The 72,089-nt window shown below is 35.9% G+C and overlaps 2 protein-coding genes across 3 annotated transcripts; one reads left to right on the forward strand and one right to left on the reverse strand.

Annotated features, from left to right (window-relative positions):
* The first annotated feature begins 23,244 nt into the window (after positions 1-23,244).
* On the forward strand, positions 23,245-25,932 carry LOC131618842 (protein indeterminate-domain 12). Its single transcript, XM_058890004.1, has 3 exons — positions 23,245-23,580; positions 23,702-24,101; positions 25,066-25,932. Exons 1-3 carry the CDS (start codon positions 23,463-23,465, stop codon positions 25,754-25,756), a joined length of 1,209 nt encoding a protein of 402 aa, XP_058745987.1. The 5' UTR covers positions 23,245-23,462; the 3' UTR covers positions 25,757-25,932.
* Positions 25,933-40,469: 14,537 nt separating this feature from the next.
* On the reverse strand, positions 40,470-50,169 carry LOC131644437 (lysine-specific demethylase JMJ31). 2 transcript variants are annotated; one of them, XM_058914936.1, is made up of 14 exons: positions 49,884-50,167; positions 49,626-49,787; positions 49,126-49,299; positions 48,750-48,818; positions 48,520-48,646; positions 48,083-48,155; positions 47,770-47,886; positions 46,187-46,306; positions 46,040-46,058; positions 45,594-45,669; positions 45,152-45,468; positions 44,379-44,494; positions 44,199-44,292; positions 40,470-40,853 (listed from the first exon to the last, which is right to left on the reverse strand). In XM_058914936.1, the coding sequence occupies exons 1-14, from the start codon at positions 49,971-49,973 to the stop codon at positions 40,785-40,787; spliced, it is 1,623 nt and encodes a 540-aa protein (XP_058770919.1). In that variant the 5' UTR covers positions 49,974-50,167; the 3' UTR covers positions 40,470-40,784. The 2 variants fall into 2 exon arrangements, 1 of the variants encoding a protein (XP_058770919.1); XR_009296457.1 differs by lacking the exon at positions 40,470-40,853 and having other exon boundaries at positions 45,091-45,468; positions 49,884-50,169.
* Positions 50,170-72,089: the final 21,920 nt, after the last annotated feature.

Genomic DNA, 72,089 nt, shown 5'->3' on the forward strand with positions numbered 1-72,089 from the left:
GTTGATGTCCACAGCAGATTCACATAGAACTTCCAGTTCTTTCGTGGGTATTAAGCATGTTTTCAATGGAGCATACTCATATTTGCGTAGAAGGATCTGTGTAGAAGTGAGCCTTTCTTTTGAGTTCGATGAACAAGAAGATGAGTTCATGATGATTATGCTTTGAGATCAAATCAAAAACTAGGGTTAAAAAAAATGCAACGAAGGGGATGCACAAGAGAGAGAGAAAGAGAGAAAAAGAAGGAATGAAGATGAAGCGGGTTATTTAAATGATTTGAAAATAAAGAAATCATTATGCATTTAATGAGAAATGACATTAGGAGAGAGAACATGGTAAATGAAATGATTTAACACAGTTACCTAGGTCGGCGTCTTTTCAACAGCACGCTTTGTACTAACCGTACAGACACGTGTTCACCATCAGATAATAGATGACAGCTGTAAAATTTTCAATAGACTTTACGCCTTTTGATTCTGATCACTGCTTCTGATTGTCATTCTTAAGAAATGATCTGGTTCGGATAGGATCATCTTTCTTCCCAAGAATCACATCTTCTGAATGAGCTGAGGCAAGTCTAGGTGATCTTCTGATAGTTGGTTCTTCAGAAATCCTAAGATTCTCTAAAGATGCAGCAACTTGAGCTTCTGATCCATTACTTCTGAGACTGCCATCTTCTGCAGCTTTGCTTCTTGGTTCTACTGCTTCTGATATATCAATATCAAAATCTGCAAAATTCTCAAACTGCTTTGGTTTTTCAAGACCAAGCTTATCATCAAACCTGATATTGATTGATTCTTCTACAATCAATGTTTCAGTATTGTATACTCTGTAGCCTTTAGAGCGTTCAGAATATCCAAGAAGGAAACATTTTTGTGCTTTGGAATCAAACTTACCAAGATGATCTTTAGTATTCAGAATAAAACATACACATCCAAAAGGATGGAAATATGAAATGTTGGGCTTTCTGTTCTTCCACAATTCATAAGGAGTCTTATTTAGAATAGGTCTGATAGAGATTCTATTCTGAATATAGCATGCAGTGTTAATTGCTTCTGCCCAGAAATGCTTAGCCATATTGGTTTCATTGATCATGGTTCTGGCCATTTCTTGTAGAGTCCTATTCTTTCGCTCTACAACTCCATTTTGCTGTGGAGTTCTAGGACAAGAGAAATCATGGGCAATACCATTTTCTTTGAAGAACTCCTCAAAGAATTTGTTCTCAAATTCACCACCATGATCACTTCTGACCTTTATGATCTTGCACTCCTTCTCAGATTGGATCTGAGTGCAGAATTCAAAGAGCACTGAATGAGACTCATCCTTGTGTTTCAAGAACTTTACCTAAGTCCAGCGGCTATAATCATCAACGATGACTAATCCATATTTCTTCCCTCTGACAGATGCTGTTTTGACTGGGCCAAACAGATCAATGTGTAAGAGTTCTAACGGCCTTGAGGTAGAAACAACATTCTTAGACTTGAATGCAGGTTTGGAGAACTTGCCCTTCTGACATGCTTCACAAAGAGCATCTGATTTATATTTCAGATTTGGGAGTCCTCTGACCAGATTTAGTTTGTTAATTTGAGAAATCTTTCTCAAACTAGCATGTCCTAATCTTCTGTGCCAGACCCATTGCTCCTTAGAAACAGACATAAGACAAGTCACCTTCTGCTTCTTAAGATCAGAAAGATCAATCTTATAAATGTTGTTCTTCCTCTTGCCTGTAAATAGGATTGAGCCATCCTTCTGACTTACAGCCTTGCAAGACTTTTGATTGAAGATTATATCATAACCATTGTCACTTAATTGACTTATGGACAATAAGTTATGCGTTAATCCTTTTACAAGAAGTACATTAGTTATGGAAGGAGAGTTACCAAGACTTATGGTTCCAGAGCCAATGACTTTGCCCTTCTGATCTCCTCCAAACTTGACTTCTCCACCTGGTTTAAGCACCAGGTCTTGGAATGTAGACCTTCTTCCCGTCATGTGTCGCGAGCACCCAGAGTCCAGGTACCATGACATTTTGCTTTCTGTCCTCTTTGCCGCCAAGGATATCTGCAACAGAAATTATCTTCTCCTTAGGTACCCACAATTTCTTGGGTCCTTTTTTGTTAGTTCTCCTCAAGTTCTGATTGAACTTGGGTTTAGCAAAATATTTAACAGGAGGAACAATATGATACTTCTTATTCTTAGTTCCATGATATTTCTTAGGTTGTGTCACATGCTTCTTGGTGTGTGTTATGTGAAAACTTTGTGCATGTGATGTGTGCTTAATATCATGGGAGTGGCCAAATTTAAATTGGTTATACAGAGGCTTGTATGATATTATCATATCATCCACAGATTCAAGCTTGTATGGGATTTCACCCTCATAACCAATGCCAACTCTCTTGTTCCCAGACACAACATATATCATAGAAGCTAGCTGACTTCTGCCAATACTTCTAGATAAGAACTTCCTGAAACTTAAATCATATTCTTTCAGAATATGATTCAGACTGGGAGTGGATTTTTCTGAATCAGAAGGAGATCCAACATTATTGGATAATTTTAAAACTTTTTCTTTTAATTCAGAATTTTCCAACTCAAGCTTCTTAGTTTCAAATTCAAATTGCTTTTTCAGCCTTTTGTATTTGATACTAAGATGAGCTTTTAATTCAAGAAGCTCTGTTAGACTGGAAACTAACTCTTCTCTAGATAGTTCAGAAAATACCTCTTCAGAATCTGATTCTGATGTAGATTCTGATCCATCATCTTCTGTCGCCATCAGCGCAAAGTTTGCCTGCTCTCCTTCAGAGTCTGATCCTGATTCTGATTCAGAATCATCCCATGTTGCCATAAGACCTTTCTTCTTATGAAACTTCTTCTTGGGATTCTCCTTCTGAAGTTTTGGACACTCATTCTTGTAATGTCCAGGCTCATTGCACTCATAGCAGACAGCCTTCTTCTTGTCAGATCTTCTGTCACCAGAAGATTCTCCTCGTTCAAATTTCTTTGAACTTCTGAAGCCTCTGAACTTCGTTTGCTTGCTCTTCCAGAGTTGGTTTACCCTTCTGGAGATCATGGACAGTTCATCTTCTTCTTCAGATTCTGATTCTTCAGGATCTTCTTCTCTAGCCTGAAAAGCGTTAGTGCATTTTTTAACATTAGATTTTAAAGCAATAGACTTACCTTTCTTCTGAGGTTCATTAGCGTCAAGTTCAATCTCATGACTCCTCAGGGCACTGATCAGCTCTTCCAAAGAAACTTCATTCAGATTCTTCGCAATCTTGAATGCAGTCACCATTGGGCCCCATCTTCTGGGCAAACTTTTGATGATCTTCTTTACATGATCAGCCTTGGTGTAGCCTTTGTCGAGAACTCTCAATCCAGCAGTCAGAGTTTGAAATCTTGAAAACATCTTTTCAATGTCTTCATCATCCTCCATCTTGAAGGCTTCATACTTCTGGATTAGTGCAAGAGCTTTGGTCTCCTTGACTTGAGCATTTCCTTCATGAGTCATCTTCAAGGACTCATATATGTCATGGGCCGTTTCCCTTTTAGATATCTTCTCATACTCAGCATGAGAGATAGCATTCAGCAAAACAGTCCTGTATTTGTGATGATTCTTGAAATCTTTCTTTTGATCATCATTCATTTCGCTTCTCGTGAGCCTTACACCAGTAGCTTTAACAGGATGTTTGTAACCATCCAACAGAAGATCCCATAGATCAGCATCCAGACCAAGAAAGTAACTTTCCAGTTTATCTTTCCAATATTCAAAGTTTTCACCATCGAATATTGGTGGTCTAGTATAACCATTGTTACCATTGTATTGCTCAGCAGAGCCAGATGTAGATGCAGTTGGATTTGATTGAGATTCACCAGCCATCTTTTACTGAAGCGTTTTTCGCTTCCTGAATATTTTCTAAACACGGTTAAGTGCTTGCACCTTAGAACCGGCGCTCTGATGCCAATTGAAGGATAGAAAAACACTTAGAAAGGGGGGGTTTGAATAAGTGTAGTCTTAAAAACTTGAACGATAAAAACAATATGCACAGTTATTTTTATCCTGGTTCGTTGTTAACTAAACTACTCCAGTCCACCCCCACGGAGTGATTTACCTCACTTGAGGATTTAATCCACTAATCGCAACAGATTACAATGGTTTTCCACTAAGTCCGCGACTAAGTCTTCTAGAGTATCCTGATCACAACCCGATCACTCCAGGAACAAATGCTTAGACACAAGCTAAGACTTTCTTAGAGTATCCTGACCACCACGTGATCACTCTAATTACAACTGCTTAGACACAAGCTAAGACTTCCTAGAGTATCCTGATCAACACTTGATCACTCTAGTTACTTACAAATTAATGTAATCAATTCTAAGAGTATTACAAATGCTTCTGAAAAGCTATAATCACAACAGTGATATTTCTCTTAACGTTTAAGCTTAATCTCACTAATATATTACAACAGCAATGTAGTGAGCTTTGATGAAGATGAAGTTTCTGAGCTTTGAATTTGAACAGCGTTTCAGCAAGTCTTTCAGAATAATTTCGTTCAGAATTGTTTCAGAGTTGTTAACCTTGATTCTCATCAGAACTTCATATTTATAGGCGTTTGAGAAGATGACCGTTGGGCGCATTTAATGCTTTGCGTGTTCCGTACAGCATTGCATTTAATGTTTCACGCTTTTGTCAACTACCTCGAGCCTTGTTCACGCTGTGTCTACTGACGTTGCCTTTAATAGCTTTCAACGTTCCTTTTGTCAGTCAGCGTAGCCTGCCACCTGTACTTTCTTCTGATCTGACGTTTGAGAATATAATATTTGAATATCATCAGAGTCAAACAGCTTGGTGCCTAGCATCTTCTTGTCTTCTGACCTTGAAGTGCTTCTGAGCGTGATACCATGAGAACTTCAGTGCTTCTGCTTCTGATCTCAAGTTCTTCTGATGCTTTCATAGACCCATGTTCTGATTCTGCCTTGACCATCTTCTGATGTCTTGCCAGACCATGTTCTGATGTTGCATGCTAAACCTTCTGAGACAAAGCTTTTGAGAGCTGATTTGTGCATACTCTTTATATATTTCCTGAAATGGAAATTGCAATGTATTAGAGTACCACATTATCTCACACAAAATTCATATCCTTGTTATCATCAAAACTAAGAATATTAATCAGAACAAATCTTGTTCTAACAAGAAATATGTTAAAAGGATAAAAAATCACACGTTTAAGTTATGGGTTGGGTATTTTTGAGTCCCAACACCATCAACATCATTTTTTGGTAGATTGAGGCTTAGAAACAACATTGGAGCTTGCATATGGATGATCCGGAGTGGATTGCTCATCAATCGGTGTTGACAAACCGGGAGATTTATGGTTCATTTCTCTTCTTTTTTGTGTATTCTTCATTTGTTGGGTTTGTATGTATATTTACTTTGAACTCATGTATATTTGTCACTCATGGCGTTATATAAAATCTGCTTTACAAATTTGTATAGGTGATTGTCTTAGATTTTTGCTCTATGCTCGGGGTTTGGGTTGTTATAGACATATATTGCTCGAATTCTTATCTAGGATGATCATCTGTTAGTTTATGGATTTTAGAGATAGATTTAGAGCTAACAATCTTAATGGGTGTCGAAACTTAATGCTTCTGTGTTGGTTGTGTCGGTTGAGAGATCATCGATACGATTGATATGGATGTCTGTTGTGTTGTTGAGGTTGGCTGAGATATCGTCGTCGAGATGATATAGTATTCCTCTCTACTTTGGGTTAGAAATGACTTAGGGTTTGAGCGACACTAGATGATACTGACGAGTATTGTAGGTTGAGTATAACTGGTCGATAAGTTTAACTTTGTGAGATGTATATCATATGCATGCTTGATAAGTTTCTTCTCTCTAGAGAATGAATTCTTTCCTGTTCATATTTACTTCCATTTTTATGTTTTGATCATTCAAATCCAAACTCATAACTTTGGAAACTGTTGAATGACAGTTCAATGCACTAGTCCCTGTGGAGACGATAATTTCCCAGATAAATATTTCCAAAACTTTTGTTGTCTTCCGCTTTACCGCTTCAACACCCCTCTATGATCATGAGCAAGAGTTATCTTGCAACCTCGACTTCAACCACTTGAGGTTACTACTTGTTCGTATTGCACTCTCTTGCAAAATGACCAAACTTTTGACATACAAAGCACTGCATCTTGCTCTTGTCAATCCTTCTCCTTTCACCTCTAAAGTTTCATTGGCCATCATTTTTGTTGCAACTGCTCTCACTCTTATGACAAGCCGAATTCTTGGAATTTGAAGATTATCTTCCACCAAAATTCAAAAAATTCCTTTTACTATTCATGTGTTATTTTCCTTTCATCTTCTTGTTTTTCTCATTGAAACGAGCTTGAAAAGTGATCTTCGCCTTTGCCTTATCATTAATTTCTCTCCTTCATCCTTTGCTCGTGATCCTTAAAAGAGCTTCGTAGCTCCTATTTGCTCAACGTCGCTAGATTCTTTAACTATGATATCTAATCTTGCTGCCAAAAAACGCAAGATTTTTCGTGACAACATATTGCTCCGTGATCGTTTCTTCACATGCTTTTACTTAGTTTATCAACCGAGTAATCCTCGTCGTGAAATTATTGATTGTCTCCTTTTCCTCCATTTGAATCAACTCAACTTGACCTTTGTGAGTTTGTAACCTCACAACCTTCGCCTTGCCAGCCCCTACATATGCCTTCTCCAAGATTTCCTACGTTTGCTTCGATGATTCACAATAACCAACTTTCCCAAAATTATTTGTATCAACGCGTTGATTGATTAAAAACAACGCCTTGAAATCTTTCTTCTTCTTTTCCTTATGTGTAGCTCGATGTGCATCTGTTGCACCTTCGACAAGATGACTCACACAGTTCTTTATCACTTCAAGAACATCTTGGTAGCCAAATAACGGTTTTATTTGCTTGCACCATTTATCGTAATTCTTCGCATCAAGGATGGATAGGTTTGTAGAGATTCTTTCGTTGGAGACAAAATTCATGTTGCACACTAGATGTTTTGTGGATCGAACTTGACTCTTGATGCCAAATGTTAGAACTTGAAATCACAAGATTGGTAAAAATGGAGTAATTGAATGTGGAGAGTGAGAGAGAGAGAATTAGAGAGAGTAAAATAGAGAGTGAGAAATATCATTTGTTTTAACCATCGATTATGATATCCCTTGGGTATTTATGAAAAGGTTACAATAGCTTAAGATACAAGTAATAAAGCCAAAATTGAAATTAATTGTTTGTAACTGATTAAGCAAAACCTGTAATCAATTACAACTGTTTTAACAATTAAAAAACAAACAGTGGTAACCAGTTACTACAAATGTGTAACCGATTACACCATCGAAAAAATCACTTATTTTTAACTTTATTGACTTTTCTACATAGCAGTAACCGAAATCACTTATTTTTAACTTTATTGACTTTTCTACATAGCAGTAACCGAAATCACTTATTTTTAACTTTATTGACTTTTCTACATAGCAGTAACCGGTTACAGCCCCGCAGTAACCAATTACAACACTTGAATTACTCTTTTTCAGTTAACATTACATCAGGTGCATTAGGTGCATTAGGTGGTGAGTGTATTTCAGAAGAGTGGTGCTATTTAGTTCGAATTAATTTTAAAAAGAAAATCTAAGAATGCACTCGTATCACTATTTTAGAGGTGAATTTCAAATTAATTTCTTTTTAATAGAGAACATGGAGTTGTGGTAATAATGAATGGTTGAGATTTAGATTTTTTCTTTACCCACCTCCCTATGGGGGTCACCCCCAGCGAAAATCCCATTTTACCCCTGCTTCGGAAATGCATTTCCGAAATTTTTTTTTTCTAAATTTTTTCAGACTTCGGAAGTGCATTTCCGAAAAACAAAAAAAAAATCTAAAAATTCCAAAAATTAATTTTAGGATATGAATTAATTTATATATTATAAATTTGATATAATTTATGAGTAATAAATAATAATAATTATATATTTTGATATAATTTATTAGTTATGAATAATAATTATTATATATTTCTATTCTGATTCATATTTTAAAATTTAAAATAATTTTAATTAAAAAAATTAAAATAATTTCACTTACAAAATGAGTTATAATTTTTTATTTATATATTTATATATTTATAATAATCATTATGTATTTACAAAAAAAATTTAAAAAATGAGTGTTTTAATTTATATATTTATATAATAATTATAATAATTATTATATATTTATAAAAATTATTATATATTTATATATTTATATAATAATTATTATATATTAATTATAAATATATTTATATATTTATATAATAATTATAAAAATTAAAAAAATGGGTGTTTTAATTTATAATAATTATTATATATTTATATATTTATATATTAATTATTATATATTATATATTTATATATTTCACTTACAAAATTAATAATTATTATTATATATTTATATATTTCTATTCTGATTCATAGTTAAAAATGAGATAATTTTTTATTTAGTTTAAAAAAATTAAAAAAAGATTTTGTCTTAATTTTATTTAATGAATAAATTTTATATTTAATTCTATATAATTCAAAATTTACTTATGGAATTAAAATGTTTTTGATTTATATAAGTTAGTAAAATAATTTTTAACTTTCAAATAGTTTAGGATGTTTTGATTCACCTTGATTTTATTGATTCACCTTCATTTTATTGATTCACCTTGATTTTATACCTATTAATTGTATTGATTCACCTTGATTTTAATTTTTTTAATAATTATTAATTATTTCGGAAGTGTATATCCGAAACAATCCAAGACCAATTTGGTCTTGGAATATTTCGGAAGTTCATTTCCGAATTCCCCTCAGGGGTGCGTTCGGATATGAAGTTCCGAAACACCACATTTTTCTGAAAAGTAACTTTATTTCGGAGATGTATCTCCAAAATCAATATTTTATATTAAAAAAAACACGTTTTCGGAGATATATTTCCGAAAACACTTTTTTTTAACAAAAAAAAGTACCTTTTCGGAAATGAACTTCCGAAACAAGGGGTAGTGTGGTAAATTCACCAGGGGTGGGCAAGAAGGTTAGGAGGTGGGTGAAGAAATTTTCGAGATTTATTGTTGATATTTTGTTTTTCCTTTTTTCATTTCAGAAGTTCAGATACAAAGGTAGTCGGTCACAAGGTTTGATTTGTGATAGGTCCTCATTCAAACACGCCCAAGGTTTGTTGAGTGGTTTGCATGGCTAAAGTAAACAAATGAATGCCATGGTTACCATTAAGACAATTTTGACCTTTAAGTCAATGCAAGTGAAAACAACAACCATTGAGTGATTCTTAAAGTAAGAATGGCTAAAGTAGACAATTTGTGCTATCTATCCGTAGCTTTAGATATGGGTTTAGAATAAAGAGTTAGAAAAGAGGAAAAAGATAAAAACTTTGCAAATTCTCCTAGTGGGGTTTGGTTAACAACTTTCACTTATTTTTAAGGGAAATGCTAACAAGTGCCCCAGGGGCACTCTTTAATAGCTTTAAAAAGTAAGTTTTTCTTGGAAATATGCGTAATTAATGTATCGAAAATTGAAATGGTGAACTTTTAAAAGAATATTTTCTTTATTTAGAATGCTTAAAGAGTGCCCCTGGAGCACTCGTTAGCATACCCTATTTTTAATTATTTTGATAAGGTTGAGACCTTTCTCTAGGTTGCAATGTCTCTAGAGGTTAATAATAACGTTGAAAGATAGACTAGACTAGTAGAGTGACAGAAAATATTCAAGAATATAATGAAAAACAATTATGAGATATTATATTCCACGATCCAAATAATAAGTTGGAGGAAAGTGTATATACATGATCGATATATAGAAATAAAACATGTTATATTCATTACTTATGAATTATTGTATTTATCATCGAAGACCATAACGATTTTAGGATATTCTTTAGGCACTTTGATAGAGCTTTGATGAAGTGAGTAAAACAAAGTCTTAAAACATTTTGACAAAAAGTTGAGAAGAAATATTTGTTTCAACCGTATCTCCAACTCTTAACATGAGATTTTGATGGAGTTTACATACTCACAAGTGTGAATCCAATTTTATATATATATATATATATATATATATATATATATATATATATATATATATATATATATTAAAATAGAAATCTTAGGTGGCATCCTTCATAATACATATATGATAATTTTCATTGCATATCACTCCTCATCATTTTATAAAAATCACATTATAAAACCTCTATTTTCTTAAAGTTGAAACCAAATCTCCTCCCTATTTCAATATTCATCATTTTTATCATTTATAGATTACTCAATTTGAAACCTTCTCTCTTCTCCTCTCAATGTACTTTTAATAAATTCAAATAATTTTTTATTTCAATTACACAACCTTCAATTTTAAGCCTTGTCTCTTCTCCTCCTCTTAATGTACTTTTAATTTATCCAAATAATTTCTTTATTTCAATTACACAATTATAAGTAGGAATATGAAAATATGTATTAATTATTATATAAGTAACAAGTAAGAATATAAATACACGGTGTTGCTGCTACACACGCTTGACAACACCAACACTCTCAACTACATCAATTTAGCTTGATGTTTCTTATTTATTTCACTTACTAAGATGCCTTTTGCCATCTTCTTCTTAAACTTTTTGCATTTTATTTTGTCTATATAATTTTTCTAATACAATTTCATATTTATTTTAAAGAAATCAATTTTTCCTTTTGGAGTTAAGTTGATGGGAGATCTCATATGTACTAATGTGACGCCTTATTTAAAAAATTTGTCTTTATATTAATCTTTGTAGGATATTTTTTTAAATTAAGATATTTTAATCAAAACATATATGTGTAAAATGGGACTTGGATCATCTCCTTCAATATTCTCTCCTTCCTCTCTATCTCTCTCTTAATTTCACTCTCACTCATCATTAAAAAGCATAAAATAATTAAGAGAGAGAATGAAATTAAGAGAGATAAAAAGGAAGGAGAGGAAATGAGAGAATATTGATGGAGATGATCCAAAGTGGTGTAAAGTGAATACTCTAAGATTTACAGTAACACTCCTTTCAACTAACTATTTCCTTTTGTAAATGATACATATATGTACGAAATTTCAAACATGTATTTTATATTTTAAAGTTATTATACTTTTCTTTTTTTTAAACGGTAAACCTAATTCTGTCAATATTAATTTAGAAATAAAATATCATTAAATATATTATTTCATATTACAAACCATATTCACTTAGTTCATAATAATAATAATAATAATAATAATAATAATAATAATAATAATAATAATAATAATAATAATAATAGCGTGAATGGACATAACAATAATTTTTTATCGAGAAAAAATCAATATTTTTGTCTCCAACATTTTACTCCCTTTTAATAATAATAATCATCGTGGATGGTGTTTTGGTTGTTAATGAGGCTTTAGATTGTGCTAAAAGGAAAAAGAAGAGTTGTGTTGTTCTAAAGGTTGATTTTGAGAAGGCCTATGACTGTCTTAGTTGGAAAAAATGGAGTTTGGTACAAATTGGCTAAGATGGATGGACGGCTGTATTTTTACCAGTAGAATGTCTGTGTTGATCAACGGTAGCGTTACTAGATTTATGGTTGAGAAAGGTCTCCGCCAAGGAGATCCTTTGTCTCCTTTTTTGTTTGTATTGGCTACGGAGGTGTTAACGGCGTTGATGAGAAAGGCTATTCATATCGGGGAGTTTCGGGGGTTTAAGATCAACGACGACGTGGAAGTGAATATGCTCCAATTTACGGACGATACTATCATCTTAGCGGAAGGAGATACCGCAAATTTGTGGTGTATGAAATCAATTTTAAGGGGATTTGAATTGATGTCGGGATTGAGGGTAAATTTCAACAAAAGCAATATTTATGGTATTAACGTGAGCAATTGGTATCTTGAAGCGGCTTCCTCCTTTCTCTCATGCAAAATTGAAAGGCTCCCTTTTAAATTCCTTGGAGTTAGAGTGGGGAATAGTCCAAGGAAACTTTCGATGTGGAAAGATTTAATTTCTTATATGAAGAGCCGATTAGCCGTTTGGAAGGGTATGCATCTCAACATAGCGGGTCGTGTGTGTTTGATTAACTCCGTGCTAAACGCCATTCCAATATATTCCTTATCTTTCTACAAAGCGCCGTCCAAGATCCTTAACGAGATTCGTATTATCCAACGTAATTTTTTGTGGAACCGGAGTGGTTCGAGTAGATCTATCCATTGGGTTTGTTGGGATATCATTTGCAAATCGCATGAAGAAGGTGGTTTAGGTGTTAGGAATGTGGAGGTCATGAATGTCGCTTTGATGAGTAAGTTGAAGTAGAGGATCCTAGCAGATGAAGAGGCGGTGTGGCGTGGCATTCTCATCTCTCGTTACGGGAATGTTAAGAGGAAAGTCCTCATTGGTGATAATTCGGTGGTGGAGAAAAGTGACTCTATATGGTGGAGGGACATGCTTTTAACTGACTCTTATGTTTCTTTGCTGAATAATAATTTTACAGGAGCTATTTCTTGTTCTGACGGTAACGGTACTGATATACCGTTTTGGTTCAGCCTGTAGGCCGGTGTTCAGCCGCTTCACCAAGCTTTCCCGGAACTGTTCGACATTGCCATTGATTGGCGCATTTCCGTGGCCAGGTCTGGTTTCCAGACAGCAGCAGGCTGGTCCTGGAGCGTGGTAGCAGCTCTGTTTTTAGACAGCAGCGACGGTTCAACATTCATTTGGAGCGAGCTTCTTGACAGCATTCGACATATGTTTCCTAGAGAGAATATCAAGGATTCCTTTGCGTGGCGCCACAATTCGGATGGAGTTTTCACTGTTAAGTCGTGTTACGACATGTTCAGAGCCAAGATGTCCGGGCCTCCTCTTGATCCAATTATAATCAAAGCTGCAAATTATCTTTGGAAGGTAAAAGTTCCAACTAAAATTCTTCTCTTTGGTTGGCGAATCATTCACAATAGAATAGCTACTAAGGACCAATTATTTAGGAGAGGACTTTTGTTGGATAATAATGATTTGGTTTGCTCCTTTGTTCTACGGAGGAGGAAAGTCTTTCTCATTTGTTAGGAGGTTGTTGTGTAATGGCGGGTATTTGGAGAAAGGTGTTTGAGTGGATTGGTCCCGTCGACGGTCTATCTTTAGAGGAGTTCGAGGGTTTTGTTTTTGTGTTTGAGAAGGTGAGGAGTCTAGCCAAAAGATCGTTAGTTGCAGTAATTTGGTTAGCAACGGTGTGGAGCATTTGGATTAGGCGAAACGCTATTATTTTTAAAAATGATTAGTTTAGTTTTACCGAATGTATGTCGGATGTAATTTTTAATGCTTGGAATTGACTTCTATCTAGTTATAAGCTAGCGGAAAATTGTAATTTCCACGTGTGGAATATTTTACCGCTCATTTGTTTTGAGGTGTAGAACTCTTGTAAGTGGTTGAAGTATCCCTTATACTCCAGTTTTAATTCCATTGCCTATTGAAGAAAAAAAATACAATAAATTTGAATACTATTATTTCAATATTAAAAATTTGACTATAATATTTCCTCTTAATTAATTTAAAAATTGTGTATCCAATTTTCAATATTATAAATTATCACATTTATTTTTGTATTAATTTTATGATTGTTAAAATAAATTGCGGTCAATTCAAAAAATTTCTGTATAAAGTGAGTAGGGGTGGAAATAGGCTAGACTAAGCTTTAGAAGGCCTGAGCCTGGCCTACGATAAACTTAAAAGGCCTAAACCTGGCCTAAGGCCTATCATAGGCCCAGTTTTTTGGCCTGGCCTGGCCTTTTTAAAAGTATGGCCTGGCCTGAAAGCCTATTTAAAAAGCCTGTATCCCATTAAATTTTTTAATTAATCTATATAACTTAAGAAGTCTTGTAGGTCGGCCTATATATACATATATAAGTGAACCTATTTAACATTTGTTATATATATATATATATATATATATATATATATATATATATATATATATATATATATATATATATATATATATATATATATATATATATAGGGGACGACTCAAGTGAGAACACTTGGTTAATATGAGAAATGAGAACAATGAATCACGACCATTAAATTTGATTTTAATGGATTGGATTGGTTTCTCTTTCTAAGATCCTTAATATTTAATGGACTGGATCTTAGAAAGAGAAACCAATCCAGTCCATTAAAATCAAATTTAATGGTCGTGATTCATTGTTCTCATTTCTCATATTAACCAAGTGTTCTCACTTGAGTCGTCCCCTATATATATATATATATATATATATATATATATATATATATATATATATATATATATATATATATATATATATATATATATATATATATATATATATATATATATAGGGTAGCCTATTTAGCTTTTTTTCTAATATATATGCATACATGAATCAACTTATTTAACATATCTCTAATATATATGAAAATATAGGCCGGCCTATAAGGCTTCATAGGCCTTGTTGATAGCCTAAGCCTGGCCTATTTAATAAAATAGGCTTTTAAAAAAGCCTAAGCCTGGACTATTTATTAAATAGGCCTGGCCTGGCCTAGGCCTATGTAGGCTGGGCCGTAGGCCCCTGTAGGCCGGCCTGGCCTATTCCCACCCCTAAAAGTGAGTACTATATTACTAATTATAACATAAAATGAATTATTTTAATTTAGATAAACATATTGAAATAAGAAAATGAAAAAAAATTGAAAGAAAAATTAAAAATGAAACTGCATTTATTATTAAGAATGTTACCGTTATTTCCTATGATGAATATAATTTATCCTTATAAAGAATGTCAACATTATTTCCTATGATTAATATAATTTAATTATTGATTCATTATAATTGTTGCTACAATAATTCATTACTTAATTAGTCTTCAATTAAAAACGACTCTAATTTATTATTTATTTAGTAAAACATTATTCATCACTCTATCACACCAATTATTTAATTCTCTTATTGAATAAATATTTAATAATCTATATTAAATTTAACGAGTAGTCCAAAATATTTCTTTATGCAAATTTTATTTGGTGAATTCTTATTTACCCATCTCAAAAAGGTGGGTAAGGTTACCTTTAGTATAAAATGCATTGAAAACATCAAATAATTGTTCTATAGAATAAATAATTAAATACATAAAAATTAAATAGTGTCATCTGATTGGTAGAATGTACACTACCCATCTTTTTGTGATGGGTAGAGAAGTTGTCCCCATTTTATTTTATTAATATAAATTCGACTATATATATATATATATATATATATATATATATATATATATATATATATATATATATATATATATATATATATATATATATATATATATATATATATATATATATATATATATATATTTAAAATAGATATTCATTGTTATTACTTGCTAAGCACAAATAATATTTAACATACATTATATAAAATAAATAAAAAAATTTATCAACAAAATTACATTAATTATATTTCTACATTTTAATTTATTTATAATACACATGTGTATTAAAAAAATTCACAAATAAAAAATCATTTTTTATTAAAAATCAATGAATTCATTATTTAGGTTACCAAGAATTTATTACAGAATGAATGAAATTAAATTCTAAATGAGCATTAATTTAGTTAGGATAATTTTAGTATTCAATATTTCCAAAAAAATTAGTTATTATTTAAAAACCAATGCGTATAAATATATTGAATCCGCTTTAATTTCACAGTCTCAATTTTAATAATTTATTTTTATTTATCAATATTTTAAATATGAAAATCACTTTTACTATTTATAAATTTATAAAAAAGTTTATTCTATTTATTTTTTAGGATAAATTTAGTATTCAATACGTACCAATGTAATATATTGAAGCCGCTTTAATTTCACAGTTCCACTTTAATAATTTATTTTTGAGTTAAAAGGTAGTGTACTGACAGTGTAAAATAATTTTACACTGTCATCCAATAGAAAATCATAAATGCGCCATGTCATTAAGTTTTTTTTTTAATAAAAAAAATGGTTTAATTGGATACATGGGTGGTGATTGGTTGACAGTGTAAAAATATTTTACACTGTCTGTGCATCACCCCTTTTCTCTTTATTTTTAGTTATCAATATTTTAAATGTGAGAATCACTTTTACTAATTATAAATTTATAAAAAAATTTATTCTATTTATTTTTTAAAATTTTAATTATATTTCAAAAATCATTATATATTAAATATATTGTTTTAAATATTTTTAAAAATTAAACCCGCGCAACGTCCGGGTCATATTCTTGTTTGTATTTTAATTGTTGGAAACTGTTGTATTAATATTCTAATGTAACAATTTGATTTAACTCAATCTCCTAAACTCTGTTTATTTTATTAATAGAAAGCAATTTTTTTATAAGCAAAATGGAATTAAAGAGCACAAGGGGGGTGTTATCCCAAGATTACAACAAAAAACCAAAAAAAAAAACCTCCACCAAAGAATACTAACTAATGGTTCCCAATACAAATGGACAGATTAACGCACCAATCCGTCCAAACAAGAGAATCCCCTATCTTATAGAAAGAATTTAACCAATCTCATGCTACAAATTTAATCATCCCAAGAGAGTCAAAGTGTAGTAAGGATCCACCATTAAAGATAATCTCATTCCTACAACACCAAATACCCCAATTAAAAGGCAAACCAAAAAGCCAACTAGCTAGTATCAATCACAAACCGGGCCTTACAAGTTAGATCCAAAGCTAAAAAACGATTAAAAAGATTACCCGGAAAAGAAGCCAAATCCACCCGAAGCCAATCGCAAAACTTAGTCCACCAAAGAAGAGAGACGGAGCAAGATGCAAAAAGATGATTCGAATCTTCCTCCTCCTCCCTACAAAGGGAGCACACCAAAAGAGAATGATCCAACAAAATGTGACGTCTCGCCAAAGCCTTCTTTGTTGGGATTTTGTTCAAGATAAGCCTCCACCCAAAAATCAAAATCTTGCTAGGAATCTTAGTTTTCCACATCCGGTTTAAAGCATTAATAACCTCGACCTCCAAGCGATGACCCCGAAAGCTCCCTTCCAAAATCATGTCATAAACCGCTTTTACGGAAAAACCCGTTGAATTCTTCCACCGAAAAAAAGAATATGTCACACCCACGGTGGGAGTTTTCAAAATAGCATTGGGCAAAGTTTTGACTTTTATAATTGATTGGGACATTAACCTAATCGATGCCCTGTTCAAAATTGAGCTCTAAATGATTAGGACACCATCTTAATGGTGTGCAATGGCTAGATATCTAATCTTTCTTATTTTGAACTTATGAACAATTATATTTTTAATATCAAATCGATTGACATTGGGTGTTAATCGATTAGGAAGCCTTAAAAACATTAAATTCAAATTCCTTTTTGAGCCAACTTCTAGCCTATAAATAGAGGTCCCTTCCCTTATTTCAAATCATCTGAAAACATGTCTTGACCCTTTTCACTCTCTCCCTTATTCTCTCTCTAAACTTTTTCTTTTAATTTATTTAACTAATATAATAGCCGAGGTGCTTTTGCGATAAAGTTCTTTTATGAGTGAGGATAAGTTATAATTCTGGAAGGGTAGAATTGTAAAATTCACCAAGGGAAGCTTTTGTGTACACCTTGATATAATATTTTCCATTTAGGGGTTATTTGTGGGCTATAAGCTAAACATGTAAAAAGCTTTGGTTTAGGTTCGAGATCAGCCTGTGGTAAAATCTCTTTAGGTTCTTGGTAAGCTTATCATAAAACCAGGATTAGGTTAAAGCTTAGCCTGTGGCAAAAGCTTGAATAAGGTTCAAGACTAGCCTGATATTAAAATCTTCTAGTTTGTTGGTAAGCTCATATAAAACTAAGGTTTAAGGTTTATGAATTGCGGGAAACAATATTCAATGGTCAATTTATCCTTACTAGTCAAATAAATGATGAAGTAGTAGTTAAACCCCATTCCTTTTGGACTGAAAAAGGAAAAGAGAAAGTTTGAAATAAAATTTAAAACCAAGAGATGTATAACAATGTCTCTAGATAATAGCAAATTCTACTATGCTCATCAATGTAATACTACCAAGGAAATGTGGGATACTATTAAAATGACATATGGAGTTTATCCAGGTATCAAACAAGAGAAAATAAACACATGAGGCGAAGAAGATGAAGATATCAATCATTGATGTTTTTCAAAGTTTAGAAATATTAGAAATTTGGTTGGAAATTGTATCACTAACAAGTATCTAAGAATTAATAATTGGAAGTTAAATCCAACTCTTAAATGGGAGCCTTCATGAATTTTTCAGGAGAAATCAAGAAAGAAGAAAATTTTAGAGAAATTGAACGATCTAGATGAATGGATACAAACCAAAGAATCACCAACTCCATAATACTTATATCATACAACTCAAGTGCAATTTGATCTTCTCTTTCTATATATTACAGTTCAATTATATAGACCTTAAGCGCTCAGAAAGCTTTAATGAAAGTCTTTGAAAACTAATGTATTAGGCCTTAAATACATCCTAAGAAACCTCTATGAGTTGATGCAAAAGTTTGAGACATTTTCATGAAGGTTTGCAATAGTTTAGAATTACAATGGTTCATGAAAAAACACAATTATGAATTATGTACAGGGTTTCTAAAATCGATTTAACGAATACCTGATTTAAAAAGTACACAACGATTTTCAAACTCTAATTAGCAACATGTTTCTTAAATCGGTTAGCTAGTTACTTGACTTAAAAAGTGCAGATTCAACATTTTAAAAATTCTGGTTGGGATATCATGCAAGTGATTACATGAATAGTGTAACCGATTAGACTATTAAAAAATTGAATTTTGGCCTTTGAAAAGTCTTGAATTGAGTGGTTTTGATGCATGAATTTCCTTTTCTACCAAAATATCCATAAGCTTATGCTTTCTTGATTCTTTTTTTTTACAGATGCTTTCTTGATTCTTGATTCCAAACTTTTTCTTCTTTGATATTTTTTCTTTGATAAACTTTTGTCTTCATCAAAACTAAACTAAGATAAATGATGTGAGATATTGGATCGAACTCTAGTATGGTCGAATGGTAGCTTCTTGGTTCGGCAGGATTAAGCATGAGGTCGAAGATTGTTCACATGCTTGTGTCGAAGATGCTAGGGTTGTTAGCATGTTAAATTAGGTTTTAGTGTTTAAACCTTAATTTGTTAAGTTAGCTTGTTTATTAAGTTGGCTTGTGTAATGGGCCTTGTGGAAAAAGCCCATTAGTTAGTATGTTAGGTTTTATTATAAATAGCATACTAGTCTCTCATCATTGCTAAGCTGCAAATCCTAATTTAGGGTGAGAGAGGTTATTTGTTATTCTTGTAAACTTGTAATCTTGTTTTAAGAGAAAGTGAAAGAATAGCAGTTATAACCAATTCTTGTGTTCTTCTTATCTTCTCTAATTCCCTATTATACTTTGTTCTTGACATCGTTTTTTCACAACAAATGATGTACATCTTCTTCACATGATTGTCACTTGAATTGGAGTGTATAGCTTCTAGCTCTCTTATTTCTTGAACTTCATCATGAAGCATTAGTTTAACGATGTGGGCTAGCCGTTGAGAAATTTTTTTATAGCAAAGCATATCAAAATATATATAATCAAGAAAAGAGAATAAGGTAGAAACAAGGAGCACGAGCGGTGCTGACAAAAACTGGATAAACAAAAAGGACAAAGAAAGAACAGACGGTAGACAACACTAACACATAGACATAAAATAAATTACCTACATTGGGGGGACAAAAGAAACACACCACCAGAAAGACACAGTTGTCGGGAGGTCAACTCGACCGCCTGCAAAAAAACAAAGGAGGACAGATGGCCATGCAACATATCCCTAAAATTGAAGACACCAGAGTTGGTCAAGCTCCCATTCTAGCAAGGAGAAGACAGAAGTCGGAGCATGAGAATTGACTCATTTTCAAGTCAAACTAAATATTAAATTCATCGAGTGATTAGTCAACAAACTTTCCCTACAAAAATGATTTTACTAAGCATTTTTTAAGACAATTCAGACCACTGAGTGCCAAATGGTAAGCAGACATATATGAGTCATATTACCTTGGTAAAACTCCTGATAGATAATATCATGTATTTCCTTGTCAATATGTTGTATGATAAATGAATAGTCTTCTTTTTTTTTCAAGTGGGTTAATTAAAGTGTTACATGCATCACTAAAAAAAAATTCATTTGTTGGCATTCTCGAAGTTTTTTTTAATAAGCAATGAATTAATAAAGGAGTATAAGAGGTACTCCAACCGAAAACAAGGCGGAAAACGTCTACTTCTCAAGGCAAGTGAGAGGAAGAATATTCCAAATATGAAAATTACAATTATCCACTACGTTATAATAGGTTTGAATCCACGATCAAGAATTAAAGACTATCTCCGACATACACTTGGAAAAACTAAACGTCTCATTCTTAAAAATGATAGCGTTGCGCCTATTCCAAATTCACCAACTCGTACCCAACCACACAACCGCAAAAATAATCCTCTTGGCTTTCCTCTTCACCTTCTCATCGATACTAATGAACCCCATAAACTCCTCCAAACATAGTGAGTCAACCGAACCAAGTCACTCGAAAACCTTCCTCTATAAAGGCAAAACAACAAGGCAGCCCCCTAAAAGGTGTTGGAGACATTCCTCCCCCATAGCACAAAACACACAAAGATAATCACAACCATCCAAAGAAATTCCCCTCTTTTTAATTGATCCTTCGTATCTAATCTATTATGAAGAACCCTCTATCCGAAAAAAAGAATTTTAGAAGAAGTCTTTACCTTTCATAGGAGGTGCATATGCAAATTGTGGTAATTAATAGCCAAACTTACTAAACTTCTTATTGTCCCACCAAACATACTAAATTTGTTGTCCAACTTGAAATTAGATCAAAAAATTTTTTTTGTGTAAGCAAGAAATTCATTAATTGGGAGAACTAAGGGTTCCCCAGCCTTGATACACAAGAACGGTCCAAAACCGGCAATACGATATTACAAACCAAATATGCTTACGACATAAAAGACAACGGGTCTTTTGTAAAATCGTAAAAACTAACATTTGGATGGGCAATATCGCCAAAAAAGGACCACCTCCAAACCAAAATCTTAATGTTCCACGCTATGTTGTTTATGTCCCACACTTCATTTCTAAAACAAAAGCCATTTCTAGTCTACCAAATGATCCAAGAAGTTGCCAACCATAACACCTCCAATTTGCCATTTTTAATTCTTTTTACACGGCTCCAAGTGTACCAATCCATAAAAGACGGGATACACCACTCCGCATTCCCTCCCGGACAATCCGGAAAATTCACCCACAAAGCAATTTCTTCCCACACAATCCTTGTCACTTTACACCCAAAAAACATATGATCACTCCCTTCCTTGTGCAATTTATATTAGGAAGCGAGAGAGATAAATTAATACCTCTACATAACAAAAGATCTTTAGTAGGCAACCTATTTACAAGGAGTCTCCACCCGAAAGCTTTGATCTTAAAAGGAACCGCCATTTTCCAAATCCATTCCAAAACCTCATCATACCTATTAGGAGGACCGTAAGAAATTCACAATAAAGTATACGAATGATAACAAGAAGAGACTGTGTAACCTTTCTCCAAATCAAGAGTCCATTCCACGGAATCTTTTTCACCATTCAAACCGCGAAACGCCTCTAAAAGAGGCCTTAAAACCGTGAGGGAGGGAAGTAAACTCTCCGCTTCCAAAACCGCCTCCGAAATGCCTAAATTTCCCCGCCGCCAAACTCCATCATTCCAACCTCCCATGACCGCCACCGAAACTTTTTTCAATAAAGAAACGGAATAAAGATCCGGAAACTTTTCCTTCAAAATAAAATTATCTAACCATCTACCTTCCCAAAAAGGAGTATTATAACCGTTTCCAACCTCAAAGCGACAATTGGAAACCAACAGGTCATTATAGGAAAAAGAAGAAGAACTAACCTTTAAAATATCACGCCACCAAAATGAAGAAGAGGGTAATTTAGATACACCACCTCCACTCGTAACAAGCACACAAAGATCTCCATATTGGGCCTTTAGTACATCCAACCATAAGGAATTATCCCCTCTAAGAATCCTCCATCTCCATTTGTTTAGAAGCGCAAGATTGAAGTCGGAAATATTTTTGATCGCTAATCCCCCTTTCAAGTACGGTAAAGTCACCACTTTTCAACTAACCCAATGAATACATCTCTTCTCCTCCATGCCCCCCATAAGAAATTACTTTGAATCTTATTAACTACTTTTACAACTTTCGCCGACATCTTGTAAAGAGACATTGTGAATATTATAAGAGAACTCAATTAGATGAAAATTCTATTAATAGCTCTGAATAGTAATTTTTATTTTTTTTCTATCGAAAACATTAAGAAAGAAACTTTTCCTCGATCATGAATTTTCTATCTCCTCCAAAAAAAAAATACTAATACAACTTTAAGGGTTTTTATAAGAACTAATAAACTAAGAAAAAACATAATAAATAAAAAGATTTTTGCCGCTATTATCCATTATAGTCTTTCCTAACTCTAAAATTATTCTCTACGGATGCATGTAGAAAATATCTAATTTATATTTAAAAAAAATAAAAATAGATATAAATGCAAATAAGATAAGTGGTTTGAGTGAGAGAGTGTGTTTGAGTGTCTAAATTAAAATCTACAAAAGATATTTATAGATGAAGATATGAAGCTTGAAATGCCATTTACTATGAAAGTGGGCTACAAAAACTAAGTCTTCACACCAGTAGTATGATGTTTAATAAAAAAAATTAAACTCTGGCTCAAACAGAAGTTAATTTATTTTTTATTTAAATCAACCATAGAATTGAAAGTAAAATTTGTGTCAAATATTCAGAGTCTTATCTCTGTCACACCCTACCATCCACCTCTATTTTCCTTTCTCAATTTCTATTTTCCCTCTTTAGTCCACCACTTTCATCATTACCTTCTAATTTCATAAACAATTCATCAGATAAATTCACTTACATTTTATTTTTGTTCTTTTTTCACCATAAAAAAGTGAATGATGCCTTTCTCTATCTACATGTCACTGCCACCTGTTCACTATATAGCAATGTAATTATATTCTTCTTCTTTTGTTTTTTGAGGAAATAAATGTAATTATTCTTAGTTGTGTTTGTGTCTATGTGTGTATATCATCCAAGTCCAATGGCTAAGATTCTTCATTTCTTGGCTCTCAAAAAGTAGCTATCACGAGTAATAAATACACACACAGCCATATTTTGAATCAAACAAACAAACTAGAATATCGTATCTTTGCTTTTCTCTCTTCTCTTTTTTCCTCTCTTCTCTCCAACTTCTAGTGTTTTGTTTTTCTTCAAAGCCAAATAATGTTCTCTCCACTTATGTCCAATTCCACTGTCTCTTCTGCTAGATTAAATCCAACTATTAACTCCTCACAACAACCTCAGAAAACCAAGAAAAAAAGAAACCTCCCTGGTAACCCAGGTAGGAATTCATAGCGGCCGCAATTGCAGTTGCAGACGTTAATTTATAATTTAATATATATACATAGTATATGATTGACATGTTTATTAGTATTGAATTTCGTTTGGTTTGGTGAATTCAGATCCTGAAGCTGAAGTGATAGCTTTATCACCAAAGACACTACTAGCAACAAATAGGTTTGTATGTGAGATCTGCAACAAGGGTTTTCAGAGGGATCAAAACCTTCAACTACATAGGAGAGGACATAACCTACCATGGAAGTTGAAGCAAAGGAACAACAAAGAAGTGGTTAAAAAGAGAGCTTATGTTTGTCCAGAGCCTTCATGTGTTCATCATAACCCTACAAGAGCTCTTGGTGATCTTACAGGAATTAAGAAACATTACAGTAGAAAACATGGTGAGAAAAAGTGGAAATGTGATAAGTGCTCAAAGATCTATGCTGTTCATTCTGATTGGAAAGCTCACTCTAAAACCTGTGGTACTAGAGAATATAAATGTGATTGTGGTACCCTTTTTAACAGGTATAGTACTATACATACTACTTATACATAAATATTTTCATGTTAATTTCATATCATGTTTTATTAAGTTAATCACTTTTTCTCCTTTTGTTTTTATGTATTGTACTGTAATATCTGTGACACAGTAGAAATTTGGTTTGGTTTTTTTAACATGATGATGCATGCACATGCATGTCAGCATGAACAGTATAGTATTTTTACAACATAATGTGTGAAAAGAAAATGAAAGAAAAGTTTCCAAATTCCAAATGTGTCAGGGTGCTCAATGGTTTTGTAGACATATAAGTTGATGAGTGGGTGCAGTCTCTAGGAAAATGATGGAAATCTATTTTTGTCTACTGAAAAAGTAAAAAGAAGTTTAATCAATGTAGTTGGAAAATTTGTGATGATTTCTTACCTTTTTTTTTTCTTCTCAATTTTCAATTTTGGTTTTTCATCATTGTGAAATCTGATAAATCTGCAAGAAATCTGATATGCTAATAGCTAGATTCATCAGTGAATATATTCATCTCAATTGCTAGTACTAATGATCTTTGTGTCATGCATGAGTTCTAGTTTCCCAAGATTTCTACCATCATAATTAACAACACTACCAATAATCCTTGTAAAGCAAAAAAGCTATCCACATCATCAATTGCATCATATCCTTGACATTGTCACATATTTTATGTCCATTATGGTCCAAACCCATTGACACGTTAATCTGTGTATATTAGTCCCCTCTATATCCCATGCATGATGATTTTTTCACTTGCCTTTTTATTTTGCTAATGGGGCACATTTTACAAGAATTTTACATAACTTCATCCCCAAGACATATTGTCCTCAGAATGTGCTTCTCTCAAAGTTTGTCGTCTAAAATGAGCTCCCCGCTAATAGTTGGTGGATCTGACTTTCTTAAATTAGTCGGTTTCAAAGTCAGATACCAGGAAAATATATAATACTATTTTCTTATGAATTTCAGGAAGGACAGCTTCATAACACACAGAGCATTTTGTGATGCATTAGCTGAAGAAAGTGCAAGAATGTCAATGTCAGCAAACCAATTATCCAACACTAACACAAACTCATTAGCTCAATCTCTCTTCCTCTTCCAAAACCAGCAAAACCACATCACATGGGACCCACCTCAACAAAACCCTAACCCTAGCAACCTCCACCACAACATCAAGCCTGAATCTCAAACCTTCCCTCACTCATTTCTTCATCACACCACCACCAAGACCAACATCATGTCATCATCACCCTTCCATGTCAGCACACAACAACCTTCCTCAAATGCTACCACGTCGCCACACCTTTCAGCAACTGCACTTCTCCAGACAGCAGCAAACGTTGGTGCCACCGCCATCACAGGTCACCACACATCTCAACTCAGCATGGGCGAGTTTACATCGGTGACTCATCTAGACTCGGTTGATCACTACATTAACAACTTGAGAGGCTTCAGAAAGAATGACGAAGGTCTCACGAGGGACTTTCTCGGCCTTACTAACACCGGCAGAGGACACGGTGGCTCCGTTGACGTAAAGGATATGCTAACATTCACAGGAGGTGTAGAGTATGAACAAAACATGATGTTCAAGTCACAACAAGGTTTTGGTTTCTTTGGAACAACGACAACAAGTGTTCCCGAATCATGGGGGAATTGTTAGAACCAAAACTTTGCCTTATTTCTTGTCTCATGTACTCTCTTGTTATGAAGTACTTGTATTTTTAAGTTTACCTCATTTCCAATTTCTCTTTTTTCTTTTGACAGATTTATGTTTCATTTCAGTGTATTTCCATGGATGAATGAATCCTTAGTTTTTATACGTACGGTGCTACTGTTCCCTTCCTTATATGTTGTCGTTGTTTACTATTTTTGGTTTCTGCATACATTGAATGCTTAGTCAATTATACTCTCTTCTTTTCATATTAGTTGTTTCACGTGAGAGACTAAGATAATAACATCATTTTCAAAATAATATTTTAAACCAAAGGTACATAATATGATGAGAAAAAAGGGGTAGAAAATCACCTAAATATTGGATTTATGTGTTGAGCAGAGACAGCGATTCTATTTGTTGAGGCTAGCGAGGATGGATGATGTGGTGACTGGTGAATGTGCAAAGAGAGAAAATGTGACATGCAAATTATAATTGTGAGATATTGGATCGAACTCGAGTATTGTCGAAGGGTAGTTTCTTGGTTCGACAGTTCGACAGAGTTAAGCATGAAGTCGAAGGATTGTTCACATGCTGGTGTCGAAGTGTGCATGCTGTAGTCGAAGATGGGTCTAGCATGCAGATGTCGAAGATGCTAGGGTTGTTAGCATGTTAAATTACGTTTTAGTTTTTAAACCCTAATTTGTTAAGTTAGCTTGTTTATTAAGTTGGCTTGTGTAATGGGCCTTGCTGAAAAAGCCTATTAGTTAGTATGTTAGGTTTTATTATAAATAGCATACTAGTCTCTCATCATTGGTAAGCTGCAAATCCTAATTTAGGGTAAAAGAGGTTATTTGTTATTCTTGTAAACTTGTAATCTTGTTTTAAGAGAAAGTGAAAGAATAGCAGATATAACCAATTCTTGTGTTCTTTTTATCCTCTCTAATTCCCTATTATACTTTGTTATTGGTATCGTTTTTTCACAACAATAATGATTGTCCCTTATGATGACTAACTATATCTTATCTTCGTCTTCACAACTTTTAATCTCCTACTATGCTACCAAAATTTCGTTTGATTATTTTATATTACTCCTTCTTACTCTAGTCTTTTTAATTACAAATGTTAATAAATTATAGAAAAATATGATTTTAATTAGAAAATTTCTTTACCCACCTCCCTATGGGGGGTCACCTCCAGCGAAATTCCCAAACTACCCCTGCTTCGGAAATGAACTTCCGAAGCGCTTTTTTTTTAAAAAAATTTCCTTGATTCGGAAGTTCATCTCCGAAAACACCTCATGGGGGGTGCGTTCGGAGATGAACATCCGAAAACACCTCATGGGGGGTGAATTCGGAAGTTCATTTCCGAATTATGCAGAAACTGTGTTTTTTTTTTATGTTTTTTCTTAAACGCAACCGCATTTTAATTAAACGTTACCGGCAAATAAAATAAACAATAGATAGACTGAAAACACTAATATGATAAATAAACAAAAAAAAAAATACTAATCCGATGAAAATAATATATACAAACCGAAACAAATAAAAATAGTGTGCTAAAGATACAATCCGAAAACAAAAAATAAATAAACCCGACCACTTCCTGGAGTGGTTCACCATTTTCAATGGCTCTTTCTCCTGTTACAAAAAAAAACAAATAAGCGAGAAATAAACGGTAAAATTATAAAAAATGGTGACAAATAAACGGCTAAGTTAAAAAAAATACCTCTCCCTCCCAGATCCGCCGAGCGACGTGATCCTGGTAGTGAATCAGCAGGGAAGTGTCAAAAGGCCCTCCCGGATAGCTATCCACCTCCTGCTCCTCCTGCTCCTCCTCCTCCCCGACTGGAGGGTCAACATCCGGTATGACCTCCTCCTCCTCCTCCTCCTCATCATCCCCCTCCTCTCGCTGGCGGAAAGAAGATACCCGAGCCAGCCTACTCCTATAGCCTGAAAGAGATGAACTCTCCACCAAGTCCTGCTAAACGCGCACACGGCGTCCCCGGCCCCGCCCGCCTGTCGACGCCAGCTGCGCCGCCGCCCGCTCGCGTCTAGCCGACGCAGTCTGGGACTCCCTCCCCTGTCTGATGCGTGCTGACTGGTTCCCTGTCATGTTCCTGTAAACAATCGAAATCGAAATCGATTAATATGCGAGACAAATGAAAAAACAAAAAAAAATTGCACTTCTGATACAGTTCGGAAGTTCATTTCCGAAACTGGGATGGAGGTGTTTTCGGAAATGAACTTCCGAAACACCCCTGCGCAGAGCTTTTTTGCAACCTTCAATGGCAGACCCCAAAATCAAAATTCAAACCTATGTATACACATTCTAAACATCCTAAATATCAGTATAAACCTAACCTAATACATTTTTTGCTATTTCTAAACACCCTAAAATACATTATAATCTTAGATCTTAAAATCAAAATGCTTACCTATTGAATAGATTGGAGGACTTTAGAATGTAATAGAGCAAGTAGATGGAGCCTTTGAGGTAGCTTGGAACTGGTTTGCACAAAAATCTCTTTGGGGTTGAGTTTGAAGAAGATTAGGGTAAATGATTTGGGGGAGGGGGCTGTTTTGCTTAATCTGCAAAACGCGCAGTATTTCGGAAATGAACTTCCGAAATGCTGTTTTCGGAAGTGCATTTCCGAAATAAGTCAAATTTTTTTAAAAAAAAGGCGCTTTCGGAAATGCATCTCCGAAAACACCTTTTTCTTGCATTTCGGAAGTTCAATTCCGAAGTCAGGGGTATTCTGAGTTTTTCACCAGAGGTGAGCTAGAAGGTTGGGAGGTTGGCAAAGAAATTTTCTTTTAATTATGTGCTACTTCTTATAAGAAAAGTTTATTTTTATATTCATTTAGTAGACAATATATTTGATTATTAAATATTTTTCAGAGTGAATTTCAGCCACTAGACTATTTGACAAAATAATATTGGTGTATTTTTATTATCAAATATATAAAATAAAAAATTATAATTTAAAGTGATGAAATAACAATAGTAAATTGTTACCATTAGAAAAAAATCAATTAAAATTTCATTGGAAATCAAAAGTTGCAATTATTTTTGAGATATTTTTTTAGCAACGGTACCAATTAAATATTTTAACTGGGTTTCGATAAGTTATTTGGTAGTTATGTGGAGATACAAATGTAAGACTGTAAGTCCAAATCTGCAACATTTTAGTTGTTTATTTTTAACAAGATGAACTTCAATTCTAATTGAAATGTGAATATATCTAAGGATTTAATAGAAATAAACCTTCAGTGTAAAGCAGTTTTACACTGTCAGCGAAATTCAAACCGTTAATTTTTGTAAACGTTTGACTTTTTCTATAAATCACATATGAAGTATTTATTTTTAAGGGTTGTGATATACTGACCGTGTAAAAATATTTACCAACAATTTTGAAATGTGTGCATTTTTATCGAAAATTTTGAAATTTCAGGTAAAAAATCTTGTATTTTTTACCAAAACTTTTTGAAATGTATGTTTCCGGAAATTTCGTTCGGACTTTTTAACTCAAATTTGTTCATAGACAGTTTGGGAATTATCAAAATATGAGGGGGTGTCATGTTAAACTTGGGGGATGGCAAGTTAAATGCTTCTTAAAATTCCTAGATAAATTTTTCTTTTATTTTTCTTTTTAATATTTTTAAATCATTTCCCATATCATCAATTTGTTCTCCCATCCCAATATTTTTTTTTAGAAGTTTTTATTTCACTTGTTTGTAGATAAGATGAAGTGTTATAAGACGATGTTTCATATCAAGAAAACACTTAAAGTTACCCTATCGTCTGTAGAAGCCATTCATATATATGCCGACTACAGAAAGAGTTTCAACAACATTAACCATATCAGGAAGTTTTCCAACGTCTCGGATGATGTTTCTCTCAAAAATTCCTTCTACATGAAGTCTTCTTTGACGTCTTTTTTGTGTTCCCCTTTAAAAGGAGCTGAAAAACTTCGAGAAAATACAACACAAGAACACAACGCTGGGCCTTGACAATTAAAGAGTTTTTACTCTGGCAAAACTATTGCACAAGCTACACCTATAACTTCTTATCAATTGTACATTCTTAGAAGTTCTTAATTCTTAGAGTTTTTCTGTGTTGTATTTTGTATAAACCTCTTATTGTATATCAAGTGTAAGTCTGAAACAATCTCTTATCTGATTAGATAGATTGTTAGAAGTCTCTTGCTTGTTTCTTAAGCATCTGAATTCTATTTCCTGTGTGCTTGAGCATCTGGAAGTCTCATGCTTGTGTTCTTGAGAATTGAAGTCTCTTATTTTTGTGTTTGAGAATTTGGAAGTCTCTTGCTTGTATGCTTGAGCATTTATAATCGAATTTTGTTATAGGGAAAATCTCTTGGAAGTTCAAGCAGACTAAACTACTCCTGATTTGTGGGAGGAAACATCATATATTGTTTGTGTTCTTCTCCTTTACCTTTGAACTTTTATTCCTCTGTTATCATCATACTCTGAATCAGATTCTAACCTTGAGTTCAAAATCTGATAAGAGACTTTAAAGAGTAAAGGAAGAAAAATTTAACACAATTCAACCCCTCCCCCTTCTTGTGTTTTTCTCACCTTCAAAATGCACAAGATTTGAGAAGATTTATTCCAGGTGGTGGTGACAAGTAATTTTATACTAGAAGACTATGGGCCTCAAGAAGTAAGTTGGCCCAAATAAATAGGTTGTTTTTCATCAAAAAAGCCCATTATGTGAGAAAGTAGGGAGCTGTCAACGGGGCTGGTGAAATACCTCCAAAAGGCCAGTCGACCAAGACGACGCCTGGGGAATGTGATTCGGCGTCGACAAGTTCAAATAAAGGGGCGACAAAATGAGTTTTCAAATCCACGAATCATGGAGCAAAGGGGGAGGCGGAGAAGAGCCTCACACGAATCCCCAACGTGGGACCTCAGTAACCGTCAACGGTTACATGGATATTTTATCTATTTAAGCCAATTATTGTATTCAGTTTAGAGGTCGCAAATTTGTTGCATTGAAACATTACACTCAAAATACCCGCATCTAAGAGAGAAACGAGTTTCACTATTTTCAATGTACATTTGTGTCCAATATTTAAATTCAAAGCAATTTCCAGTTTTACATTTTGAGTCTTTTGCTTTATTTAATTTATTTCTTTTTTGCATTGTTTTGCCCGTTTGCATTCCTTTACACCATTCTTTCTTGATCACTAATTCACACAAAAAACTCAACACTAAGTCTATGATTCTTATAGTCGATCCTGCAAGTAACCTTTAATAAGAGGTTAGCGATTGTTTCGCGAGAAACAAATTAGTGAGATTCCTTTTGGATATATCTCACTCATTTTTGCAGGTCAAGAAGATTTAATCTGGAACAAGTGATTTGATCTCCAACTGTACATAAGTTTCTAAAATTGGATGTTGAGACAATTAAGGAAATTTGATGTTTTGTTCCAAGATTTAAGGAGATTTTTCTGGATATTTGATGCAACCTCAGCTTGTAGATCAAGTAATATCTGAGTGAAGATTTCGAAGCCCATGGACTACTAATGAGTATTTAAAGAGAAACTTAAACCCAATGTAATCAAGCTTTCACGAATTCGTAAAATTAGGGAAGTCTAGAGTTTTAGGTTTTGAGAGTCTCTTGTGTTTTTGTAAGTCACCCTTGTATCTTTTGATACATTGAGGTAGAGTGATTGTTACTTTCCAATCACTCAGAAGCTTTGAAGCAAAGGGTAGATTGTGTGTCAAGTTATTGTTCTCAGTAAAAATCTTTTAAGCAAATCTAAGTTGTTAGGCAATAAGTTGTAAACAGGGATTTTTTTTAGGCTTTGAACTAATATTATCATAGTGAATTTCCTTTGTGGCTTGGTAGCCCCCAGAGTATGTGACGTTGCACCAAACTGAATTAACAATTGACTGTGTGATTTATCATTCTACATTTTATTTCTGCATATTTTACAATCTCATATATTTATTCTATCAGTCAGCAGATGTCGTACCGTTTATCCTGACATTGTGTTCTGATGTTAAGACATCTGTATTAACATGTTTTATTTTAAAGTGCCAAAATCTCATCGTGATTACCAAGGGAAAGATTGCTTTCATGATTCCACCCATCTTTTTCGTTATTGTGGAATCTAAGCATATGTATCTTAGGTTTCCATTTAAATGTTTCCTCTCCTTATATATTTAATAGAATTACCTCAGAAATTCTTCTTTTAATGGTGCCCTTTGACGAGTTTTTTGCTTTGGAAATACCTCTAGTTATGCGCGTGATGTATCAGTATTTCCCTTTTAGTCTTGTTCTCTGGTGCTACTATTATTCTTTCCTTTGGCACCACTTACCTTCTTTATGGTTTTTTTAGGAGATCCCGTTTTTTCGAAGAGGAGATCATTTCTTATTTTCTTTATTTTCCAACCGTCTTTTCGACCACCCTCATAAGTGTACTGGATGAGCCTCCCCTTCTTAATCATCTCTTCGATTGCATTCTTCAATTGGACGTATTCATCTGTGTTGAGACCATAGCTCTTATTCAACAGAAAAAATTTATTTTGTCAGGTCAGACGAACTCCTTTATCAAATAATGGCTTTTTATTTCGGCTTCCTTGAAATTGTTATTTCCACATTTATGTAAAAAAGTTCTACTGAATATTTAGGTTAGTATATGATGAGAACTTGGCTCGAAATTCACTGTCTTCATCAAAATCACAAATACAAATCAATACCACTTATTCAAATAAAAAGTGCATATGAGTTATTCCAGACCAATCAAATGACACATATATGGACCTAGATCCTCTGCAGCATTTTTTTTCTGCACTTTGTCCAGCCTTAATACTAACCATTGGATTATACTATGTGTATACTAGTCATCTAAAATATTATTGTATATTTCCTATCAACCATTAGATAAGGGGCAGAATATTGAGCTGAAGACAATACATAGCAGACAATCCATTCACCACATATCATAGGAAAGAGAATAAAAGATAAGTTAAAGAAAAGATAAAAGATTATAATGTAATTATATTTAATTAAGAACAAAAGACTAGTTAAAGGAAAGATAAAGATTATAATATAATTATATTTAATTTGTTAGAAAAATTAAATTAAATTAAATTTATATTTATATTTTTAATAATACTATCATTTCAATTCAATGTATTTATAATCTGTTATTAAAAATAAAAATTTATATTTTTATATTTTATTCATACTTTTTATTAATATATATATATATATATATATATATATATATATATATATATATATATATATATATATATATATATATATATATATATATATATATATATATATATATATATATATATATATATATAGTCTTTGGGGAATATATATAAAGTCTAGTTTGTAATTGGTCAAATCAACCACCATATTCTAGCCTAGTGAAATTATGATTTTACAATAATTTAGATCAAGTCTTTGTATAGATGATTCGTCCAGCTTTTGCTTAAGAAGTTACACCAATTTGGATTTAGCAGCTAAATGCCAAAGAAAGCCATCATATCCCTAGTTTTTGTCTCCATGACAAACTTGGCTCCACAATAGTCAAGTAGGCCAAGTTAAATTTACCAAACAATTTTTCTCAATTTTATTCAAACCAAAACAGCTCATTTTCATGCATTTTTTTTATATAAATTCCACATCGCAAGTCACTAATATTATTATTGCAAACCATTAGTGTCAATATGGGTCCACTTAATATAAATTATGAGTTAAAAAGGTGCAAAATAGTGCAACCCAAAAAAGAAACATTTGTGTGAGTGTTTTAATAGCAAAACATATTTTGCTTCATTCCATTTCGAACCAAGACTAGTAAGTTTGGGAATGCTGGAGTCTGGCACATTTATTGGCTAATTCCAAGAAATTCTTTTTATTGACACTTTTTCTTTTGAGGGATTAATAGAAGTTGATAGTGTTAAAGAAATGGAACCTTTTATAAAAAGTTAACGCTCCGAAAACCACAGTTTTATAAGCGTGAGTGAAAAGGTAAAATGAGGTTAAGAATTTAGTGTGTGTATTTGTGCAGAGTGTAATAGTGGTCCGTGATGCATAATTAAAAGGTAAAAGAGTAAAGAGAATAGGAAAAACAAAAGGATAAGGCTAAAAAAATACATGTCAACGATTAGGGAAAAATTGTTCAATGTAGCATTGAAAGTTTGATGAGAATTATTTAATGTGAATCCTTTATCAAATTTTGTGCCACTGCTACACCCCACGCTCTGGTCCTTCTTCTCCATAAATCTTAGCCTTTGGTTGGCGTCCCCAAATGCAATCAACATCAGCCTTATATAGTTGAAGTCAATGTATGAGATAGATGAATATATAACTAACTACTTATAATGCTTTGCATGAATAACCCAATTTGTCAAGTTTTAACAATGATCAACTCCTAAGAGGATCTCCAATTCAAAAATGAAATTTAGTTGCCTAACTTAATGGGAATTGTTTTATGCCCCCTATGTATTGTTTTTCATCTTACTGAAAAACTAAAACTGTTCTTAAAATTTGAAGTTGCATTTTAGAATTTGAAGATCCATTTTCGGATATATATCTGTAAAATTTAATAGTTTTCGAGCCACACCTCAATTATATAATTGAATTTAATCTAAAAATATATCTCCATATATCTTAAGGAATTGCATTTTCGAAATATACTGAACCAGAAACAAATGCAGAAACTAAACAGAGATAAATTAACATTGATAATTGTCACACCAATCATTGAAAATGAAACATTACAACATGAAGTATGTTTCAACATTTTAATAATATCTTTGATCGATATTGCAATCGTCGCATCCAATTCGATTGGACCGTCGTTTTGTAACGATTAAATGTATTCTACGTAACCTTTAAATATGCATCATTGTTCAGCTCAAAGTTGTCGAATTAAATCTTCCTTTCGTTGTCAATCTAAGGTGAACAGTACTCAAGTTTCACAATTTTTTTATTGTCTGGGTATTGTATGAGCGTCTCCAATATGGATTTCAGATCTTTAAAAGGGGCGTACTCTATGAACTTAAATTCAAGTGGGGGCTCAGCACCGTTAAAGTAGACAAATGTGACATGTCAATTGATGTTCATTTTGGTGAAATGTGATATTGTAAAAAATATGACATAGGAGACTCATATCAATACAAGTTCTAGACTAATATAGATCTTAGAAAATCAATCCTATAAAGGGGATATTTCGAAGATGTACTTTCGAAGGGACCCTATTGTGTTGTGTGAAATTAGAGTGAGTCCGAAAATACATTTTCAGAATATTTTCTAAATGTATTTTTTTAAACGTTTGGGATGAATCCGAAAATGCATTTTCGAAACCACCCAACAATGTTCACACATAACCAATTTCAAAAACAGTGCTTATTTAGAATAGAAATTTGAGAATTGAAATCTTTTAATATATATATATATATATATATATATATATATATATATATATATATATATATATATATATATATATATATATATATATATATATATATATATATATATATATATATATATATATATATATATATATATATATATATATATATATATATAACATTAATGTTACGTTAAGACAAGATTACATACAAGAGATCTCCAACCACATAAACACATTGTTGAATAAAAATTAAATTGAATTGAAATATGTCTCGCCGTCTAAATTTATATTTATCTATGTGTGGTTCCGCCTTTGACTTTTGTTTATTTGATTCTCTTTCAATCTCGCTCAACTTTGAGAATTCTTGCATCCTATCCAAAAAAAAATGATTCGGCCAAGTTCTATCTTTCCTTGTTAAATGAGTTGTCCACTTCGGTGATGTCATTGGTATATGGCATCCTAGTTTCAAATAAACTCCGACAACGAGGAATGAAATAAATGATCTTTACCTTTAATTTCAGTTTTTTTTGTGCTCCTTCTGATGTGATTAAATATAAGATTGAAGTTTTGGAGAGGAAATCTTGTTTAAGAATGGAAAGATTTTCTTGCAAGGGTTTTGATACAAAATGGAAGTTGATCATGGAGAAGAAGAGCATGTAGGGTTATCTTTTATTAAAAAAATCATGTTTGCTTGTTTCGGAAATGCACTTTCGAAATTGTGACTGACATGCAAAGGTGGTAGATTTTCAAAGTCCAGCTTCACAAATTTGAAAATAGACTTTCGAATTTATCACTGAGTTATTAAATTAATAATAAATTGATTGGGTAAGTTTTAAGACGCATCTCCAAACAAAAAAATTTCCAAAAGTTTAGGTGAGACTCAATTGGAACATATGTTTCAGTGAAATTCATGATGCGTTTGAAAATGTATTTCTAAAATGAGAAGAATATTTTAATATTTTCATATAAGCAATTCTTACTCAATTTTGGTAGTAGGACCACCATATTTGTCAAGTTTTTAAGACATTTCATTCCGTTCGAAATAAGATTTAAAAAGTTCTTTAAGGCTCTTTTTGATAAAAATAAATGTATAGCTTATAATTTGACGATTAATGATCGATAACTTGTACTTTATAATGGATAACTGGTGATTGATAATTAATAAACTGGATAGTAACCTAACATGTTGACAATTTATCCTCTATTAACACTTTTCAAAATTAAGCAACACGACTTTTAATATTCATTTTATTCTAGTGCAAACTAGGGATGACAATGGGTCGGATCAGGTGTGAGTTTCACATTATTCAAACCCGCATCTGAAATTGGCACTCAAACCCAAATGTTGTTCGGGTGGCAAAATAACACTCACGCTCACACCCGTTGGGTTCGGATTTTTTTCACTCAAACCCAAATCAGCAGCAAATTACATAAAATACATTTTTCCAAACAATTTTTCTACAACTTTCCACAATAATGTGTATATATATATATATATATATATATATATATATATATATATATATATATATATATATATATATATATATATATATATATATATATATATAAAAAGCAAGTGTGATTTCGGGTTTCGAATGCGGGTTTCACACTACCCAAACCCGCACCTAAACCCAATCAACTCAAATTTTCACAGGGCCGGCCCTGGGCCAGGGCAAGCAGACCCATAGCCCAGGGCCTCAAAAACCATGGGGCCTCAAAAATTTGGATCATGGGCTTTAGTAATATCATAGAAATATTTATAAATACAAAAATGCTGAACACAATGACATATTGCTGCAGTGTCCAAGCGGAAGCGGGAGCAGTGGTTGTTTATCAATCCACTAATTATGGGGTTGATCCCTGGGTACAAGAAACATTTTTAATTTTTTTACAAAAACTGCTAAAAGACAACAAGAGAAGGTGTTGAAGCTAAACAGTTAATAGTGTAATATCAACATCATTTTTCCATCATTTCTTAACACCAATTCTATTATAACTATTTATAAAAAACACGTTAATTATTCTATTTTTCAATAACTTTTTAATTTTATTTTTAAAACATAAGTTTTAGATATATAAATATCTTACAATTTAATAAATATTTATATGTGGTTTGATTTTAATTCTTATAATAAATATTTTACAAATTCTTAACAAATAGTTGCAATCTATTTTTATATTTTACAACTTTAATTTTTAATTGTTTATTAATTAAAACACTTTAATTTTAATATTGTAATTAAAAAATAAATGTTTGCATAGTCAATTGTAAGTATGTTGTTTAACTTTCTTATTGGAATATTGAAATATTTATAGAGCATCTCTTTTTTTAAATATTTATAGATCGTTTCTTTCTTTAAATATTTATAGATCATTTATTTGTTATGGTTTTTAATATTATTTACACTTTAATGAAATATCTCTTTTTAAATTCTTTGCATTCTATTTCTTAGGGATCATTTTTTAAAATTGGAACAGAACCTTTAAATTGTATGAAACTGTCTTGTCTTTATGTAAAATTTAAATAATATTTATTTTCATTATTAAATATTTAAAAACTTATTATATGACCAAAATTTAAGGTTAGTTAATTAGTTTTTCTTTAGGGTCCATTTTTATTACTAGCCCAGGGCCTCTAAAAAGTCAGGACCGGCCCTGAATTTTCACCTATTGACTCGGGTTTGGATGTGGGTGGGCTCTGTGGGTGCGGGTCTGGTTGCCATCCCTAGTCCAAACTCGCATATTTCTATTGTACTACTTCAATGCAGTGTTTTAAAAACCGGACCGGTCATCAAACCGGTAAGGATACTGGGTCACTGGTCGAACCACATGACTAAATCAGATTAAACTGGATAACTCGGTTGAATAAATCGGTCTTTATTGTAATACTATATATTTATTAAATCGGTAGAACTGGATGACTTAGTCTCTAAAATATATCACGACACCTACAAAATTTTAAAATTTTAAAATATCATAATTTCACATGTTTATTCTTAACATTCAAATTCTAAATATAATACAAAATAATACAAAATTTTAACATTCAAATTCTAAAATAATACAAAATAATACAAAAATATAAATTTAAATAAATTTTATATCAGGTCTAATTACAAAGAGGGAAAAGTTGTCCCAAATATGGTTTGATTAAAGTCTAATTATATTTTAATTATATTTTTTTTTTTTAAAATCATGAAAATGACGTCGTTTTGTGCGAAAAAAATAGAGCATGCCTTTGAACCACCGATTTTTTAAAACTGCCAGTTCACCGATTTTTTCCAGTTTTGATCGATTTTAGCCAGTTCTCACTGGTTCAATAACATATCCCTCGATTCCCGATCAAATCGGTCCGACCGGCCGATTCAGTCTGGTTTTTAAAACACTGCTTCAACGGGTTCTTTATTCCAAACTAAATTTACACGGGAATGAATTTTCTCATGTGAAAATTCATCTTTTTTTTCTCATGGGTGACATCTACACCCTCAAAAGCTCTTTTATTTTATTTTTCTCATGTGTAAAATCTACACCCTCAAAAATTTAATTTTTACTCTTTCGAAAGTCTAGATTTCACATTCTTCTTTATTGACTAGAGAAGAAATACATACTCGTATAAATTGTCCATCCACCACATCAAAACATCTATCATTATTACTTTTATGTTATCCTCTATTATTCGTACATATTTATCACACACAAAACAAAAAACATAAATAAATTGATTTGAATTTTTAGACCTATTTGACACTTTTATTTAAACTTGATATTTTTTTCAAAAATATATCTCTTTATTTTAAACTGTCCTATCTTCTTTTATTCTCATTGTCTCAATACAAAATTTTTTAATCTAAATAAAATTAAAATTTGTCAGTCTCAATCTAATTGGTAGTTATTTGGGTGATGTCCCTTAATTTTGGTCATAATCTAGTTGATGGTTATTCAGGTGATATCCCTTAATTTTAAGCAATGTTTAATGACATGTAGCCTACATAAAAATGCAATAAATTGCATCCCATATAATTTAGCAATCAACAAACAACTTGCATTATTTTAAGCAATGTTTAATGACATGTAGCCTACATAAAAGTGCAATAAATTGCATCCCATATAATTTAGCAATCAACAAACAACTTGCATTCAAGATGCCCTAATCGTCAGTGAACATCAAAAAGAGTAAACTCGTGTAATTTTCCAAAGAATGTTCCATCTTGTGCTATTTGTGCTTTTACTTAATATATATTGGAGATTTGCTTTTCAATCAACACGCTTAATTTATAATTGTCATTGTTCACTGCATAAATGAAGTAAAATTTTAAGTGAATAAGTGAGTGCAAGCGTAAACAAATTTCCTCAAAATGGAATACCATACAAAGTCAAATGAAAGTTTCCAATATAACCTAAAGTATTGTTGAAAATTAAGGGTTTGCATTAAAAACTGTGCTTCCAAGCTCAGCATAAGCTAACAAAAGGAATGGAAAAAAGTTTCTTGTGACTAAACTCGGTAGAAGGTAAAGGGCATGGGGATTAACCAAAGGAGGTAGTGTCAGGTTTTGGGTGTTATGGTATATCTCCAAGCTTTTCAAAAGTATATTTATAAGTTGCAGCAGTGTTAAGGTACAATACATCCCATTTGCCTACTCTTTTAAATATCCCTCTGCTGCAAAAGGAGACAAACTAAAAGCCTCTTCTATTCCTTCTCCCTTTCTCTCTCCCCCTGTCAACATACATGAATATGTCATCTTCCACCAGGGAATATTGGTAATAATTGCCTAACCTTTCTTTTCCTTGCTATTGCTACACTTTTTCCTTCCCTTGCAAATCATCACAATCTCCAAATAGGATGATAATATTCTTAGGATCATGGACGGTGATATTCTCTCTCAACCTGCTTCAAAATCAATCTTTATAAGCTCATATTAGACTGATAAACAAAGTAGAATTCTGAGGGTTTTAATTCGAGACAATACTATCATTCTGTTTCAAGCTGCAAAATCTAAAAATTCAAGACAATACTACAAAAGTCAACCCAGAAGAAAGCAGCAGGATGCACATATTAATGAAATGACAACAAATATAACTAAAAACGATTGAAGTATTTGCAGTACCATCTGATTTGCTGACTCTAATTTTTTAATAAGTAAAAATTTATTAACACCGGGTAATCAAAGCACAAGACATGCAACTAGTCTTAAGCAATTCTCTTGCCTGGTCCCTGTTTCAATTCAAGAACGCATTATTTCATACATATAATTGTTCCTGACTCAATGTTAGATGTTAAATTATACAGAGAAACATCATGTTAACTAGTGTAGCTAGTTCAAATTAGGAGTTCCTTTACTTGGGGAATATTAAATGGTGGGGTCAAAGAATCGATACAATATTCTACAATTTCAATTTGATTGGTTAATTCAGTGTATCAATCACCAAAGGCTAGGGCACATACAACTGATACTACCTATACAACACTAAACACAGTTCAAATGTGTAATAATCATCCATTGAACTGTAAACTGACGAATAAAAGTACAGATCCAAGAAAGAAAGCTTTGGTTTCAAATATGCATCAATTTGCTCTTCAGAGGTACCTAACTTGGTGGGCCAACTCGTCCACAAAGTTCACTAAGCATCTCATCTGAACCCTGGCTTTGAGCTTTCTAGATTCACCCCCACAAATTTGTCCAATACATTCTTAAATGCCTGAACCATAAATGAAAATAAAAGGTAAGAAATGAATCGAAAATAAATATTACCTAAATATTATCATTCCATGCACTTCAAAGTGTGCACATTTCCTCAAGTTGTTTAACATCTAATAAAATTAGCGTTCATTAGTTTAATTAACATGTTTTACATTTAAATGACCATGTTTGTGTCTAAACTACAAAAAGTTAATAACCCAACTGCATATTCTCTTTAATACATGAAAGTGAAATTAAAGTCTCAACGCACATGCAGGGCAACCAATGCCAGAGACTCATGCACTGAAACAATGATGAGGATAGAGACAATAAAAAAGAAAAGATACCATCATCAAAGTATATTTAGAAAATCGAAAAAAGAAAGGAAATATATATATGTGAAACAAGTCAGTCAAAATTGTCCAAATCAATTGATATTGAGAAATAAGAAAAACAGTTTGTTCGGTCAGAAATCATAATGAGTTTGAATCCAAACTGAAAATGACAGAAACAATACAAATAATATGTCATCACTGTAAAGGTCATGAATAAAATAATAGTATTGATGGATTACTACCCAAAAATTGTGGATGGATGTGAAAATGAGCCAAATGCTAGAAATTAAGTTAGAGCAGCAAGAATTACATGAAATGCATATTAGTTTTAAATAATGCAATTCTTTTCATATGGTAATAGCCCAGATTGCAAAAGTGAGTTCAACCTCTTTCTGATGCCCATTTATTTTTCATGAAAATATAGGCATAACAATCAAAAATTAAATGACAATAGCTTCCAGTGTTCTTCACATCACTGGTCCATCCATGATATGTCATAAGTTTATCCTCGGATTGCAACTATCTAATAAACATGTCATATAATAAACTAACAAATAATACAAATAGATTAATATAATGTTTAGACACTGAGTCTGAAGTAAATTAGCAAAACGACATCACAAATGGTATGGTCAATTATTTCAAGGCATGTGGAAAACTTGATCTTTATGACACATTTCATGATAGACCCCGTTATAGGAAAATTTACCATTTTGTCAAAATTTTAAAATGCATCATAAAAGAAATGTAAGCGGAAGCAAGGGGAGAAAATGATCAAGGGTGCAATCGCTGTATAAGCCCAGACCGAGGAGAACAATGGGCCGGAAAAAGTGGGGATGCAAAGATATGCAAAGAATCAAGGATTAACCAAGTAACAACAGAATGGGAGGGAGGGAATCAATAAGATACATTAGAGGAGGAGTAACAAAAAGGAAGTGTGGCAATTGGACAGTAGAGACTGAGATAGTAATGGAAAGGCTTGGCCTTAATGAGGGTTGTTTTCTCCATTAGAGAACAGTATGGTTGTCTTGCATTTTCATCCATAGTCAACTCTATTTTCTTGTAAGGAGCTTTGATCCATTAATAGCTTATTGAATACAACCTATCATCTCCATTCCTACATTGTTTCAGCTTATTTGTTTTTGTTTGACCACTTTATTCTAGGTTTCTAGTTTCTATCCTATCATTTCAGCACTACTTACTAGCAATTAAAACGAAAGAAGTGCATTGTACTAACGAATGAAAAAATGGATAATCAACTACAGTTTATGGCTTTCTTTAACCTAAGTAGACTAACTTGTATTACTTGAACAACAAAGAAACTCATAATTCCCATGTAATTTTTTTATGTCGGTCAGATGGTTTGTGGCTTCATGATCTCAAAAGAGTATGAAGTACAAATGTTTGACTTGCTTACTAGTCGCAATTCTAATACCCAAAACATTCCAAATGTCCTATAAATGTTTAAGTTCAGAGAATAAGTAACATGTTAAGTACCCATAGTACACAACTACAAGCAGAAATACATTTTGCCTACAAAAAGAAATTGTTTATATTAAAGTAAAACCATTTATTAAAGTTTTTAATGACGACAAACCTTATGAAAAAAAAATAAATTACTATGAAATTTGAAATTATAAGGGAGTACCAGAAGTGTATTAACAAAAATATCCTAAGCATAGCTCCTCAGAAGACCCTTGTGGGATAAGACTTGGTTTTTGTAGTGGAGATCATCAGAAAACATTATATCGTGCATCAGGAAATTCACAAGAACAGGAAACTGGCTTGTGAGTCACTATCAGAAAATTCAGAAGTACTTAAATTGAAAATTGTATTTCGTGAAAAAACTTAAGTGCCGGAAGATATACATCAGAGCGAATACATCAGAAGATTCAGTGGATAAAGTTTTCAAGTGAAGGATGAATCATAATACTATGATGGACTATCCGAAGAGATGATTTTTTATGCTTCAGAAGACTCAGAACGATAACCATACAAAAATTATCTTGACCATTCATTATCAGAAAACACAGCATCAGAAGACAGGTAATCTTCGAGAAGAAAATCATAATGAGAAGTTCAAATCTGAGAAAAATTAGAGTTCAGAAAACTGCGGACAGAAGAGTTAAAAAAAATTCAATAAACCCAGTGTTGTCGATGGCGGATGGCAGTTTATGGTAGAGAGCCAAAATCCAAGTATTGAGTGTGAGCTGCAAACACCAAAGCCCATTATTTAACAGTATTTTGGTTTATCCCAAGCTATTAGGTCGGTTACTGTTGGCTGAGAGGTTTTGCTGTGTAGCCTAGAACGGCTACTATCTAGGATAAGTAATATTGTAAGATATTGCATGAAGAGTCTGTCCAGGACAAACAATACTTCAAGGTGAAGCATGATAAGGCTGTGGGAAAAGAATGCCTGTAAGTAAGCTTGTTTGTTACATAGTCAAAGATCCAATTGTGTATGGGGATTCAATGTAGTCCAAAACTTTTGTGGATGAAACTAATATAAATACCATGTGCATTTCTCTATTCCTTGCTCTATTTTAAGTTTAGTAAATTCACACTGTTGTTAACACATTGTCATTTCATCAGAAATGGGAAACTGGTCTTCTCAAGAACATTTATTACTACTAGTTCAGAAATCTCAGTTTAGCTAAACCTTGTTTTAGAACTGAAGCAAACACATTTTGACAAAGTATTAATTACTGTGAGCTAGTTTTCAAATAGACATAATACTGAATTAATTTTTACCGTCTTAAAATGCATCGGAGAGTTTCAGTGTATATTAGAAAATTCGGTTTCTGTAACCCGTCATTCCATCAGAAAACCTGTGTTGCTTTAGTTTGTTGCATCATTAGAAGACTTAGTCTTTTGAACTAGCATCAAGTTTTCTTAAGTACTTGTACTGCTTGAGTGAAAGCCGGAATTTTGGATTAACAGGTTTTTGTTTGACTCTAACTACACACACCAGAGAAAATTTTGAACAACGATTTCCAAAAGATAAAGCTAGAGCATAGCTCCTCAATTACCTGTTGAGTAAATAGCTCCTTCCCCTTTAGAATAGAATTCATTGCTGCAGTTTGATCATCAAATGCACCATAGAAAGTCTCATAGAATTTACTCCTGTGGGGGCCAAAATAATAGGATGTTATCTTCTTCACAACCAAGTACATGAAACACTTATGAAGCTAGTGTATATCAGAAAGTACCGATCTTCCTCAAGTACTTGTTCGTCCATCTCATCAAATTTCAGAGTAAGAACCTCAATCCCAACTGGTGAAAGTACATGCAGAACAAGAGCCTCTAAAGTTCTTGGGAAGTTGCTCTGAAAACAGAAAATGGTCCAACAGGTCTGAAATCTAAAACAGAACTTTAAAATATTTAACAGATAGCTACAATTTATGATTACATACAAGGAAACAATTAGTATGTAATATGAGTTAAAAAAGTAGCAGTAGCCGCAATATTATTTATAATTAGAAAAACTACTGAAAGCATAGATTGATATAAAAATTGAAAGAAGTGACAGAGACCCCCCAATTAAACTCATGTCATGATGTCCTGTGATAAATATCTAATGACCAAATATCTAATGACCAGGCCATTTAAATCAAAATCTTTTTAATGGTTGAGCCAATAACTTTCGTTGATCTCCTACTATTAGAGTATCCTCCACATGATCTACTCACTTTACATAGTCTTTTACAAATAGTTCTCTTTCAAGTAAGAAAAATATTATCATGGGAAGATAATCACATGATCATTCCTGAGAGAATGAAAACAAATAAAACCAATGTATTTGTCTACTTGCAAGGAAAAACCTGATCGAAATGATCAACCAGAAATGCTTTGTACTAACAATAACTATGTCTAATCATAATTGATAACTAAAACACCCACACCATGGTTCACAGTACAAACCCGTGCATAAAGAAGACAACTTCTCAGACATTTGCAAGCTGTGTAGGGAATGAAAACTCACTGCCATAGCAAGAAAGACATTTTGGAGAATTTGTGGTTCAACGTCCCAGAGAATTTCAGCAGCTGGATCATCTTTGAAGTCAGCGGACATTATTTTCTCACATTTCTCATCTCCTATATTCTCATTATTATTTATAGAAGTTGGCAGTGATTGCTGATCCTGACTGGCGGTAAGACTGCTGTGAACTACAGACACGAGTTCATGAAGCACCTGGACTGCAGCAGGTTTTAATTCAAGTAACGTGTTGCCCTCTTTAAGTCTTTTCTCCTTTAAATCCATTCCTTTTGGCATCTGACTGCAACTTTCATCAGCATGACCTGGTAATCAGATAATCAAGATCAGGTAGACCTCAAAAAACGATAAGCTGGAGTTTTAGTTTTTTTTTTGTAAGGAGAAAATCATAGAGCATAACTATATTAAAGCCATCTTCTAGTTAACTTACTTGCTTGTCCATTATTCGGGAGCTTGTGCGCACACATCCTTGTTACTCCCATCCCCAACTTGAGCAGTTGTTGACCCTGTCCTATGTTGAAAAAACACGTCATAAGCTTATTACAAAAAACACTAATTCATGGAGAGGGGGGGAAAATCAATTTAACTCAATGAACTTTGATAAGCTAGAAGAATATAGACAACACCCCTCCATTCTCTACACTCACAAACAAAATTCAAGAGATGAATAGACAACACATGTGTATAAGCGCGGGAGCACATACACATGTACATGTGTAGATGCATTCACAAGTAACTGATACAAGAGCAAGACTGAAATATCAGTTTTCTTCCATATTCATTCTTCAATCCCACCAAAAAACAAATGAAATAGTAATAGTGTATGCTTCGCTGATGTTTTTTGCAGTAAAGGACATGTACAAAATAAGCACGTACCACCTCTTTGTCAATCAATCTTTGAATGCATCCATTAAATCAGCAGGTAAATGGTATTTGAAAAGAAAAATATTAACATTCAAAAGTCAGTTTATCACATAATACTCGGTGAGAAATTTAAACTGAGAACTACAACATCACCATTACCTTCTCAATATTCTGCGCAGATAATAAGCATCCATATGTTCCAACATGCAAGACATTGTGTTGGATTTCCACCACAAGTTAATAGCAATAGTCAAATCATCACTGTCTACCTGGTGGAACCTACAGCATAAAAAACTAATGAAATAGAAAACAAACTACTGTGAAAAAGAAACAGATTTTCTAAAGGATATGGAACCTAAGGAAAATTTGTTGGTACCATTTTAAACAGCAAATATAGAAATTACTACAAAATACTTGGGTGGCAGGAAGTTGTTGAGACTCCCATATTGATTGTAATATGGCCTAAGAAGTGCTTATATATGGGAGGCATCTCTCATCTCACCTTATTTTATAGGGTTGGTTTAGTTCCAACCCAAATTCTAAGATGGTATAATAGTCTATCCAAGATTCAGTGAGTCATCGCTATAGGTACACTCAATCAAATAACACTGATATCCATGTCTGAGTGTGAGTGAGTGTAATGAGAACTGTTGGGGAGACCGGGGGAGGCAAGAGCAACAATAGGCACAATGCTTCAGGACCACAAGAGAGGAAGACACTGCATCTCACACTTGCACTCAACAATCTCCCCCCACAAGTGCGAGTTCCGACATCCTATAACATGATCAAACAGAGGATTCAGCCCGAGCTCCCCCACCAAGCCAAACCAAGACTCTGATACCACTTGTTGGGGAGTCCGGTAAGGCGGGAGCACCAACAGAATCAATGCTCCTGGATCACAATAGAGGGAGACGGCACATCTCCACCCAAAACCTTAAGGCAACAGGTTTAAGGGTCACGTCTAATATAAATCCAAAATTTCACTAATTCATAGGTGATGTGGGACTAACCACTCACACTTGCACCCAACAAGAACCCCGCGTTGAATGAGATATGTCATGAAAGGGTGTTTATAAGTGGGAGGTGTCTCACACCTTACAGGTCTGTTTTCCAAGGTTGAGCTAGGCATAAACTCTTAGAGAAGAATAATGCATTCCATATAAGTTCAAACAATGAAAATTAAGAATAGAAATCACAACAAACAAAACGAAATTTTCACTACATCTAGGATATGCTAAAAAAATCCATCCTTCAAGAAAGATTTCACACACTCATGGCACAATTACTTTTATCTAAGTGTTTGAACAACGTACTTTCAAATGTATCCATTCTAACCAATAACCAATGAATGATAAAGATCATGATTCCAGGTGTAGAGTCAAGGAAAATATGACATAATGCAAAGGTTTAAAAGTGAAACAAGCGGGAGTAGTTAGCAATTGTAGGTAAGTGAACCCAGGTGACAAATGCACAAAGCTCAAATTAGAAAATCAAAACACACCAATATTTCCAAATTTGACAAGCATGAACCAAATGCACTTTACATATTAATCATCTTCATCAAAAGTATCAAACAAATATTCAGTACAGAATTCCCATAAAACAATCAGACAAGTTAAGCTATTCTATATGACACAAAGGTTTCACAGTTCAAGCCTACCAGCCTGCACCACGTTTGCCATATACGAAGGGAAATAATCTACTTATAAACTGAAATTACTTTGATGAGTTTTAGACCTTACCAGCCTTCAGGAATGAAAAGTGCATCGCCAGCCTCCAGAACAACCTGTTGTCCAAACTCCATTACGCATTCTGCCCTTGGATAAATCGAGTAATCGGGGTTTTCCAAAGCAACCAAACTGCCACATGAATTTTATTAGGAAAAAAAGAAGAAAAAATAAGGCATTATTAGAATATAAAAGATATGTTGGTGACCAGTGTTTTGAGACTGGACATGTAGGAGCTATATTGCTCTAATGCTATTAAATTAGTAATACATTGTGTTTACTACATCAATAATACATATAGAGGTCTCTTAACAATCATTGAGTATACCTGTGATTGGGAGCTTCTCCATAAATAGGCATTGGGTAGAGTGAAGGACTAGCAGAAGGAGGCCACAAAACAACTGCACAGAATTTGATTTCGTTAAGGCTTGAGGAAGAAAAGAAGGTAGGGGCAAAATATTTCAAATAAGTAACTGAAAACCCTGGAAAGGATTTTTGCAAAATCATTAACAGAAAATAGACAGGGTGAGGCCAATAGAGTTCCACAACTCCACTATATATTTTTTTATTTACTAACACGTAGCTTTAGACATTAAATAAATTAAAGCATCAGTAAGCCAATGCAAGTACTGAAAATTCCCACATAACTAATAGCATATTGCTGACAAGGAACACCTCAACTTCTGCCTGGCAAAAAAACTCATTCTAGGAAATAATAGAATAGGATAATAGGTCATAACAAGAAGAGGAAGACATATACCTTACCTTGTTTGCGGCCAGAAATTATGCACAAAAGATTGTGAAGTGGATCATAGTGAGTACTTGATCTAGATTGAGCATTGTTCATCCACAAATTTATAGAAGACAGTTCTTTTGCTCCCAATATTGGAGGCTGTAGAAAACAATATGATTAAATTAGAATTTTCATAAATACAAGTCTCTGCTATGAAGAACTATAAACTACAAAATAAAATGGCAGGCAGAAATAGACTAACCAACTGAATATCTTCCCTTAGAATTCCCAATTGAGCCTTCTCCTGACGTTCACAATTCATGATCGGCACCTATAGTACAACCAATAAAATTCTTTTCACAACATAGAACTAATAATATTTGCTGTCGAAAAAGAGTAATACCGCATACTCAATGCATTGAAAATTGTAGAGGAACCTACAAGGAACCCACAAAAATTTATCATTTCAAAACTATAGTGACATCAAACTATCAAAATACCGCAGCTGGAGCAACGCAAATATAGAGATGATTTCAACATTAATAGCAATTATGAAAAAAAAAACTTGGTGTCAAAAACAATATAAATCAATTTTTATGAACGAATTGGCATAGATCATTTCATATTGGAGTTTGAACCTGCGCTAAATAAATTTGTTCAGGAACATCTTCCAAGGACAAATAATCATGTTGTGTGCGATCCGTTTGCGAGGCAGCAGAATGATCATCATCTAAATGTTGATGTTGTTGCTCAGTTTTCATATGTAGCCGTTTCTTACACAAATCAAGGAACATAGAAAATGGTAGAGGAACCTACAAGGCAAGAATAACAAAAAGATTAACTTAACAATTAACATCACCACATAATCTCATATTAATCTCATATAATACACAGGTTTTGTTTGGCTTATTTTAGCTTATATACTAATATAAACACTTCTTAAGAAAACCGCTTATGAAGTTTTAAATAACAGTCGCGACCGCATTGCGTGTAAAGGCTTTTGCAAATTCAGTCTCGTCGCTTGTTCTTTAACATAAATACAACAATCATTAATAATTACTGCACTAGTGAATTAAGCTATTAATCCAAAATGTCCATAATCTACGTGATAAAAAAGCAAATAGAGTGTTGTAATTACCCTCTGATGACTTCCAAGATCACCATAAAAGACAGGTGCAGAAGAAGATACCATAGCCTCCACCACAGAAGATCCTACCCGTTCTTGCAAGTAATCGAGGCCACCGTTCCGAGGGTTCCAAAGAGAGAACGCTCTCCAATTCTTGATGCAACCGCACAAAACCTTTTTAGGTTAAGAAAATCAAATGTTAGTGATTAGTAATGCGAATAATGATGATAAAAGATAAGAGAAGAATCGGAGAGTGTTGTTTTTGTTTACAGCGGGAACGTTTTGAGATTCGATTAGAGACTCGAATTCATTGGCGGTGTGAAGTTCTTCGTATCTTTTGATTTGAATGTGCTCTTCCATGTGTTCCAAGATGTTTCTGGTTTGGTTGATTCAACTTTGTGGGAATTTTCAGTTTCTGATTTCAAGAAGAGGAAATGAAGTGCGAGTTCGTATGAGTGATGAACTCGGTGTCAGTAGCAACACTTTCACGGTGAGGTTCGCGCATCGGAAACTTCTTAATACATCTTATTGCTTCCCAGGGGTATTCGCGAAATTCTCTTCGGGGGTAGATGGAGGGGAGGGGAGGGGAGGGAATATTTTTAATTAAATGTGTTTGGTTCAAATTTTATGAGGGGAGGGGAGGGGAGCAAAATCCCTCCAAAACACACTTTTTTGCGTTTCTCCAAATCGGAGGGATTTGGATGGGAGGGGAAGGAATCTCAATTTTAATATTTTAAAAGTTATTATAATTACTATAATATCCTCAGTTTAATTTTAATATTTTAAAATTATTCATTTTCTTTTATATTATTGCTCTCTTCTGTGTGATTTTTCTCTATTGCTTCTATCAACTTATTATAATTATTCTCTACCTTCAAATTATTTTGAAATTTTTGTCCTTAATATAAATCATAATCATTTCACTTTTTTGATTTTTTTTATAACTCTTTTATGTTTATTTATGTTTTTTTTCTAATTTTGTTATGTATCCTATCATATTTTCTTTTATATCAAATTTTAAATTTTTCATTTTAATTTATTTATTTATTTTATTAAAAAGTTTAAACTATTTATATTTAATAATAAATTATTTTATGTATTTTATGTGTTAAATAATTCATTACGATTTCAAAGTTGTTATCAACATATAGTTTAATTTGTTTTTGAACATTTTATTCAAATTAAGTGAACTCGATTTTTTAACGTTATGTAGTAAATTATAACTTTTTAGTCACTCAATATTAAAAATTTTACTAACAAAAAAATATGTATAAATTTTTCACATTTGAATATCATATTGTAACACTTATATAAGTAATAAGGATAAAAATGTAAATTATTAATAAAACTCCTCCCCTCCCCTCCTGAACCAAACATATTTTTAATTAAAATCCCTCCCTTCCCCTCCCCTCCCCTCGTTTGAACCAAACACGCATCTGATTAAAAAAATCCCCTCACCTCCCCTCACCTTCCCTCCCCTTCATTAAAATCCCTCCCCTCCCCTCCCCTCCCCCTCATTTGAACCAAACACACCCTTAATATTTTTTTAATTCCAATATGGATATTCGAAGTCATCACATTTTAGTTTTTTATCGAATAAATTTGGAGATGCATAATCGAAGGCATTAAATGGTAGGTTACGAATATTTATATCCCAAATAAACACATAATACCAAACGGAAACAAAAACCTTAAAACCAAAACAACTTAATATAGATTTAACATAGATAGTCGAAATTACATAAATATTGAAACAGAAATTCAACTTGTTATAAACGGATAGCTGAGGACGTTGCAACATCTTGATAACATCTTCTCCCGATTTTTTGAAGCTTCTCATCAACTTCAATCAGCCCTTAGTAGAGTATCGGTGAAAAGTACTTCACATAATCTCTAAATCGTCATCCGTCTTCACTGCAAACTGGATGAACTTTATCTTTCCTTCAGTGTCAAGTGAGAGTGAACGATACTCGAACTTGACCACCTTTCGATTTTCTAGATATTGTAAGAGAGAATTAAGTATGGTAATCAGCTCGACGAGAGGCGTGTCCTCGGAGAACCTAAATTGAAGTAACGTCATGTCTCCACGAAAGTAGACAAAAGCAAGTTGAGGATATATTTGGCTCATCTTTATTTGTGGTGGATGATGTTGAAAAAATGGTTTGGAGATCCTATTTATAGAAGATTTGGAGCAATTTAGACCTAATAATTTTTATCCTTACACTCGAGTATGTTTCGGATATTAACCTCCGAATTCACCATTTTTTACGAAAAATAGGGGGTTTTCGGATAGGCATATCCGAAATAACTCACTATTTTTTTTTAAATGAAGGTTATTTCGAATATGCATATCTGAAACACCTTAAAAATTGATTTAGGGTGCGTTCAGAGATGCATCTCCGAATGACATTTCGAGTTTTCAAAGATTTACTTCACCCCTATAAAGATAGATTAAGAAATTCCCTCGCAGTTCAGAGTTTGTGAGCTCCACTAATCCAAGTTTGAAACTCTGGCTAGGATTTTATCTCAGTTGAAAGGAGACTTACTATTTGCACCACCGTTTTTTCTTATCCATCTCATTTCTCATTCTGTTTTGATTTTTTTTTCTAAATTTAAAGCTCTTAAAGCATCTATTATCAAAACTAAATTTTAATATCTTTTACTTTTAAAAACCTTAAGTTTTGAAAGAAAAATAAATTTTAAAGCATCTTAGTTATTGAATATAAAAGGGTTAAATATACTTCACCCCCCTGCCAATATAGCGAGATTCGGTTTGCCCCCCCTGAATGATTTTTTTTACCAAACGCCCCTTATAAAACCCAAATCATGGATTTACCACTCCTTGTTACCACACGAGCTGACTGGGCAATGGAAGACTGGACACGCTGGCGCTGACATGGCTGAGTTCTTATGTTTGAAATGAAATTCATATGTTTACCCCCCCAAATCATACATTTCCAGATTAGGGTTTTTTGGCAAAATTAGAAACGAGAGGTAGAAGACGGGAACGATGGCTGAAGACGGCGGCGCAATGGTGGAATCGGCTGAGGTAAGTGTTCATTTGTTGTTCTTCACCGGTACTTTGTGTATTATGTTGTCTTAAACGATGTTTTGTATGCAGTTGAATGTAAGGTTTGACTGTTTGTTTCACCATGGAGGAGAATTCATGAAGCCTCACGACGATGAGATGATTTACAGAGGCGGGGTTACGACGCTTATCACCGGTGTACACATTGAAAGCTGGACTCAGAGTCACATTCAAAAGGTGGTAAGTGGGCGGGGGTATGTTGCTGGATCGTTTAGGTTATGGACCAAAATTCCTGAAATAGATCCTAATTATTTCCAGATTAAGAGTGATTCTGATGCTTATGATTTAGCTGCATTTGCTTGTACAATGAGAGTTGATGGGAAATTGTTTGTTGAACACGATGCAGATATACACAGTAGTAAACCTAGGTGTGTGAATGAAAGTGTAGAGTTAGAGGTAAGTGATGAAGAGATTGTAGAAGGGATGAATGATAGTGAGGATGAGAGGGCCACAGCTCTTGATGATGACTTTGGAGCTGTTGATGTTACTTTACCAGTTAGTGAGGGCCCTATTGTAGCTGGTTTGAATGATATGTTTGGTTGCCTTGGCCCTATTGTAGCTGGTTGCAGTTGTTTGAAAGAGTTGTTTGAAGTTTGGTGGAGGAGCATTGATAAGAGACTTGATGATGGGAGCAGCCAAGGCAACCTACCAACAAGCATGGACTTTGAAGATGAATGAGTTGAAGGCTGTAGATCCAAAGGCTTGGGCATGGCTCATGGCAGTTCCTACAAAGTCTTGGTGTAAGCATGCATTTTCATTTTATCCTAAGTGTGATGTGCTTATGAATAACATAGCTGAATCATTCAATGCCACTATTTTGAATGCTAGAGATAAACCTGTACTGACCATGTGCGAATGGATTAGAAAATATCTGATGAGTAGGTGTAGTAGTTCTACTTTGAAACTAGACAAGTGGCCACACAAAGTGATGCCTATTCCCAGGAAAATATTGGACAATGAGGTAGCTATGAGTGGTCACTGGTTGCCAACATGGGCTATGGAAGAGAAATTTCAGGTCACACATGCCTATAACAAGCAAGAGTTCATAGTTGACATTGCTAAAAAGAATTGCACATGTAATTTTTGGGATCTGGTAGGTATTCCATGTAGACATGCTGTGGCTGCATTAGGGTTTAGACAACAGAACCCTGAGGATTTTGTTCATGAGTATTACACTAGAGACATGTATGCCATGTGTTATGGATTTGCTATTAGTCCAATTAATGGCATTGACATGTGGCCAGAGATAGAAAGTGAAGAACTTTTACCTCCTAGTTACAAAAAGGGACCTGGAAGGCCTAGGAAGCTAAGGATAAGGGAAAGTGGGGAAGAGGGTGCTAGAAGAAGGTTACCTGGGGTATCTTATAGATGCACCAGGTGTGACAAGGTGGGCCACAATGTTAAGACATGCAAGAGCAAGAGGCAAAATCAGAGTGCCATGAAAAGAAAGGTAATTTATCTACTGCAATTGTTTTTGTATGTAATATAGTTTCTTTGGTTATAATGTATCTGGCTTTTTAAATGCAGAAGAAAATGAGACCAAATGCTAATGAAGAAGGTACTAGCAATGTTGGAAGTCAGTCTGCTCCAAACAATGAAGAAGGTACTAGCAATGTTGAAAGTCAGTCTGCTCCAAACAATGAAGAAGGTACTAGCAATGCTGGAAGTCAGTCTGCTCCAAACAATGAAGACCATGAAGATACCAAAACTGATTCATTGTTTGGAGATGTAACTGATGACATGCTAAGCAGCATACCAGACTTCCATTCTCAGGCATCAACAAGCAACAACTACAAGGGCAAGGGAAAGATGATTGACAAACCAGTTGTGAGGAGAAGGGTAAGTGAGAGGATAAAGGAGAACTGGTTCAAGAAACCAAAACCATTCACTGGTCCAGGTTCAAACCCTGAGCAGCCTATTTGTATGGACATTGATGAAGAGAAATCTTCAAAGATTACTCCAAAAAGGGCATCCAAGATTGCTCCAAAAAAGCCATTAAAGCATTCTCCAAAGAAGCCTTCAAAGGGTACTCCAAAGAAGAATACTCCAAAGAAGACTACTCCAAAGAAGGGAACTCCAAAGAAGAAGACTTGAATTTTCATTATGTTTAATTTGATTAGCCCTTGTTGTTTATTTTGACTAGCACATGTTTGGTGCACTAATGTAAGGTTAAAGTGTGACAGTTATTTTGAGTAGCACATGTTTGGTGCATCTATGTGCTGCTATGACAGTTATTTTAAGAAGCTAATGTTTGCTAAGACAATTTTATCATGTGTATTCTGAATTATGCCCTTGATAAGGTGCACTTGTTATGTTAAAGTTTCAGTTTTAGTTCATCAGTTTCAGTTTTAGTTCATCAATTTTATCATGTTAACATACAGGTTTCATTGATGTAAATTACACATTTCCAATTGACATAAAACATAACTCATTTTATTGCCATAAATTCAACAAGGTTATACATCCAAATGCCACCAACATACACAATGTCAAACAAAGAGTTGTTAACCTAAGTAATACACAATGCCAATAAGCAATAAACAGAGAATCAAAATAGTCTTCTTCAGCCTCATATTAACATTTGTCTGACTTGCATTCTTCTTCTTCAACTTCTCAATTTTGTTTGTTGCGGTCTCTAACTTCACTGATAGTATATCACAGCTTTTACATTCTGGTAGTTTCATCCGATGCACATTGATATGGTCTCTCATTTCATCATCCCACAAGAACAATTGACAACTATTCACAGACTGCAAAACACACACACAATGAAGGCTTGTTTAGTAAAGACCAACTTTCCACAATTTTCCCACATGTTGAACAATTTTCCAGATAATATAGAAGGATACTTACCCCAGCATTGCGACATTTCCAGAACTTGCAATTGCGATTTTGAACCGTGTTGGCCACCCACAACTTCATAGGTCTGTCACAGCCACATCTAGGTAAATCTGGATTTTGAAACGAGTTGACACTGCTATACGAGTTGCTCTCCGCCATGACTGAAGAAAATTAATATGGGATTGACGAAGATGGCTGGGTGAAGAAAATGAATATGGGTTTGCGATGATGGAGCAGGGCGCGATGATGGAAGCGGAGCAAGAGAAGGAAGACGATGGAATAGCTTTTCTGGGAAAATTGTGAACGAAGGAAAGAGGGAAAGATGAACCCTAATTTTATGAGGGTGGGTCAGCCATGTCAGCGCCAGCGTGTCCAGTCTTCCATTGCCCAGTCAGCTCGTGTGGTAACAAGGAGTGGTAAACCCATGATTTGGGTTTTATAAGGGGCATTTGGTAAAAAAAATCGTTCAGGGGGAGCAAACCGAATCTCTCTATATTGGCAGGGGGTGAAGTATATTTAACCCAATATAAAATTATATAATATTTATCTTGATATGATTTTGAAGGTCATATCATGAAAAGTGTCTACAATCTTGAGTGTCCCCGATTCATATACTTTATAAATAGGAGTTCACCTTAAAATATGTTCATCCAATCCAAAATATTTTAATTATTACTTTATTGTGTTCTATCCTTATTTACAAGAATAAGATGCACATGTTACTATCAACAAAGTTAAAAGGTCACATCACTGGTCCTGGTGATTCATCCATAGGGTTAATACAGGAAAATTATTGCTTATCATGGAGTCCGATAAAATTTTCTTACGCCTCAATATCTCATCTTCATAACGTTCATATATAAAATTAGGTTCCTCGATATCCATATTAAGATGAACCAAATCATCAATATCGCAATTACAACGTCCATAATTAAGGGCATGAGAGGCTCGCTAATGGTGACGTAGACTTTATATGTTGTCATACATACATACCAAGGAGACATCCTAACCAATGTGAAAGGTCCAAATATCAAAATATTGTCCCTAAACATTACAAAAATATGTACATATTTATACTCATGTTGGCTTAATTGTTTGTCTTATACTCAATCCATTCATTTCATGATTACTCATATTTATAGATAAGTCAACTATTTGGCTTATTTGCTTTCCAAATTAGGTTTAAAATCTAAACATTTCTCTTGGTTTACTCATGTTCATAGTGATATTATTAAGAATTAGTTGCTAAACGAGATGTGTACTCCTATGTTAAGGCTTTTTTCTTAAAGAGTTTTGGTTTGACCCCGTACTTGCGATTTTGTTTTATTGGAAATAAAATATAAAGAAGGTGGAGATTAAGTTGACTCAATTTATTACGTATTTAATAGATTGCAAAAAGTTTTTTTCAGGGACTAAATTGTGTCTCGCAGTTTAACTTTGAGAACAAAATTTGCTCTTTATTTTAAAATTAATAACAAGTAAATAATTGGCTATCTTGAGTGATTTTATATTATTAAATGTTATGTTTCACATTCAAAACATATCATTTCACTTAAAATATGAGGATTAAAATTGTATGGGTGAATAGTTTGGAGGTATCTCAAGATATTTGGATTTTTAAAATGCATATATTGCTAAATTTTGGAATATGCTAGAAGGATTTTTTTTTTGACAGAATATGCTAGAAGGATTAAGATTAGCAAAAGAGTTTGGATTTCAAGTTATTCAGCTTCATATCAATTTTAAAGTGATTGTTCAAAATATTTTTGAATTCTTGAGAGGTACGAGTTTGTCATATTTATCATGAGTCAAATATTTGTGCAGATTCACTTGCCAATATAAGGTGTGATCTAGGTCCTAATTTGATGTTTTATTAGCGAGTTTGTGCTCAAATTTCTCTTCTTTTGTTAGGTGTTGTATTAGAATATCTTCTCTTAGATTGATTGCTATGTATTCTTTGTTTTCTTTGGAATTCAATCCTCTTTTGATTTTAAAAGATATTATTAAATAATATTTATTTCTCTCATATTATTTAAGTTCTATCAATAATGGTATTTTAACAAACAAAAATTATTTTATTATTAAAATTAATTTGCATGGCAACGTGATGAGACGAATTTTTACCTTTTCTATATCATAGTCTAAATTCTTAAAGCATCTCTAATGGAAGTTGCTTAATTTATACTAGGATTCACAAGTTCCAGAACTTAGTATTTTTACCATTGAAATAGATACACGTGGCGTTCTCGTTGCTTAAATATTTGTGTAATTACATCATGAAGCAATTCAAAAAGTAGTGTTCTGGACTGGGCCGAGCAGGCCCAACCCTTGCCTGTTCTGGACTGGGCCGAGCAGGCCCAACCCTCGTTGCCAGCCGAGTAGGCCCAACTCCCTTGGGCCCGATTACTAGCAACCGATAAGGGCTGCCCCTCGCGAAGACCCTGACCGAGCAGGCCCAAATCTTTGGGCCCACTCACTAGATAACCACCGAGAGTTATCCACGCACGAAGACCACGCGTCACGTCTCAGCGAAGGATTCGGTCAACCATCTCCGAACCCTACGCTATGTGCATCCAGAACGTGAGTCTCCTGCTGACTCAACCCTAGCATGGGATGTTCTGGCAGTTCCCTAGCACGTGGGCCTCCAGTTGGATTTGGCCCAATTAGGGAACCTTGGCCCAGCGCTGGGGGCTATAAATACCCTCTTTCACTAGAGGGTCAGGTATTCTATTCTTAACTCTAAACCTCATTCTCTGATAGCTACTGACTTAAGCATCGGAGAACCTTGCAGGTACCCCCCCCCCCATCTTGCTCTTCAAGCCAGATATTGCGCCTTGACGATTCTTCTGATCAGGTACGATCAGTGGCGCCGTCTGTGGGAACCTTGCTCCCCCTTCTTTAACAAAGATCAAAGCATAACCTTTCACCATCGTCATGGCCAACAACAACATACCTAGTTCTGATCCCTTCGTCCTGGAACAATTGATTGAAGATTCCAGCCGCGAACTGACGAATCGCCGTCGGCAGGAACGTGCTTTTGCCGGACAGAGGCAACAGATTCAGCACATTCAACATGTGCACGGCCTTCATCAAGTCCAGAACGTCGAACAAACCCATCCTGAAGGACAAGTTCAGAACGGGGAAGACGGGCAGACCCGGCCCCAGACTGAACCAGACCAGCTCCAAGTGGTGAATGAAACTGATACCCGAGACGGGCAACCCGCTTCCTCGTTCACCCACACCTCTGGCAGACGAAGAAGCCGTAGCCCAGACGAGGAGGAACAGATCAACATTCCCGAGGGCGCTGATCCGACCGCCATTCTCCTACTCAAAGAGCTGCAGAAGACCAACCGCCTCATCCGCCAACAGGGCGACCGCATCCACGACCTGGAAAGGAAGCGACGATATCGCTCCCCCCAACGGGGACGCCATCGGTCACGTTCCTATTCCTCTTCGCGGTCTCCTCCGAGGAGAAGTCGCAAGCGCAGTCCATCTAGGTCTCGCTCCCCCTCGAGAAGAAACCGGCGCCAGCGGTCTTATTCCCGCTCTCCACCTCGAAAGACTCGGAAGAATCAGAAACCTGAAACCACTGAAGCCAAGAGTCTCTCACCCGAGCAGGAGCACCGAGGCCCCTCCAAAGCCGTGCAGAAAGTCCGCGAGCATTCTCCAAAAGACAACCGCAAAATCTCGGGCAAAGCACGCACTAAGTCCCAGCGGGGCAGACATTCAAACTCCCCTGAACCTAGCGACGAAGAGGATTTCCGCAGTCCCTTGTCCGAGCAAATCCGGCGTGTTCGTCTTCCCCGGGGGATGGAAAAACCACCAGCCTTGGACCACTATGACGGGACCACCGACCCCGATGACTACATAAGGAGCATCGAAGCTGTCATGGACTACCATGTGGTACGAGGATCCATCAAATGCCGCATCTTTCCGACCACGCTAAGGAAAGGCGCGATGAATTGGTACAGGAATCTGCCCCCTAACTCCATCCACTCCTGGACTGAACTGAAGGATCTTTTCCTAAGCCACTTCACCGCGTCTCGTCGGCAACCGAAATCAGAAGCAAATCTTGAGGCAGTAATCCAAGGTACCAACGAATCTTTGAGAGACTACCTCGACAGGTTCAACAAAGAAGCTGTCCAAGTGCAGACCGCGGACTACATGAAGAGGTACCTACTCGAACGAGGGCTCCTCCCCGGAAGCGACTTCAAAAAGGCCATCAAGATTGAGGAAGTCCACTCCATGAACGCCCTCCTTCGCAAGGCTCAGGCCTTCATCAGATATGAGGAAGCAGAAGCTGCTACCACGAGAGCGTCACGGGACAACGACGCCGCTCGCAGTTCAAACCATGAGCCCTCAAATTCGAGGCGCGAGCACGAGAGAAGGAAAGACGACAGGTCTCTCGACATCAAAGAACGCCGGGGACCTTCTGGTCGTTTCAACGAATATACCCCGCTGAACGCCTCACGGGAAAGGATCCTAGCCGAATGCCAAAACACTGACTTCAAAAAGTCGAACATCAGGCCCCCGAAGTCAAACCCCGCAAGGCCAGGAACCGACAAGTCCAAGTACTGCAAATACCACAGGAGCCATGGACACATGACCGAGGATTGCATCCACCTCAAGGACGCTATTGAAACACTGATCAAGGAAGGTCGCCTTTCAAAATACACACAGAAAGGGGAACCTTCCCGAAGGGACGACCACAGAAACTCTGACGAAGGGAATTCGCCGGACAACAGGCCCCTACAAGTAGCCCTGTCAGTGACCCGACCTGAAGATTTCATACCATCGGTCGGGGCACCTGCCGCACTCAGCAAATGGGAAGGATTCCCATTCGCCATGGTCGTCTCCAACGGCGGAGATCCGGGCTCCCTCACCATCAGTTCAGTGAAGAGAAAGTTCGATGAGCTGCTCAGCGCCAACGCAGACCTCGGCCCTACACTGAGAAAGTTCCGAGGGAAATCTGAACCAATCACCTTCTACCTGGAAGAACTACCCGGCGGAGCTCCAAACGCCACAATTCCTCTGCTCGTCCGAGCAAGAATGGCGAACTTCGATGTTCGACGGGTCCTAGTCGATGAAGGCAGCTCGGTCGACATCATGTACTCCCATCTCTTCCGGACACTCCAGCTGGACGACTCACACCTCACTCCCTACGTGGGTTCAGACCTTCAAGGCTTCAACGGAGCTACCACTAAACCATGGGGTTACGTCGAGCTGATTGTCACCTTCGGAGAAGGGGAGGCTTCTAGGCAAGTCAAAACTAGGTTCTTGGTGATCGACTGCAAAACCCTGTACAACTGCATCATCGGACGCCCCACTCTGGCCGAACTGACCGCCGTACCATCCACTGTCCACCTGAAGATGAAGTTCTACACGAGGACCGGACGAGTGGCCACCATCAACGCCGATATTGAAGCAGCCAGAAGAATCTTCGACGCCTCCGTCAAAGGATTAGAACTGATCGCTCCGCCGACCAGCTCCAACAAAAAGCCAAGGGCCGAAGACAAGCATCCTCGAGGAGACCAGCATCAGACAACCAACGTCAGCTCAGTCGACCTGGACGCCCGATTTGCAGAAGAAGAACAAAAGAGTGGGAAAAAGACGAGGTCGAAGTCACCTCACCCCTTCCGACCAGTTCCGGACGGAGATTTCGAGCTGGTCCCCTTGGGCGAAAACCCTGACAAAGCAGTGAAAATCGGTAAAGGGATCCCAGACCTTCCGAGGAAGCAGCTCATAGCCTGCCTTCGAGCCAATGCTGATCTGTTCGCCTGGAGCGCCGCGGAAATGCCCGGACTCGACCCTGAGGTCGCCTGCCACCACCTCTCCATCAATCCAGCCGCAAAGGCCGTAGTTCAACGTAGGCGTCGGCAGTCTCCCGAGAAAGCGGAGGCTGCCGAGAAAGCTGTAAAAGACCTCCTAGAGGCAAATTTTATTTCCGAGGCCAAGTATTCAACTTGGCTCTCAAACGTTGTACTTGTTAAGAAATCTAATGGAAAATGGAGAATGTGTGTGGATTATACCGATGTTAACCGGGCATGTCCAAAAGACGCCTATCCGTTACCAAACATTGATAGACTGGTCGACAACTCGGCCGGCTATAAATTATTATCTTTTATGGATGCTTATTCAGGTTACAACCAGATCCCGATGGCGAGGAGCGACAAGCAGTACACGGCGTTCATGACCGAGTCGGGCAATTACTACTACAACGTAATGCCCTTCGGCCTCAAAAACGCGGGCTCCACGTATCAACGGATGATGAACAAAGTGTTCCGAGGGGAGATCGGCGACACCCTCGAGGTGTACATGGACGATATGATCGTCAAGTCTCGAGGGGACACCGACCACACCTCCCATCTCGAGCGCGTATTCGAGCGGGCCAGATCCTGCAAGATGCGCTTCAATCCGGAGAAATGCACCTTCGGCGTCCGAGCAGGAAAATTCCTCGGTTTCTATCTGACCGAACGGGGAATAGAAGCCAACCCGGATAAATGCCGAGCGTTCTCCGAGCTCCCTACTCCCAACAATAAAAAATCCATCCAAGTATTAAACGGGATGCTCACTGCGCTATCACGTTTCGTCGCGAAATCCGCCCAGCACGCCCTCCCTTTCTTTAAACTGCTACGCAAAGAAGCAGCCTTTGAGTGGTCCGAGGAGTGCGAGCAAGCACTGGCACACCTCAAGCAAGTACTCTCCTCGCCGCCCGTCCTTTCTCGACCCGACGACAACGAGCCTCTGTACCTTTACCTGGCCGTCTCAAACGAGGCAGTCAGCGCGGCTTTGATCCGAGAAACCGTAGACGGGCAAAAACCTGTGTATTTTACCAGCAAAGCCCTACAGGGACCCGAGGTACGATACCAACAGATCGAGAAAGTCGCCATGGCCCTAGTAATAGCGGCCAGGAGGCTACGATACTACTTCCTCGCTCACACAATCTTCGTTCGGACGGATCAACCCATCAAACAACTCCTCAGCCGACCAGACATGGCCGGCAGAATGTTAAGATGGTCCCTCGAGCTTTCGGAATTCGACGTACAGTATGAGAGCAGGAAGGCGTTAAAAGCTCAGGCGCTGGCGGACTTCGTAGCCGAGATGACCTCTATCGCCGACTCACCCAACACAACTAAAGACAAGTGGACCATCTACGTAGATGGCGCCTCAAGCAGCTCGGGCAGCGGGGCAGGCATTATCTTGGAAAACGGCGAAGGTCTTATCATTGAAGTATCTTTAGTCCTCTCCTTCAACACGTCGAACAACCAGGCCGAGTATGAAGCCCTCCTCGCGGGACTGAGACTCGCCGAGGACATAGGGGCACGAGAGGTCAAGATCTACACTGATTCCCAACTCGTCGCATCTCATATCAGCGGCGAATACCAGGCCAAAAACGACGTACTCGCCGAATATCTCGCGCTCGTCAGAGATAAGATGAAAAAATTCGCCAAAGCAGAAGTCGAGCATATCCCCCGAGAACACAACTCGCGCGCCGACATACTGTCCAAACTTGCGAGCACGAGAAAGAAAGGGGGAAACAAATCGGTTATCCAGGAAATTCTGCCCAGGCCAAGTGTAGGCGAAAACGCGTGAGCTCTACAGATATTCGCCATCGGGGACGACCAATGCTGGATGACCCCAGTGTACAACTTCCTCACAAAAGACGAGCTCCCCGCCGACGCGAAAGAAGCCTCAATAATTAAGAGACGAGCGTGCTCATACACTATCCTCGAAAACAAGCTGTACCGACGAGGTTTCTCCATCCCCCTCCTTAAATGCGTCGATGCCTCGCAAGCACTAGAGGTACTCCAGGAGCTCCATGATGGAATCAACGGCCAGCACCTCGGTGGGCGGTCACTAGCTAGGAAAGCCCTCAGAGCCGGCTATTACTGGCCGACCATGCAGCAGGACGCCAAAGAGTATGTCAAGAAATGCGGCAAATGCCAGCGTCACGCCGACATGCACTTGGCACCACCAAACGAGCTCAAATCTCTCTCCTCACCCTGGCCTTTCTCTACGTGGGGAATGGACCTCCTCGGACCTTTCCCGGTCGGATCCTACCAAAACAAATACCTGGTGGTCGCTGTAGATTACTTCACAAAATGGATAGAAGCTGAAGCACTCGCTAAAATCACATCCCAAAACGTACTCCGATTTTACAAGAGGAACATACTCGCTCGATTCAGAGTACCACAGGCGATAATAACCGACAACGGCACCCAGTTCACGGACAGAAAATTCCAGGAATTCGTGGCCAAACTCGGGACAAAGCAACACTTCACTTCGGTCGAGCACCCCCAAACCAACGGACAGGCTGAAGCCGCCAACCGGGTCATTCTTCGTGGGTTGAAGAGAAGACTGGGCGAAGCGAAAAAAGCCTGGGTCGAAGAGCTACACAGCGTCCTCTGGGCATACAGGACGACCCCACATTCAACCACGGGCGAAACACCATTCAGGCTAACCTATGGCACCGAAGCCGTGATCCCCGTGGAGATCCGAGAACCGTCTCGTCGGACTGAGTCACCTCTCGAGGAAGAACTCAACGACGAAGCTATGAGAGAAGAGCTCGACATGGTCGAGGAGATCCGAACAGGATCCTCCCTGCGAGAAGCGAAATTGAAACAACAAATAGCGTTAAGACATGACACCAAAGTTATCAAGCGCTCCTTCGAAGTCGGAGACTTAGTGCTCCGTAGGAACATGAAAGATTCACGCGAAGGCAAACTAGCCCCAAACTGGGAAGGTCCGTACCGAGTGTACGATAAAACCGAAAACGGTGCGTATTACCTCGAGAACCTTCTCGGCGAAAAACTAGCTCGACCTTGGAATGCTGAAAAACTCAGACGCTACTACAGTTAGAAACAACCTAACGCTACCCGGCCGCTCGTGACGAACACGAGGAAAGCTGGGCGAGGACTCGCGCCATGGTACGAGCGCGTATGCTCCACGACAGCTTCAGTCGGATAACCCTACCAGGAGGCAAAGCCGACTACGCGGCGGGCCTTACACGCAGACCCTCCGCGGAAGTACCTGCACGGAAGAACCCCAGCTCGCGATGGGATCGTTCACGCCGCGAGCACCTGGCCCCGACCGCGGCCTCGAGCTCGCTTATAGCGCACACCTGCTCTGCGCACCCGGACCGTTCCCCACACGCCCGGGCCATAAACCTCGGTCGAGCACAAACATAATTCGAGCATAAACATAAAGCATACATATTAACGGCAAAATCAGATAAGCAATAAACATTGGAGCACAAAACGGAATATTAAAAACCGACCAAATTGGCCGGAGATATCCAAATATTACAAAAATTATCCGGGCATCGCCCAACTAGCTACCTTGGCGCGCAGGCCACAAAATATTGGCACACAGGCCATAAAACATCGGCACGCAGGCCACAATAATAAAAGACTGGTCAAACATCGCCGTCTTCGTCCTCGGCACCGTTGTCCTCGCCCTGGGGCTCCTGCTCGTCTTCCCAGTCCTCGAACTCCGGGTTTGGTTCAATCCGCCCGTCCACGACCTTGTGATATGGACCAATGCCCTTCGTCACCAGGCGCGGGTTGAGGACTTTCAGCTGATCCACTGCAGCTTTAAAACCGACCCCCAAGGTAGCAACACAGTCGATCTCCAGCTCTCGAACCTTGCCCAGAAGCTGAGAACGCGTCACCAAGGCCTTCTCGTCATCATCCTCCTCGGCCGAAGGGAGATGAGCCCTCTCCAACTCAGCAACTCTCTCGCGGAGCCTTTTTCCCTCGGCCTCCAAGTCCGCAACCTTGTTACGCTCTTTAATGAGATCCTCCACTATGCCGCTCTGGACCTCATACTTGTCCTTGTACTGCTCGAACTCGTGCTCCAGCTCATCGTATTTGATCTGGAGAGCATCGTAGTCCTTTTGAGGATAGACTTTCTGAGCATTAAGAGCCAAGGCCAAGGCGGCCACCCTCATCATCCCTTCGAGGTCCTCGGACAAATCCTTGTCTCGAGCCACCCGGTCCCGCCTGACGATGTGCCTCACCTCCTCGCGCTCGAGGAGAACATTTTTCTTTGAGAAGATTCCCCTATGCAGAGTACAAGAAGGCAGCACTATGTCCTCCTCGGAGGGGTTGTCAATGATAAGAGGACGAAGCTCCCCGGTCCCGTCATTCTTTTGTTTCTTTCCGGCTGGAGAACCACGCGAGGTCGTCCCGACTGACGAAGGAGAGCCACTGTCGGGGACACCCGCGGCAGCCGCCTTGACCTCCTCGACCCGCGATCGTTTCCCAGACGCTTTGGCGGCCCCCTTGTTCTTGGCCCGCATCTTCGTAACTTTGTCGTGCAAGTCCGCCATTTTTCCTGCAAAATAAAGAGTTAGAACCAAAAAGGTGTTGTGTTAACAAATAATAGTTATCTCACCTAACAAAATCATTGCGTCCCCGTAACTTCCGCACTCGAGGACAGCTTTGGTGTTGATGTGCCGAGGCTCCAGCATAGGGCCCCCATCTTCCTCGAATAGGGGATCCCCGTTGGGATATGTACATATTGCCGGTCTAAACCCGTCCACAAAGGAAGCGAGCCGCTGATACCCCCCTGTATCGCGCTCATTGAGATCCTCGTCCCGGAAGATGTAATAGTCGGTCCCACGCTCGAAATGGTCAGGTTGCCACTCTAACGGGAACCGGGCAGCTGGGCCCACTCTCCTCACCCCATCCTCAATATACTCGCGCTCCTCGAACAAATGATTCTCGGCGTCAGGAGTGAGCGGCTTAATTATAAAATACCGACTCTTAAAATGCTTGACAGAGTCCTGGTAAATGGCGAACAACTTCTTCGGCTGCTTAAACGACACCCAACTCCACTTGCCGTCCGGATCACGCAACCTCTGCAAATGAAAAACTCTGAAGAAAAGGGGCAGAGTCGCTTCGACCTCCAAGTACCCGCATACGATCTCAAAAGCCCTTAAGAACGCTAAAGCGTTGGGGTGAAGCTGAGACGGGCAGAGGCGCAACCAACTGAAGACACTTCGTTGCAAATGAGTGAAGGGGAGGCGGAGACCAGCCTCCTTAAAGGCGAACTCATACATTGCGAAACGTGGCCCGGGAAATTGCGAGCAGATCCTCTGGTGAGATTTGGGTACAAAGGCGCCCCAAGAAGGCTCCTCGTCTTGGTCAAGGTCCTCGATGACGTTAAAGGCTTCCTTGGGACGACTCATGAAGCGCGATGCAATCATCCTCGGAGCAACGACCACCCATTCTTCAAGTGCCCTAGGGGAGGTCTCGACGACGGGAGCGTTCTCTTGCGAGCCAACAGCTTCGTCCCCATCTGAAATGTCGAAGACGACATCATCCTTGTTCTCGTCGGCCATTTACCTGAAAAGCAGAGGAAACCGTGAATTCGACTGATCAAATCCACCCTTCCACCGCAAGTCAAGTGAAAGGGCGAGGAAAAGGGACAAGGAAAACTCCCCCAATCGTCAAATGGCCGACGAGCTAAAGTGCCCTCAGAGCATATACGTCGCACGCAGCGGAGGTCGGCAAACTCATGCCCTCACCGAGACGTGCAACCTCCACTGCTCGTGGCCTTCATACTACTCTCTAGTAATCCTAAAAGCTGGACGTCTCATTCAAACGTTCTAGCTCCGTTCACTCAAAACTCACTCGGCAAACGCACGGGAGAAACGGTTATCTTCTAGGTTTACTCGGCTGATTAATAAACCCTTCTCGTCACGCTCATCAATCATGCTCGCCTCACTCAAAACTAATACATAAAACTTAAATAAAAACATGAAGGAGACGAAGAACTTACTTGGAGAAAGCGAAGAAGATATGAACGAGACGAGGAGGAGAGCAGTGAGCGGATCTTGAAGGCTTGGGAAATGTTAAGTGCTAAATGAGTGACCTCCTCACTCCTTATATAAGGAAAGAAGGCCAAAGGGTGTCATGATGGCCTAGGCAGCCTAGGAGACGCCATCATTGCCTACACCCCAAAGACGGCTCCCTCCACGAAAAGCTGCCACGCGTCCCAAAGATCTTGAGAACTCCAAAAGACGCCGTCTACTTTCATCCCTAGAAACGGCGCAGTAATGATTACAGCCTGTACAACTGACACCTGTCAATCACGCTAACGAGTGACAACCAATAAGGTTAAAAACCGAGGACAACAGACGACAAAGCCCTCGAGGAACCCAGGACTTGGAATCGTTGCCCGTGCTCGGCTAAACCTCCTCGTTAAAGTCATCACCCTTATAAGGCTAACGACTTGGGGGGCTCCTGTTCTGGACTGGGCCGAGCAGGCCCAACCCTTGCCTGTTCTGGACTGGGCCGAGCAGGCCCAACCCTCGTTGCCAGCCGAGCAGGCCCAACTCCCTTGGGCCCGATTACTAGCAACCGATAAGGGCTGCCCCTCACGAAGACCCTGACCGAGCAGGCCCAAATCTTTGGGCCCACTCACTGGATAACCGCCGAGAGTTATCCACGCACGAAGACCACGCGTCACGTCTCAGCGAAGGATTCGGTCAACCATCTCCGAACCCTACGCTATGTGCATCCAGAACGTGAGTCTCCTGCTGACTCAGCCCTAGCATGGGACGTTCTGGCAGTTCCCTAGCACGTGGGCCTCCAGTTGGATTTGGCTCAATTAGGGAACCTTGGCCCAGCGCTGGGGGCTATAAATACCCTCTTTCACTAGAGGGTCAGGTATTCTATTCTTAACTCTAAACCTCATTCTCTGATAGCTACTGACTTAAGCATCGGAGAACCTTGCAGGTACCCCCCCCCCCCCATCTTGCTCTTCAAGCCAGATATTGCGCCTTGACGATTCTTCTGATCAGGTACGATCAAGTAGGTTGCTTAGTATTAAATAATATTAATCTTGATAATTGGTGGGATCAAATATAAATTGATTGGGTCACGTATAGATTACTTATTTAAATTACCATTGGATTGAAATTGGTTTAAATTGCTTAGATGTTGCTTAAATACAATGTGATAATTGGTCCCATAAAAAATAGCTCAAGCAACCAAAAAAAAGTTGTTCCATTGGAGATGCTCTAAAAGCATCTCCAATGGAGATTGCTTAATGTACACTAGGATTTATAAGTTTTAGAACTTAGCATTTTTACCATTGGAGTAGATAAACGTGACGTTCCCGTTGCTTAAATATTTGTGAAAGTTACATCATGAAGCAATTCAAAAAAGTGAATTGCTTATCATTAAATAATATTAATCTTGATAATTTATGGGGGAAAATATAAATTGATTGGATCACATATAAATTGCTTATTAAAATCACCATTAGAGTAAAATTGATTTAGATTGTTTAGATGTTGCTTAAATGCAATGTGACAATTTAGTCCCACACAAATAGATCAGGCAATCTAAATAAGTTCTCCTTATTGGAGATGCTATAATAAATTCATGTTTTTTATTCCGATCTCCAACATGGATGAATGATTGAACCTCAAATCTATTTTAAACGGATTTCAATTACATTCGTGTATCTCTATCCAACATAATTTTCAGTATTAATTGTAGATTTATGTGCAGATTCTTTTAATTAATACACTTTTACTTGTGATTTTAGATGCAGGTTTAAATGTAACTAGTAGGAAACCCGTGCTATCGCACGGGTCTGGCGGGACTTCACATTACATGTACCTAATTATGACTTGAAAAATTCCTTTATATATATCAAACATATATATTTAACCAAAATGCAACCCAAACTTAATCATGTTAATCTCAAAAACTTAATAGTTAACAACAAAAGTGCTAATAATACATCTAAACTTTTAGCTCTTTAAATAAAACAATAAAACATATAGATGATACAATCTTCAAATGCTATATTCTTAAATTATCAGAACCAATAAGTAACAAAACCTGCATCATATACCCAGAGCCGTCTCAAGTTTTTGGAGGCCCTGTGTAGGCTAGCCATAATTTAGCAAGAATAAAACAAATAGAGGCCCTATTTAATCAAGATTTAACCTGACAAATATTTTATGAGGCCCCATTTAACCATAAATTAACCTTGAAAACTTTGAGGCCCTGTGCGGTAGGCCGCCTTGCACGCCCTCAAAGACGGCCCTGCATATACCTGCATAGTAAAATGTATAAAATAAGATTTATATTTATCAAAACTTTGGAAATAAATAAATAAAGTGTGTAACATATATAGATACAAAGAATGAGTAACATTAATATATTTATAACTTATAATCATTTATCAAATTTTAATTCACATGTTAGAAATATCAAACATAATATAACTTATTATGTCGTTCATAAATATTCACGTAATTTCAATTATATATTAATAATATGTACCAGCTTCATATTTATAATAAATTGTACAATTATTTTTATAACTTCAATTTTATAAAACAGTAATAAAAGAAATAGTTAAAAGATAGACATTAAAATGATCAATCAATAACTGCTATCTAGATACGTTCACATCTACCCGTCAATTATTTTTATAACTTCAATTTTATAAAACACTAACAAAAGAAATAGTTAAAATATAGACATTAAAATGATCTGTCAATAACTGTATCTCATAGATACTTTCTCATCTACCCGTCAATTCAGATGAGTTAAGAAATCTCAGTGGAATCCAAATGAGTTAATTCTAAAAAAAAATTAAACGTATTTAAGATATTAGCCCATTTTCCCAAATATAAAAGGTATGACAGCAACCGTTAAATGCTTAAAAGTTTCTACATTTAATGCATATTATTATAATATAAAAAATATAATTTATAAGTTTAAAAATATATAATTTTAATTAAGAAATTAAACATAGTTAGAGAATATAATTTATCAAACCTATTTGAGATATTAGCTCATTTTTTTCAAACCTAAAATGTATGACAGCTCCTGTCAAAATGATCTGTCAATAACTGTATCTCATAGATACTTTCACATCTACCCGTCAATTCAGATGAGTTAAGAAACCCCAGTTGAATTCAAATGAGTTAATTCTAAAAACAATTAAACCTAATAGTTAACAATGTTAATCCCAAAAACAAAGTAGTTAACAATGTTAATCCCAAAAACAATTCTAAAATTCTAAAAACAATGTTAATCCCAAAAACATAATAGTTAACAATGAAATAGCTAATAATACATCAAATTTTTTTAGCTCTTTAAGTAAAAACAATAAACATATGAATTCATATTACACGTATCAATGACTAAATTATTAAATATGACATCATATTTTCAGTTAGATAACATTAATATATTTATAACTGAATTTACTTAAATTAAATATGACATCATATTTTCACTTTACATTAATATATTGTTCATCAATATACTTAAATTCATTTATAAAAGTCTATAGTTGTAACTTTTATAAAATTACTTGTGATTTATGTCCGTTTATAAAAATAATTGTATCAACAATATATTTTTTTTGTTTGTAAAAATATTTGTAACTTAATCCCGTTTATAAAATATTTGTATCAACAATAATTTTTTTTCCATTTATAAAAATATTTGGAACTTATTTCCATTAAAAAAAAATTATACCAACATTAGATTTTTCCCGTTTATAAAAAAAAATCGCAACTTATTCCTGTTTATAAGATCAATTGTATCAATTGTATCAACAATAGACTTTTTTCCGTTTATAAAAATATTTGGAATTTATTCCCGTTTATAAAATCTATTGTATCAACAATAGACTTTTCCAGTTTATAAAAATATGATTAATATTGAAGAATAATAGTTTTAATAATACATTCAGTTTTGCATTAATATAAATTTATTATTAATAATAAAAATTTACAATATTAAATAATAATATAATATTTATTATTGTAGATATCATTACGGAAAGAAATAAAATATTAGATTTAAGAATTTTGAAAAATCAACCAAGCGGTTGAGCTCCATTGGCAAGGAGCCCCGTTCAAAGACGTACTCGGGAAATACCGAGTTCGATTTCCAGACGGAACAATCTTGCTTGACCAGTGTGCATGCCTCTCCGCACGAGCCGGATTAGTGGCCCACCTGTGGTGGGTCGACACCGGTGCGAATAGCAAAAAAAAAAAAGAATTTTGAATAATCAATTATAATATTAAATAATAATTTAACATTTATTATTATAGATATTAGTAGGAAAATCACAAATCAGATCTAAGAATATCGAAATAGAGAACGAAAGAAAAAGAGAGTCAAATCTTTTTCTATTGATTATTTTTAATAATATTTAAATAGTTATTGGATTTTAAATTTTTCACGTTGATTGTAGTGTCATATTGATTGCAGTGTAATTGGTAGTGGCTCATTTAAATGGTGACTCAATAAATATCAGAATAATTTGAATTTGAAAAAATAAATTAAATGATGGCTCAATAAATGTCAGAATAATTTGAATTTGAATAAATAAATTAAACGGTGGCTCAATGAATGTCAATATTAAATTTAAATCAAATATACAATAAAGGTAATTACTATTTTTAATGATAATAAATATATAAATTTGGATATTAATATAATTTTAAAATTTGGTTATTTTTAGTATTATTATTATTTTTATATTAGAGTATTTTAGTTATT

This window comes from Vicia villosa, linkage group LG1 (genome assembly GCF_029867415.1).
Source record: "Vicia villosa cultivar HV-30 ecotype Madison, WI linkage group LG1, Vvil1.0, whole genome shotgun sequence".
NCBI classification, from domain to species: domain Eukaryota; kingdom Viridiplantae; phylum Streptophyta; class Magnoliopsida; order Fabales; family Fabaceae; genus Vicia; species Vicia villosa.

What these genes read in the sequence shown, in the direction of transcription:
- LOC131618842 (XM_058890004.1), top strand. Translation starts at nt 23,463, where the DNA reads ATGTTCTCTCCACTTATGTCCAATTCCACTGTCTCTTCTGCTAGATTA. An exon ending in AAACCTCCCTGGTAACCCAG is followed by an intron (nt 23,581 to 23,701) that starts GTAGGAATTCAT and finishes TGGTGAATTCAG; the next exon opens with ATCCTGAAGCTGAAGTGATA. An exon ending in TGTGGTACCCTTTTTAACAG is followed by an intron (nt 24,102 to 25,065) that starts GTATAGTACTAT and finishes TATGAATTTCAG; the next exon opens with GAAGGACAGCTTCATAACAC.
- LOC131644437 (XM_058914936.1), bottom strand. Translation starts at nt 49,973, where the DNA reads ATGGAAGAGCACATTCAAATCAAAAGATACGAAGAACTTCACACCGCC. An exon ending in AATCTCAAAACGTTCCCGCT is followed by an intron (nt 49,788 to 49,883) that starts GTAAACAAAAAC and finishes TAACCTAAAAAG; the next exon opens with GTTTTGTGCGGTTGCATCAA. An exon ending in GGAGAAGCTCCCAATCACAG is followed by an intron (nt 47,887 to 48,082) that starts GTATACTCAATG and finishes TTCATGTGGCAG; the next exon opens with TTTGGTTGCTTTGGAAAACC.